This window comes from Bos grunniens, chromosome 2 (genome assembly GCF_055505025.1).
Source record: "Bos grunniens cultivar Pamir isolate PY7600 chromosome 2, Bosgru_T2T1.0, whole genome shotgun sequence".
Lineage (NCBI taxonomy): Eukaryota > Metazoa > Chordata > Mammalia > Artiodactyla > Bovidae > Bos > Bos grunniens.
In genome coordinates this window covers 132,737,691-132,808,023 of record NC_141166.1, presented here as the reverse complement: position 1 = coordinate 132,808,023, position 70,333 = coordinate 132,737,691, and the positions used below count along the sequence as shown (strand labels likewise).

The following is a 70,333-nucleotide window of genomic DNA, read 5'->3' as shown; positions in this document are numbered from 1 at the left end:
CATCTATATCCTTTACTTTCTCATATAAAGTTTAAAATCAGCTTTCTCCAAAATGACTGCATGGAATTTTGTTTGGTATTGTGCTGAGCCCATAAACCAATCTGGAGAAAATTGGCGCCTTCTTGATACTGTGAACTCTGATCCATGAACATGGTGTATCTCTCCATTAACTTGGCCCTTATTTAATTTCTCTCAACAATGTTTGTGCAGTTTTCAGTATGAAGGTCTTGTTCGTCTATCATCAGATTTATTCACAGGTATTTTAATGTTATTTTTGAGCATTTTTAATCTCACTTTTGTAGTTTTAGTATGCCTCCTTTATAAGATTAAAGACATTCTCTTCTATTTGTAGGTAGAAGAGATTTTTTAATAATGAATATATGTTGAATTTTATCACATTTTTTCTGCATTTTTAAAAATGATACATTGTTTATCCTTTAGTCATTTAGCTTTCTTTATTCATCACATTATGGTGGTGAGTTACATTGATTTGTTTTGTAATTAATATTAAAGGGATAAAGTTCTTTATCCCTGACATAAACCCCATTTGATCATTATATGGTGTTCCTTCTAGCATTGCTGATTTCTTGCTAATATACTGCTAAGAATTTTTGCATATATGTTTATGAAGGATATTAGTCTAATTATAATTTTTGGTCAAGTTTCGGTATCAGGGTCAAGCTGGCCTTATAAAATGATTTGAGACACATTCTCTCCTCCTTTATTTTCTCCAAAGAGTTTTGTCAGATTGACAGTGCTTCCACAAATATTTGATAGAATTTCCTGAAGAAGCCATTGGGCCTAGAGTTTTCTTTGTAGGAAAATTTTTAATTATAAGTTTAATGTCTATGATAGACATAGGGTTATTTAGACTTTCTATTCTTGTGTGTTTCAGTAATTTGCAGTTTTCATGGAATTTGTCAGTTTCATCTAAGTTGTTGAATTTCCTGGCATAATGTTGTTCACAATATTCTCTCATTATCACTTCAATATTTGTATGATGTGGGGTGAAAAGGTTTTTTATTTTTGTTTTTGTTTTTTTTCATTTCAGTACTTAATGCTGTTCAATGAATGGGTAACTTGGAAAAGAAAAAAACATATGACCAAAAAGAATGAAAACGGCTCATTGTAAATAGTACTTGAATAAATACAAATTAAAACAGTGAGGTACCATTTATCACCTGTCAAGCTACTACAGTTTGAAAATAATGAGTCCTTCATTTAATAAATATCTGTTCCGCATCTTCTACATGCAGCATCTGTATGTACCCCTGGGAGCTGGAATTGGAGAGTGGATTGACAGTCTCTGCACTTAGGGCCTAGTACGGGCAAGACGAGGTGATAAGGGGAGACATAAGAGAACAGGAAAGGAGATAATAGGGAAGAGGGGGCGGCTCTTTCACACAAGATGAATCGGGAAGGCACTTCTAATCAAATAGTATCTCAGGAGAGACCTGAAGACAGTGAGGCCTATTTGGATTTCTGAGGAAAAAAGATTTCAAGAGGGATCCGCAAGTCAAGTCAGGGATCAGCCCCTGATGGCAGGATGTGCTAGGAACACTTAAACTCTAACAGTAGGAAAGCCATCCTGTCTGGGACTGAAGAGGAGCAAACAGTGATGAAGCAGAGACCTTGAATTCCTGTTTTCTCACACACTGTTGGCAGAAAAACTCATTGGCAAAACTCTTTGGAGGACAACCTAATGACAGTTATCAAAAGCCTTAACCTACACGTATCCTTGGACTTCAATATTCAAATTTTCTGAATTTACCCTGAGGCAATAATCAGATGAATGCACCAAGATATACATAGAAAAATGTTCATCACAATATTATTTACTGTTGAGAAAATAATATAAATATTTAATATTTATATTATAAAATATAAAACGGGGTAACCTACACTTTCAACATGTGGGGTTATTGAAATTGTGTCTATTCATACAATGAAATTCTACATTAAGAACAACGATATATTTGCATGCTTCTTGACAAGGAAAGAAGATGTTCACAATATCTTTTTAAGGTAAAAAAGGAAATTATAGAATGTAAGCATTTTATGATTACATTTTAGCTAAAATGTTTGTTCATATGCATTTGTGTACATAGAAAAAAGTCGGGAAATACAAATAACAAAACACAAATGGTGGTGTCTGCTGAGTGGTGGGATTGTAGTGATTGTTATCTCTTTAATTAATAACATGCTTAATTTTCTTGCAATCACCATATATTACTCATTAACCTAGAAGTAATGTTTCAAAATCAAATGACACACCAAAATAACTAGGGAAAGTGGTTTTTTGGTTTTTTTTTTAATGAGTCTCAGGGAAATCCCAAGGAAAAAAAAAAAAAGCAAGATTCTTTTTGACCACTACAAACAATTTATTATCTTTTATTTTCACAACTTTAATGATGACATGTCTTGACACAAATTACTTTGGGTTTCTCTTATTTGGGACTCACTCAGCTTCGCTGAGAGTCGGACACGACTGAGCGACTTCACTTTCACTTTTCACTTTCATGCATTGGAGAAGGAAATGGCAACCCACTCCGGTGTTCTTGCCTGGAGAGTCCCAGGGATGGGGGAGCCTGGTGGGCTGCCATCTGTGGGGTCTCACCCAGTCGGACACGACTGAAGCGACTTAGCAGCAGCAGCAGCTTCATGAGACTGTATGTTTTTGTAATTTGACAAATAAGAGATGTTTCAGTCATTATTTCTCCAAGTACTCTTAAGCTCACTGTACTTCTCCAGTGGGACTCCAGGGATACATGATGCGAAGGTTGGATCTCTTGTCGTTCAGTGGGTCCCTGAGGCTTTCTGTTTGGGTGTTTTGTTTGTTCGCTTTAGTCTATTTTCTCTCTTTTGCTCAGATTGGATGAAGTCTATTGTTCTGTCCTCACATTCACTGATTTCCTAACCTCTGTCATCAAACTATACTCCTGACCCAACCAGTGGACTTTTTAAAAAATTTCTGTAATTGTACTTTTCAGGTATAGCTTTTATAATTGATTTTTTGCTGAGATTTTCTATTTTTTTCACTTGCTTCAAGAGAATTTGGTAATTACTTGTTGAAGCATGCTTATGGTTACTGCTTTAAAATCCTTGCCAGATAATTCCAACATCTGATCCTGAGTTGGCATTGATTTTTTTTATATATTGTGATTTTGTGATTCAGTTGTGATTTTCCTGATTCATTGTATGATGCCTGACTTTTACGATATTCTTGATATTTTTCCTTATTATGTTTGGCAACTGTATGATCCTATATTTCACCACAGCAGTCACCAATTTAGATTTTGTGATTCACCAATCACAGATTTTGTGATTCAGTTGTGATTTTCCTGATTCATTGTATGATGCCTGACTTTTATGATATTCTTGATATTTTTCCTTATTATGTTTGGCAACTGTATGATCCTACATTTCACCACAGCAGTCACCAATTTAGATTTAGCCTGGAGGTTCTGTCCTACCTTTATGGCCTGGGTTTCCGATAAGAATCTACTTTTCAGAGACTTACAGGACTATTTTGGTCTGTTAAACCCCATGCTGCTGGAGCACCCATTGATTCCTGCTGATGCTAGACAGGCAGATGGGGCTTCCCCAGGGTGGGGTCCCTTGTGGAGGTGGAGCTCTCCCTTACTATGGGCTGGTGGGGAGGACAGAAAAGAGTGGAGGCCCAGCAGGAAAGGAGAGCATCTCACCTGGCCGCTCCCTGTCAGGGACCTCCCCAGCAACTCTCCTCCTGGTGCTGCCCGGCTCACCGCAAGTCTTCTGGGGGCGGGATGAGCCCATCTAGGCTCCTTATGTTCCCAGTCTTGGGCCAGGACACACTAAGCCCAGGTCCCTTCCTCTGTCACATGGGGTCTGTGTGCAGCCCTGCCCTGAGCTGCCCTCCAGTCCTGGGGTCTCACACTAGCTTACCCTCCCCTTCCACCTCCCAGAAGCCCCCTTAGGTGGTTTCCTGTGCTTTTCCAGGGTTCGTAGCTGTACTTAGCAGGAAGCACTAGGAACAAACAGGTCCAGACCAGAAGTTGAAGTGTTGCTTTCGATTTCTCCATCTGCTCCAATTTGCTTGACAGTCCCATGCCAGGGTTAAGCAGAGAACCCCTGATTTAGCCCCAACCGGTCATTCTAGTCTGATCCAATCATTGTTAAGTCTTTATTTTAATTTTTAGCTTTTGTTTTTGAAAAGTAGAAATTCACACAGAAGTAGCTGCTGCTGCTGCTGCTAAGTCACTCAGTCGTGTCCGACTCTGTGCGACCCCATGGACTGTAGCCCACCAGGCTCCTCTGTCCATGGGATTTTCCAGGCAAGAGTACTGGAGTGGGGTGCCACTGCCTTCTCCGACACGGAAGTAGAGAGCATAGCATAATGAACTTGCACCTGCTCATCAGTTAGCAACATCTACAGATAGCAGCCCACACCCACCATGTTTCATAGGCACCCCCTCTCCACAGAAGCATATTCCAGCATATTAAAAGCAAATTCCATAAGTCATTCAAATTGTGTCTCTCATCATACTGTGACCCTCAAACCCTCCCTCTGGACAACCTGATCTCTACTTGCATGGCTCAAATAAATTCTTTCAGAATTCTGAATTCTTAGGAGTCTAGGAGGACCCAGAGCAAGAGAGCACATGAGATGCACAGGAAGTGGGCTAGCTGCTGGGGTGGATCTGGCCATTGTCCTGCAAGGGAAGGCTGGTGGAGCGCCCCGCATGCATGGTCATGGGCCTTGCTGCAGCCCCAGACCTGCCTGTCACCAAAATAGCCTGGCCCCAGTTGGCCCAGGGGAAGCCATCCTGCTCTGGGATACAGTCAAGTTCTATATTCCTAGAAGGGGCACCAGAAGCCTCTGGGCCCCCTCTCAGCCACAAAGAAACCAAAGGCTCCTTTGGAGAACAAACTCTACCCCGCTGGGGCCTGCCCCTGTTGGCACAGGCTACTTTGCAGAGCAGACTACCCCACCAAGCACCTCCGAAGCGACTGGGCCCCTCACAGACACCTCAGTATTCACAAACACCTACTTTCATCTTGAAATGTTAAAGATAAAAGATTTAGAACATCTGTGTCTCTCAGTGAAGTTTGCCTTTTAAGCCAACTTGTTTGTTGATTAGTCACTAAGTCATGTCCTACCCTTTTGCAATCCCAAGGATTGTAGCCGGCCAGGCTGCTCTGTCCTTGGGATTTCCCAGGCAAGAATACTGGAGTGGGTTGCCATTTCCTTCTTCATCAAGCCAACTGGCCAGGTGCAAAATCAGAAAGCCTCATTTTTGAGTTCTGAAGCTGAAGATTCCTCTGCATGCCCAAGCTGCCCAAGGCAAGAGGGTGCCTTCAGCAAAAGAGAGAGATGTCAGGACCACAGGATGCAAATGAGATGGGTGTATTAACATATTCAAAACATCTTATTCCCATGAGGATGTGCCAGAGGCTATGTGAGGGAAACGAGAGACTGGAGGTGCGCTCGGTGGAGTCCCAGGGTAGGAACACGGAAGTCCCAAACCTGCCAAGCCAGGGAGAGGGGAAGGCTGGACCCCAACCCAGAACCAAGTTCTTGAATTCTCCCAGGGCTGGCTGCCCAGAAGTGGGAAAGTGACAGGACCCTTAGCCACAGTTTTCCCCAAGAAGAGAACAGTGAAACCTTGGCCAAGTACTTAACACTGGTTCAGCCTCGACTTTTCCATCTGTGATGGGACCCTCTCTGCCAGGGCACAATGATGCTCATAGGGCAGCTGAGAGAACTGAATAAGATAATGTCCAGAGGAAGCCAGCACATGAGAGGAGCTGGTGGTCTGTATTCAATGGAGTGTTTACCTGGATCTTTAGCTCCTGATGTGTGTTAGTTCACTTATTCCTTATGACAATCCTATGAAGTCATCTAGGCTCAGAGAGGTTAAGAAACCTGCCCTGGGTCACACAGCTTGTTGGACAGAGCTGGGACGTGAACATAGCACTCAGATTCCTAGAAGCCCCACTGTTTTTATATGGCAGAGGTGGAGACCCTCTTCCTTGGGATCCCAGCCCAGGGGGCCTCAAGGGACCAGCCTGAGGAGTGAAGGAGTATCCCAAGCCTTGGTCACCCAAAAGCCAAAAGTCCCCAAGGAGGCTCTTACCCAGCCCCAGGGCAGCCAGGGTGTGCAGGCGGCCACCTTCCCTGGGCCTCCTCTTCTGACAGTCAGCCTCTCCCTGCCTTGCAGAGAAAGCCCCCTGTTCCCTGCCTGCCTCCTCCTCTAGCTGGCCTCGTGGCCTTGGCCTGGCCTCCCCGAGTCTCACTTTCATCTGTAGAGATGGGGGCAACAACCAGACTTGCCCGAAAAGTTGCTGTGTGCGCTGACAGATTCCATGAGAAGCTCCGTGAGAGGCTGGTCGGGCTGGTTCTGGGCACAGAAGCAGGCTGACCACCCGGGGCCAGCGGGTCTGTGCTGTGCTTGCCAGGCTCTGCTGCCTGCTTGAGCCAGAAGCAGACCCCTCTCCTGACCACCTGCTGCATGCAGCCACCGCCGGGCCTTGTCCACAGCCCAGGCCTCAGCCAAGCGGATGTCCCAGTTCACCCCACCCACAACGTCACCCCTGCCCTCTAGCAGCCACAGAGTTGAAGTTGATGCTGTGGCCAGGGAAGAGCACCCTCATCCCTCTTGTGGTGCCCAGAGGGGTGTCACCTACCTCCTACTAGCTGCTCAGAACCCCTCGGCCAGGGCCCAGTTAGGCCTGGGTCACAAAACACTCCCCTGTAAAGGAAGAGGTTAAAGAAGTGAAGAGAGAAAAATGAGTGGCAAGAACATTCCCATCTGGAGCAGGGAGCGGGCACCGTGGCCAGTCAGGTCCCAGCTGTTGGCTCTGGGGAACAGAGCGGCCATGCCTCCCAGGGTCCAGTCTCCAGGAGAGGCCAGCCCCCTCCCCACAGGCCACTGGGGCAGCCCGCCCACACTAGCAGCAGCCCAGGGACCCTCTCTGCCATCCCGCCCTCTCCGTAAAGCTTCCAGCATCCCCACTTGGGTGTTCCCACCCCGGCTCAAGGCCCCACTGACGGCCCTGGGCCTGTCAGGGAGAGAAGCTACCATTAGAAAAATCAACCAAATGTCACACCAACTTGAATCTATCAGGAGCGAAAAGTGAAAGCAAAAGTCACTCAGTCGTGTCCGACTCTTTGTGACCCCATGGACTGTATAGTCCATGGAATTCTCTAGGCCAGAATATCTTTCAGGAAGGTGAATCTTAAATAACTGCCTAAAGTAACAGAAGAATCTGTTAAAAAAAAAAAAAAAAAAGAGTCAGGCAGAGACAGGAGGAGCAGGCCGTTATCTGGCAGGAAGGACAGCTGAGGCAAAAGTGGGAAACACACCCCCACGAGGCCCCCAGAGAAACTGGTGGAGGGGCATACGCTAAGTGAGACAGAGAGACGCGAGCTGGTTATGAGCCTAGCATGGGGTGGAGGCTGCTGACCACACACCCCCAGCTTTGTGAGGCATCGGGGCCCTGGACACACCCTCCCTCACCCCCACCCCGTGCCCTGGCCCTGAGCCATGGTCCTGGGGGCTCACCCCCATCTGTTCCATGTTGCCCTCAAAAGGGCCGCTGTCCCCACGAGGGGATATTCACTGCCCTTCCAGGCGGCTCCTCCGACACCAGCTAGGCCAGGGCCCCTTCTGGGAAGAAAAAAATCATATGAATCTGGAATGAGGTCCCATTTGGAGCTGGACACACAAATAGACACTTCTCATGTCACCCTTCCTTTGCCCTGGAATTTCCAAAGGTGTGTCCCTTTATGAGAAGTTTCCACATAGAAGAAAGGGGACAATGCCCTCAGGATAACGTGACGCCCATCCACGCCTCCCCAAGCTGGCTGGACCTGGCCCTGACTGCTTCAGGCACTGCTCTGTCGACAACCTGAGGCAGGCGGATGAAGGGCCCACCCGGGAGGAGGGTGGGCCTCACAGCTGTCCTGTGGGCCAGCTGGGGAGGGAGACTCAGAAATGGGTCTCAGGCCAGGTGGGTCCCTGCCTCCCCCCGTCCCCCCATCAGTCCCCTCTACACAGCAGGGACCAGGCAGAGGAGCAGGCCAAGCTCCCAGGTGTGAGCTGTCAGCAGCCCTGACCCCAGCGGGAGCTGCTGAAGAGTCACTCACACCCATCTCCCCCTCAGCCACAGCTAGTTCACAAACTTCAGCTTTCAGGGGCACGGAGAGGATGTGGACTAATTCATTTTCATCTCAGAATGGCATTTGCAAAGTCCTGCTTGTCAGGCTCTGCTATGCCCTCCAGACACTGGCCACTGAGCACTCAGGACACGCAAAGAGAGAGTGCGGCTCGGGTGCCCCTCCCCCAGATCGGACAGGCCCCGAGGCTTCCAAAGTTCAGGCAGAGGTGGGGACTGCCCTTCAACCCATAACCCTGTTGCTGCTGCTGCTGCTGCTGCTGCTAAGTCGCTTCAGTCGTGTTCGACTCTGTGCGACCCCATAGACGGCAGCCCACCAGGCTCCGCTGTCACTGGGACTTTCCAGGGAAGAACACTGGAGTGGGCTGCCATTTCCTTCTCCAATGCATGAAAGTGAAAAGTGAAAGTGAGGTCGTTCAGTCGCGTCCGACTCTTAGCGACCCCATGGACTGCAGCCTACCAAGCTCCTCCGTCCATGGGAGTTTCCAGGCAAGAGTAAAGGAGTGGGGTGCTATTGCCTTCTCCACCCATAACCCTGGGCTGGGATAAAAGGAAGTGGGTACCGCGCAGAGCCTGCAGTGCCAGCCAGCCCTGGACAAGAGGACAGCCCTGCTGTGTAAGGGGCAGGTGAGAAGGCTCCTGGAGGAGGAGACCTTAGACAGGCAGGTAGGACTCCCCAGACCAGGGGAGAGGGTAGATGGCGCCAAGACTGGAGGCACAGATGGAGCAAGCAAAGTGGGGACCCCTGCAGAGAGAGGCCTCCGTAGAGGGGAGGTTAAACCAGAGTGGCCGTGAGTCGCCCAACTCAGCCTCTGGCGTCCCCACCCTACCCACCCAGACCCACTGGGGTCAAGACAAGCGTCTCCCGTCCCCGCAGGTGGGGTCAATCGCAGCTACGCCGATTCCACCGCGATCCAGGGTCGGCTTTAAAAGTTTGTCCCCAGTCAAACCCCTCTCTCTCTCTGCCCCTCCGTGGGAAGCGGGGCCATCCCCGGAGAGGGTCTGAGGACAGAGGCGGGTTGCCTTCCTCCACCCGCCTCAGAAACAACAATAGGCGACCCGCCGAAAGAGAAGGAGGGAATCAAGTGTGGAAAATCCCCCAGTCCCGCAATGTCAATGCTGGGTACACGGCCGGCAGGCGGGCGCGCGGCCGCGGTGCTGCCCCCACGCGCCCTTCGGTGGAACTCCAAGCCCGGGAGAGAGGGGCGCCGTAGATTGATCTCCTGGTTCTCAGACTCTGAGGACGCACGGCAGCGAGGGAGGGAAAGCTTGCGTTTGGATTCTTAAGGCTATTTTAGGCTCAAGGGAAATTACATTTTATTCCTAAAGCCTGAATCGTCTCACTTTTTGCACTTTCCCAAAGCAGACGTACAGTGACTTGTTTTTATTTGATCATCACATCCTACCATTAGCCATGTTCTTTCCCCTTTCTTCGACATTAAGCCAGAAATCATACATTAAACTTTATGAAGTGAATATTCAGAGGACAAAGAAAATCACAGACGGGAGGGCGGCGACTGCTTTTCCCTGAACTCTGAAAATACTCAAGGCTGGGCACTGCCTCCAGCAAACTGTTAGCCCTCCTTATACTCATACCCGATCTTAGAACTATGGGGAATCTTGGCTACCAAGCTCATCAAGTGGGGAGACAAAGGAAACAGTGGCTGAGGAGGATCCCCTGAGCGCCAGGCACCTGGCGATGCTGCAACCTCACATGAAACGCACACTGCCCTTTGGTGTGCGTGCCTCTGCCCGTTTGTCAGGGGATGACAGTGACAGTTGATGAGGCTTAGGCTGGGGAGAGGGAAAGGATTCCATCCCTTCCTGAAAGTCCACTGAGTCACTGAAGCAACTTGACTCCATTCACGGCTCCTCTGACTCAGCTCTGAGATGGAGAACCTACAGGCATGGGATCTCATAATGTGTGTGCAATATAAAGGGGATAACTGAGTAAAATCCTATGGCCATCTAGGAAGAGTTTCTTCCCCGCTAAGAGAATTTCTATGAAGAAAGGGCTTCTAAGCTAAATATGGGGTTCCCTATGACCATTCCGGCAGAAACAAAGCTGGATTAAATAGCTTCCCTATTGTTGTTTAATCACTAAGTCATATCTGACTCTTTGTAACTCCATGCACTGTAGCCCACCAGGCTCCTCTGTCCATGGGAGTTCCCAGGCAAGAATACTGGAGTGGGCTGCCATTTCCTTCTCTAGAGGATCTTCCTGACCCAGGGATCAAACTCATGTCTCCTGTTTGGCTGCTGCTGCTGCTGCTAAGTCGCTTCAGTCGTGTTCGACTCTGTGCGACCCCATAGACGGCAGCCCACCAGGCTCCCCCGTCCCTGGGATTCTCCAGGCAAGAACACTGGAGTGGGTTGCCATTTCCTTCTCCAGTGCATGAAAGTGAAAAGTGAAAGTGAAGTCGCTCAGTCTCGTCCGACTCTTAGCGACCCCGTGGACTGCAGCCCACCAGGCTCCTCTGTCCATGGGATTTTCCAGGCAAGAGAACTAGAGTGGGGTGCCATCACCTTCTCCGCTCCTGCTTGGCAGGCAAATTCTTTACCACTGAGCCACCAGGGAGGCCTCCAGCTTCCCTGGGGCAGCTGCTAATGCATGGGTCAGGCAGCTCTGGGCAAGGCAACCACCCACTGGGGACCCTGTACTGGGACTCTCTACCCTCTCTGGGCCTCAGTTTCTCCATTGGAACAATCAGATTGTCACAAGATGAGGCCACAGGCCAAGCACAGATGGTTTGGGTGGCCTTTTGCTAACAGTCCAGGTTTCTTGTGAATATTCTGGACCACGTTCCCATGTGGCAGCGGAGATCATCACGAGGAGCTGAGGAGTGGTCCTTCCAGACCTCCTTCTGCGCCCCACTCCAGCCTTGGCCCCTGATCTCAGGAGCTGAGTGGAGTGTAGGGGTGAGTAAGGGCCAGACAGGCCAGGATCAGAATCCCAGCTCTGCTGACTTCACAAGAAAGGAGCTCAGCCAGGCCTGGGGGACACCTGGGATCTCCACGGGGGGCCTAGACATCCAGGGCTGAGGAGGCAGGGTGCCTGAGGGGGGGGCTTTTGCTCAGGTTTTGTTCACCCTACTCTCGTGGGTCAGGAAGAGAGACCACCAGCCACCCACGTGATCCTGGCCAACATCTTCACCTCTCGGATCTCAGTTTTCTCTTCTGTAAAATGTGTGTCATGGTCTTCTCTGCAGACTTGCTGATGGGATCAGAAATGACACACCTACAGTGACTGGTACCCAGTGGCTCTAGATAAAGAGCAGCCTTAATCACTATTCACCACATGATAGAGTGTTGGCATCTGGGGAAGGACACCGCTGGGCTGCCCCAGGGCAGCTCTGCCCTCCAGGTCTGGACTGCCGCCTCCAGGGTCCTGCAGGAAGACTCCTCCGGCCTCAGGCCAAAACGGGGTCACGTGACTGCAGACAGTCACCGCTGGGCCTGCCTCCACTCCTGCCAAGAATGGATCCTCACTGGAAAAGTCTGACCAGGCCACCCACAGGGCTCCAGGACCAGGTAGTTCGAAAGTAGCTACAGAGGGGGCAGGGATTTTGAGGCTCTGGGTCACACTGGGGCCTGGCCACCCCACCACACTCCCAGTGGGCCTTAGGTCACCCTGTATTATATTCAGGGTGCTGCAGCAGAGTAGATGTGCCTTCAGCCCTTCTGAAAAGAGCATGCTCCCCTCTTAGTTGGATTTTGGGGTGTCGGTGGTTAGTTTTCCAGTTCTCTGGGTTTGCTTCCAGAAAGGATTTCTGGTGTGATGTTATATATTAATATTTTCAACAGTTTAGTTGAATTATGATTGACACAATAAACCCTCACAAAGCCTCTTCAGGACCCATATCACAGAAACCAGGGAAGGCCGTGGCAGAGGTTTATGCGGACACTTAAACCCAGGCCTGACAGCCGGAATCGCTCTGAGACCACCGGACCTGAGTCCAAACACTAGCGCCCGCCCTCAGCGAGGCAGGGCAGAGACTCTCAACAGGTCATTTCACAATCTGGCCCACTTCCTGTTCCATGGAGACGCCAGAGCGTCTGAGCCCAGTCAGGACCAGGCTGTGTGGTTCCGGGGCAAGCGCAGGGTGTGCGGCTCAGGGCCCAAGCCGGAAGGCGTGGGGGCAGGCTGGGCTATGCGGCAGAAAGGCCCGCGGGGGCGGTGGGGCGCCACCACGGACAGGAAAGGCCCAGGGCCGCCAGACCCTCTGACCCATGTACCAAAGCCAAAAGTTGGAATGTTTTGGTGGACGCTCACAATTTTAAATATTGGCTCAACTTTATATAACTTTCTCATTGAGATTATAATTAAACTAGGAGGGAAAAAAATGCACGTTGGCTAAAGAACGAAAGACTGCATAAGGCTGGCCCGAAGTCTTCCGCGGACACTGGAGCATCTCTCCGCGAGGGGCTCCGGGTCCAGGTCCCAAAACCGGGGTGCCGGGGATAGAGGAGGAAGGTCGACTGCCGTCGTGGACCCCAGGCTCCCCGCCCCCAACCTTCCCTTTTTCCTTCGCGACCCGCGCCCCGCCCCACCGCCCCCAGATCCCACCAAGTCCATCCAGCCCCCGACCCCTCGCGTTTGGAACTTCAGAGTGCCCGGCTTGCAAAGTCAAGGTGTTCCCTCCCGTGAAGCGGGAAGGGGGACCCAGTCCCCAGAGGAACCCGTCGCCGCGAGCCCCACCCCCCCCATACACCCAAGAAGGGCCATCTGCGCCCTGCTACACGTTTCTCCAGTCGCTCCCCACGCCTCTGCGGACATCAACCAGTTCCCAGTCTTCGCTACCCGCCTCGGAGGGGCCTCGATAAGGCCAGAGACCAGCGTCCGAGCGCCGGGTCGGACCCGCCTGCAGCCCCGGGTCTCTGGGGGCGGGGCCGAGGATCAACTCGGGCGGCGACGGCAAGAGGCGCGGCGGGGGTGGGCCGGGGGCGGGCCTGGGCGGGGCGGCGGCAGACTGCGGAGACGCGGCGGCGCGCGGGGCGGCGCAGAGCGTTCTGGCCGAGGCGCGGAGCGGAGCCGAGTGACCGGCGTGGGGCCGCAGGGGGCGCGAGCCGGGGCAGGGCCGGAGCCGAACCGGAGCCCAGCCGGGGTCGGGCCGGAGGGCGGGGGCCGGGCGGAGAGCAGCCATGGCGCCGCGAAGGGCCGGGGCGCGCGCCGCTGCGGGCGGCCTGGGCGCCGAGTAGCCGGGCCGGGCCGGAGCGCGGGCGGCGGCGGCGGCGGCAGAGCAGCTGCGCCCGCGCCCCCCGCCCTCCAGGCCCCGCGCCCCGCGCCCGGGCCGCTGGCAATGGTGACACATGCGGCGGCGGCGCGCCGGCGGCAGGACCATGGTTGAGCGCGCCAGCAAGTTCTTGCTGGTGGTGGTGGGCTCGGCGTGCTTCATGCTCATCCTCTACCAGTACGCGGGCCCGGGCTTGAGCCTGGGCGCGCCCGGCGGCCGCGCGCCGCCCGACGACCTGGATCTCTTCCCCACGCCCGACCCGCACTACGAGAAGAAGTACTACTTCCCGGTGCGCGAGCTGGAGCGCTCGCTGCACTTCGACATGAAGGGCGACGACGTGATCGTCTTCCTGCACATCCAGAAAACGGGCGGTACCACCTTTGGCCGCCACCTCGTGCAGAACGTGCGCCTGGAGGTGCCCTGCGACTGCCGGCCAGGCCAGAAAAAGTGCACCTGCTACCGGCCCAATCGCCGCGAGACCTGGCTCTTCTCCCGTTTCTCCACGGGCTGGAGCTGCGGGCTGCACGCCGACTGGACCGAGCTCACGAACTGCGTGCCCGGCGTGCTGGAGCGCCGCGACCCCGCCGCGCTGCGCACGCCCAGGTGAGCGTCCACCGACGGGCCGGGTCCCCGCCGGACGGTCCTGGGCCCGCCCTTTGCTCCCTGCCCTGCATTCCTGCCCTCTCGGGGCTGCCACTCGCTGCAGCCTTCTGGACCGCCTCCTTACCTCTGGGCGCCCGAGCCCGCTGTCCGTCTGCCGCGGCCCGCTGTGGTCCCCGTGCTCGAATGCCCCCTCTCCCCTCGTGCTCGGCATCTCTTTACTTTTCCCCACCACCCACCGGGCCGAGCGGCGTCTGGGCTTCCCGGGGTCACCGCCCCCTGCCCATGGACTGTCACCTGTCATGCCTCAGCTCTGCGTCCAGGCTGGCCTGTGTCGTCGGGCGGGATAGCGGGTTTCTGTGCGCGTGTAGCCCACCTGGCTTCCCCGCGCGGCTCTCGCGCCCAAATTGAAAGTGAGAGAAGTGAGGGGCCTCTCCCCCTGCACCTGCGGGGGGCCCCCCCGGCCCGCCAGCCTGCCTTGAGAGGGCTAGGGAGGAGCTACCAGGGAAGGGGGTTGGCTCTGCAGTGCCCAGGTGTGCAGGAAGAACAAAGGCCCGAGTGTCACCTGGGGCTGGGGGCGGGGAGGAAGCAGTGCTGCCCGCCTCGCCCCTGCGAGTTGAGCCCTAACTAGGGGCAAACTCGCTCTGAAAGAGGAGCAGAAGCAGGCCAAGGGCAGGCTGGGGGGAGCTGAGCTGGCTGGAGGCACCTGGACACCCAGACACCTCCCCTGGGAGACTGGGGACACAGGGCTGACCTGTCGCAGGGATAGTTTTCATGGGAAGGACTTTTTTAGCCAGAAACACCCTCCCTCCCCACGGTGCAGGGTTTCCAAGGGTTACAGTTGGGTCTCTTTTTCTCCGGTTTGTGTTCATGCCCTGTGGGGCCTTCTCCCTAGGACGTTTAGACTAGGAAGGGCCAGAAGGGAGGTCTTCTTGCCTGCCTTTTGTTTATGTTCCATGTTTGCCTTGAGACTGCGTTCATGGGAAGGCTGGGCTTCGGGAGCTGTGTGACCTGGATAGCTGTTTGTCAGCAGCACTCCTGGGTCAAAGGTGCAAGGTCTTGGGTGTGTTTGGAAGATGAGGGTTTGGTATCTGGCCAGCTCTGGATTCCCTGCTCGACTCTTAGTCCTCCTGTAGTGTTTCCTAGGCTGTCGAGTTGAGGGGAAGAGAAGGGGTCTTCCCACTTTCCCTTGGCTGTCCCCACACCAACAGCAGCTCTCAGCTTGAGAAGTGTCCTGCTGGGTCATTTAAGGCTACATGAATTATTGGTCAGCCTGTCTGGGGTCTTTAAAGCACTGGTGCCTGCCCAGCACTCAGTCTAATCTGTACAGGTGCACTTTCCTGGCCTTGTACCACCTCCTTGTCCCCCCCTGCTATTCAGGGTCCAGCCACTCTGTGCTAGATGGAGCTGAGCACAGGGTCTTGCAGCTACCTGCCCATCCATCCTGTTCACCAGGACCGTAGGCCCCCAGAACTGGACACTGAGCAGCCCAAATAGGCCTGAGTAGGCACCTCTCACCCTGGAGAAAGGAATGGCTACTCACTCCAGTATTCTTGCCTGGACAGTTCTATGGACAGAGGAGCCTGGTGGGCTATATTCCGTAAAGTTGCAAAGAGTCGGAGATGACTGAGTGATTAACACACACACAGGCACCTCTCTGCCTGTAGCAGTGGGGAGTGGGAGTCAGAAGGGTCCTGTCTGCCAGAGGGAATTAGCTAGGGAGAGCCCTGGAGGGGAGAGTGTGCCGGCCTCCCTTTGGGCACTGTCTAGAGGCTTGAGTCGAGCTTGCCCAGCAGACATATCCCTCGGCCCTAGTTGGCCTCCAGGACGCTTTCCTACAGCCCCATCTTCTGAGGCTGATTTTCTCTTTGGGTCGTCAGGGTGAAAAGCCCCTGGTCTCTCTTCTCCAGAGCCTGTCCACCAGAGCAACAGGCCCAGCCACCCCCACAGACAGGAGTGGGGGAAGTGGGGAAGCCAACTAGAGTCCCCAGGTGCTGCAGGAGGGAGGGATGCCTGGCACCCCCTCCTCCAGGTGGACGTGAGGAGCAGGAATGGAAGACTCCATGCGCAGTTGGCCTGCTGCCCGCCACTCTGGGAAGTTGCTGAGCTCAGCAGCTTCCGGCGGCCGGCCGTGGAGGAGGGGTTTCCAGGGTCCTTGCGCGCCGCCCTCTGCTGTCTGCTCTGGGAGTGGGCTGTGCCTCCAGGCAGGTGACGGAGCCTTGCCGGTACTCTTTGTCACTCTCTCCCACCTCTCCCTTCAGTTCCGGTCCAGGCGCCAGGTAGATGGCTTTCTTAACAAGCTTCCTGGAGGAGCCAGGGAAATCTCTGCTTTGTGTGTTTACAAGCCTGTGTGCTGCTCCCCCAGTCTGGGGCTGGGCCAGAGTGCTCCGGGGTCAGGGTGCAGCTCCCTCATCTGCCCAGGGACCCAGCACCCAGAAGGGCAGTGGCAGTGCCCAACCTCCAAGGGGTGCCTGGTGTTGAGCGGTGCCTGGTTTCAGGAGGCTCAGATGTCACCCTCGCCCTCCTTCAACCTGTGCTTGGAATGACCACCTGACTATTGAACTGAGAAGTGACGGGCACTTTGGGGTCTGGCCCTGGGCAGGAGCCCTTCTTTCCTCCTCTCTAGTCCCCAGAGCCAAGCACTTTGCTCTGGGCCAGGGGCGGGGTGGAGGGTGGCCAGATATCTCACTGCTGTGAGGTGTGCCACTAGAAGCTCTCCCCAGTCTCTCCCAGTTCCTGGTGCCAGTGTCTGCGGTGCTCTGGGGCTTGTGGTGCAGGGAAGTGAGGGTTTTCACGGCTCCCGCGCCTCATTGCCACACGGCATCGGCCTGGGTGCCTCTGAGCTGGGCATGCGTCAAGGTGACAAGTGGAGATGGATGGGTTTCCAACGCTTTGCTGGAATATGGTTTGGCACTTCCAGCATCTGTGAGTGCTTCCTGACTTGGCAGAGAGGAACAGGTGTGGGTACAAGCATTGGCAGCTCCCTCTTTGGTCTTGTGTCCACGGTGGGAACTGCCACACCTGCTGGCATCTGCCAGGAGTGTTTGTGAGGCCCCCAGGGAGGACTGGCCTCAGAGGGGTGTGGCTGTCCATGGCAGCAGGCTGGTGGCGAAGCGCTGCCAAGGCCCACGTTTGTTAGGGCGTCTCAGCACCCCCTGCTCCCCTGTCACCTTGTAGGGTCAGGACAGTGCTCCTAGAAGCCAGAATGGCCCCAGTTCCTCTTCCAGAGGAGATGGAAGAGGAGCCACCATCAGGATCTTGCCTGAGTTGCCCTGGACATGTCCCTAAAGTTGGGCAGGTTTCATTTGGAGCCACAGAGGGCATTTGGGACTTGAGTGTGGCTTCTGGGCCACCTTCATGGGGTCCTCTCTGCAGTAGGACCCCCCCACCCCGGGAGCCCCTGGTTGAGCTCCCACCACCCTCCCTGGCAGAGCCTTCCGGGCAGGAAGGAGGCATCTCCGTGTCAGTGCTGCAGCCTCGTTCAGGCCACTCACACTGCCTCCACTGTCCCAGAGGCCTCTCTGGGTTCAGAGATCTGGTGCCGGCAGCTGACTCTGTGCGGCCCTCTGCCCAGCACACCCTCCTCCCTGCCACTGTTCTGCTGGCTCTGCCCCCCACCCCAGCCTCAGTTCCGCTGCCCCTTCCTCCAAGAAGGCTTCCCTGGCTGCGCCATTGTTGCCTTAGGTGCCCTTGGCCGCTCTCCATCTGCCATCCTGGTGTGACCATGGCATTTGGGCACCGGAGGCCAGATCGGTGCTGCCCAATCTGACAAGAAGAAAGTTCACCGCCTGGTCCTGCAGGCTCTCTGGGAGCTGCACTCAGCCTGCCCTTCCCCCAGTGTCCTCTGGTGAGTCAGGTTCAAGGAGTCAGCCTTGAGTGCGCTGCTGTTACCGGAGAACCTCAGTGGCCCCACACAGGCTAGCTTGGAGCATTGCTATGGCACCCGACAGTTCGACAGTTCGCAGCTTGCCTTCACATAGTCTTAATGCAGTCCAAAGACAAAATCTGCGTTTGCCTGCAGGGGGGCAGACGGCACCGGAGCACGTGGCAGGGACTGGCCCCCCGGGGGAGTCGCCCAGACAGGTCTGGGGTTGAGACAAAAGGAATCTAAGGTCAAGACATCCAGAGCTAGATTTTCCTTGGAAAAAGAAACCTCTTCTTTTTAAGCAAACGTGTAAGACAAACTTTTAAATGACTTTCTGGCAATCATTTTAAATAATGCCCGGACTGCAAAGTCATCAGGCTTGACAACTATTGTCACCGAAGCACCATAGAGCGTGTAGGACCAGGGTTTTCTATTCTCCCAGCTACTTCCCGTATAAAACCCTGAGCAGTGCAGAGTGGGCTGGACGCAGGGTGGGGGGCTTGTTTGCCCCCCACTAGGTCAGAGAACCTTCCCAGTGGGCACAGCCCTGGGGCCCAGGGACTGGTGAAGCCCTTGGTCTTTGTGGAGTCAGGGTTTCTTTCTCGGTGGCAGGACTGAGAAGTTTGCTGTTGCCCTTGGAGAGGCAGGCCGTCAGTAGGGGCCTGGTCTCATCACCCTTAGCTTCCCTGGTGACTCAGACAGTAAAGAGTCTGCCTGCAATGCGGGAGACACGGGTTCAATCCCTGGGTCAGGAAGATCCCCTGGAGAAGGAAATGGCAACCCACTCCAGTATTCTTGCCTGGAAAATTCCACATTCTCTCATTTTTTGTTCTTTTTATAAAGTAATGATTATGGTATTAAATATGTTCTGGGTTTTTAAAGAGTTGACTTTCTTAAATGACTAAACTGTACCTGGTTTTTATTGAGAAGTCCTGCCTGACAAGTGTACCGTTGAGGGCGGTGCATCACTTTAGAGGTGGAGAGTGTGAACAGGGTGTGCCCAGCCACCCCAAATGCCAGTCCGTATGGTCACAGATGTCTGCATTTCACCTCTGCCCAGAGCAAGGGTGCAGCCCTCTGCCACGTAGGGCTGAAGGGGAGGGTGATGGGCCATGAGGTCCCAAGTCTGGGAAGCCAGGGTCAGCAGACGGATGGGTATAGATGAGACATTGGCTCTTGTCCCCCGAGTGCTCAGTGGTATTTGGAACAGGGGAGCGGGGGTCATCTTGTTTAGCTCCCCACTCCCACAAAGCAAGTGAATAACAGTTGTCCCCATATTCCTCCGCAAGGAAGTCGAGACCCAGAAGAGTTAAGGAGTTGGCGTCCCAATGTCTGTCTGTCCTGAGGCCTGTGTGCCCTGCGCACCGACCCCCCGCCGTGGTGCCCCCACCTGGAAAGACTGGCTGCGGTGAGAACTGCTGCCCACTGTCGGGCATCCCACCCAGGCAGAAGGCGTGGGCTCCCCAGACCCTGGGCGGACACGGGCAGTTTGCTATGCAGATCTGCACTGTCCATTTATCGGAGGACGTCTGGCAGCCTTGACTTGTGTAGTAGCAAGGTGGGAATCAGGCCACATGCTCCTGTCTCTGGCAGGCAGCGCAGGGGGATCTGTTGGGGGCACCAGCGCTGCTGGCAGCTAAGACCAGGCACAGCGCAGCGGCTCCCAGCCCAGTGAAGCCAGTGCTCCACCACCTATCCTGGGGACCAGATCCTCCCCACGCGGTCCTGGGCCTGCAGCTGCTGCCCCACCCCGGCCCTGCTGGAAGGGCTGTGGGATTCAGGCCAGGACCTCATTCAGTGGGCCTGTGGGGCGGACAGAACGGGAAGGGGCTGTGGGCCCTCCTGACAACGGTCTTCCTGGCGGGGATTTACAGCACAGAGATCCATCTCATGGCCACCCACTCTCCTCTTTGGGGGCCTGTCCTTTGGCCTCACTGGCCAGCGCTCACAGGCAGAAGGCACATTTGCAGAGTTTCCGTCTTTCAAGATTCTTAGTCCTGACTCTTCCAGAGTTCAGTTCACTCTTTCTCTTGCTGTTACATTTTTGCTGTCAGTTTAATTTGTCTTATTTTTTGGTTGTGGCGGGGGAGGAGGGTGGCATTTGGACCTTTTTTCTGCATAACAGAAAAAAATTTCTCCTGATCACAAAAATAGGAATGTGAGAGGTAACAGCAGGAGGTGTGACCTGCAGTATCTGAGGGGTTTAGAGGGGGCACCTCTGCACGGGGCTTTGCAGAAGGGTCACTAGGAGTGCAGACCAAAGCAGTGCTCTAGAACCAAGGTTACTCGTATTGTCTGAGACCCACGGGCAGTCACGGGAGCAGGTGGTAAGGAAAGAGGGCACTGGGGGCAGGGAGGCGGTGTGCGTGGAGAAGGGCCCTGTCACATCTGGCTATGGGATATGCGGCCTGAACTCTCTGTTCCTCCCTGGTGAAGTGTTCCCTTCCTGGTGTGGCATTGTCCCAAGTCCCCAGCTTACAAGGCCTGTTATTTTGGAAAAGTGTTGTGTGAAGATCCCTATACCACTGCTCCCGGACTGCCCCTTCCCACCCACCCAGGTGGGTACCGTTGGAGGATGCAGGGTCAGCAGGTGGGCCCAGGGAGGAGGCATTCAGCCCCTGGGGACCACACACGCCCTGTCCCAGCCTCCGTGTGGACCTGGGGACACAGAAACTATCCCGGGCAGCCCTGCGCTCCCACCACCATCAACAGACCCCAGCCAGGCTCCCAGCTGGCTCTGGGTGCTGGGAGCTTTGCTGAGGCCATGCAGCTCCCCAGCTGGCCAGCAGCCTTTCCTGCAGCGCTGCCCATGTGCATCTCTCTCAGGGCTCCCCCAGGACAGCTGGACCATTTGGAGGCCCTGTCCCCACCCTGGCTGTAGTCACTCAGCCAGCTACCCAGGATCCGGAGCCTCGGCTCACCAGGGCTGTCTGAGTTCTGCAAGGCCGCCCTCTCTGTGTGCCCCGGGGCTTAGGCTCCAGGGCCTGAGGTACGTGGGGACTCAGCCCTCGGGTTCCTTTCAGGAAGCCCAGCCCATAGCTCCGGGCCCCAGCAGCCCAGACTGGGACCCAGAGGAGGAGAGAGGAGCCCCAGGATCCTCTCTAACCTTGTGCCTGGAGCTGGTGGGTCTCGTGGGCACAGAGAAACAACCATCTGAGGCTCAGTTTCCCCATCTCTAACATGGGGATGGGGAGCTTATCATTTGAGTCTGTAGGGGAGCCTGTAGCCCATGGCCCCTGGGCCCTCCAGCCCCAGATTGTGTGTGTCCTATTGAAGCCACAGCCACTGGTAACCCCACAGAATTCTTCAGTCCAGGGATGCATGCGAGCCTCAGTGCCCGGGAGCAAGGTCCAGGCCCTCAGTCGTGCAGGGGGCTGTCAGCAGCTTCCCATGGCACGAGTGTGGAAGGGGGATGGGCCTGGGGCCCCGTGGGAGCGTCCGGCTGTCTGTGAGAGTCCCCTGTGAGCAGCGCAGTAGCCTCTTTTATGTGGGGAACTTTAAAAGGCCCCAAGGGGCCCAGGGCGGGCGATCAGAGCAAATCAGTAATTGTCTGGAAATGTGTTAATTGTAACTAAAAAAATAAAAACTCTGGAGCTAGCGGTTTATAAAGCTGTAGAGTTGAAGCAGGTCAGTGGTGTGGGAGACGCACATTGCCCGTTGGTCACAGGCAGGAGCTGGGCCCCCGGCCTCTCTGCAGGCCAGGCCCCTCCACGGAAGTCTGTGCTGGCCCCAGCGCGCCAGGTGGACATGACCTGAGTCGGACCAGTCTGGGCTCCAGGGCTGGCCTTGCTCCTCACCTGGATCCTCACGCGGCTCTGAGCATCATTTTCTTGACCCGCCTAGTGGAGCCATGGAGGACTCAGTGGAGTGTGCTGTTCCCCAGCAGGCTGTCAGCTGCATCAGCTTATCTCTGCCCTCCAGGACAAGGAAGGACAGAGGTCGTCCCTGGGCCGCCCACCGGTGGGGGAGCGGGAGCAGCCAGTGGCCAGGCCCTGCCTCCTCCAGGGAACTCCAGCTCCATACCAGGGATGGCGGCAGAGCCAGGCTGGGGGCCCAGGCTTGGAGCCACAGCAGCTAGGTTGAATTCTCAGTTCTGTCACCTGCCAACTCTGTGACTTCTGTGCCTTGATTTTCCAGCTGTAACATGGGTCTGTCGACAGTGCCTGCCTTGTAGGTAAGGGCTTGGAACTGTGCCTATTGCTGGGGACTCTGTTTTTTTTTACAAGAGGCTATAGCATATCCCTTCTCTCTGGGAACAGGAAAGAGCCCTTCAGAAGCTGCCGGGAACTTGGCTCCTGCCTCCATCAGAGTCATTCAGCTTAGGGGCCAGCCGCTAAAGTTTGGGCAGTTGTCTGGGCTGTCCACAGGCATCAGGGGCCTTCTAATAGGATGACCTGGGCTGTGCTCTGCTTCTGCCATAGGGGTCTCCTGCCCACCCAGGCTGTGGCACTGGGCACCTCCCTGCCTGTGATCATCGCCTGTGGGGACAGTGCAGGTTAGGCCTGGTGTCTGGTCTGTGTTGGCAGCAACTTTCTTGCCTGCCTCCCTGAAACCCCGAGAGACCCAGCCAGGAAGAGCTCAGTGGAGAGGGCAGGGAGGGGCAGAAAGGCCAGGTGGGTCCCTGGGTCTTGCTCCGCTCCCCCCTCCCCCGCAGGAACCCAGGGGTGCGGTTGTCCGTCCCCCTCCCTGGCCCCCGTCTGCTCTGAGCCTGGTCCGCAGTCACCGCGGATAGCGACAGGAGTGGAGCGGCAGTCTCGTGTATTCCCATGGCGACCGCCGTGCACCATGCGCCCGCCACTGCACTTCCGCCACTCTGCTGTCTGCGTCCCTTGTCTTTCCTGCGCCCCCTCCCACACGTTCACTCAGTGTGGACACGGTCGTGTGGAGAGCGCACAGCACTGCTGGCTATTCCACACTCTGGAGCCTGTGTCAGGCTGTGCTCGGCCTGCGCCTCGCTCCCTTCGCGCAGCCTTGCTGGTGAGGTTGGTCTGTGTGGCTCCGTGACGTGCACATGTGGTGCATCGACTCCCGGGTTTGTCTAGACACATCCTCTTCCTTGTGCTTCACTCCAAGAGTAGGTGTGTTTCGCAGACCAGGTGACAGGGACCAGACTTGCCCACCCTCCGTGTCCCCAGGGGTGAAGCAAGGGAAGGCGGCCCATCCTCGGCTCTGCTGGACACAGCCAGCGCTCTCCAGATGTGCTCCGCTGACACACCACCCCTGTCCCTACCCCAGCCGTGCCTGAGTGCCGCACCATTTGGCTTGTGAGGTGTTGCCATTTCTGCCAAACCAGGGAGATGGTCCACTGTGGTCTTAGCACACGTTTCTTTTCCTGTGACAGACGAGATGGTCATCCCCTTGTGTGGTTCCTAGCCGCGGAGGTTCCCTCCAGCCGCTCACCTGCTCACGTCTCTGGGCTGTATCTCCCGGGGAGGTGGCTCGTCCCCTTGTGTGTCCTGGTACGAAGTCCTGTGCATGCTGTGCTTGCCGGGCCTGTCCTCCTGACCAGCCTGTGGGTCTGGGCCGTTGGTGTGCTGGTGCCTGGACCCGGAGGGGCCCAGTGGACCAGACATGTCCTTGTCCTCGTGCCGACAGCCCCAAGTACCCCTGCCAGGGAGGGAGGGGCACGTTCCTGCCGACCTCGGAACTCCTCCGGGACCCCTTTGTGGTGGGGACCCAGCCAGAGGCCCGGAAGGGAGTGGGCAGACAGGTGCCCGGCTGACCGGCCGTCCTCCCTGTACCAGGGAGGCCCCAGACCCTCATCTGAGTCTGTCCTCAGCAGCACCCAGAGCAGCAGCTGCGCAAGCCCAGAAAGCCACACAGGCAGTCTTCCATCTCACACCCATCAGCTCTGCTTTGTGAGGGCCCGGTGAGAACAGGCTAGAAGAAGGATCCTGCCACCAGAACCAGAGCTGGAGCCCCCTGCTCTGAAGTCGTGGCACCTCCTTTCCCCTCCTGATGGAAATCTGGACAGGGCTTTCCCAGAGGACTGACTTCAGCACCCCCCAGCCTACTATACCTCCAGCCAGGTGCCTGGTCCCCCCATCTGCAGCAGCCACACCCCAGGACTTAATCCCTGCATGACCCTTCTCTAGAACAGAGCTTCCCACATCCTCCTGCAAAGGCACTCGGGGCAGGGCAGCCTTGGCATGCAACCCCCAACTTGGCCACTGCCTGGACCACCTCCCACGCCGTTCATCTAGAGTTAGTTCCAGCCACCGCAGGGCTAACAGGGCCCCTAGAACAAGCACAGCAGGCATTGCGGCCCGTGGGCAGTGGGCGAGCATCTCCCCTCAGAGTTACGCGCTTGAAAGGCTCGCATGTAAATATTTACCTCCCTGGAGCGTTGGTGTCCTTGGAAAAGGAGGACCTGCGCACGTGGATGTTTTGTGTTTGCATCTCCGCTGCAGGAGGTGGGATTGGCTGGCTCACCGTCTTGAAGCAGTGAGAGTTTCCTCCAAGCCCTGGGTGAAGCAGGATCCTCTGGGATGCTGCTCAGCGAGAGGAAGTCCTCCAGCCAGACCGTGGTCGGGGAGGCAGGGGCTTGGGAAAGCCCCGTTCCCTGAGCACCCCGCTTATACAGCGTGCTGTGCTCGTGCTGGGAGCGGGCTGAGCAGGTGTCCTCGCCCAGAGGACACAGTCCGGGGACAAAGAGTGGCTGTGACGACAGGCAGCCTGGGTGCCAGGCCTGCCTCACTCCCACCTCACCATTAGGGCCCTCCCCTCCAGATGAGGAGGCCAAGGTACCAAGAGCCTAAATGACTCATCACCCACTTCACACGTCACAGGGCTGGGACTCACACTTGGCCTGTGGCCCCAGGGTTTCCTCTTAACCTCTCCCCAGTGGCAGGGAGAGGGGAGGGTCCCCCTAGAGGGGAGAGCCAGGCATCACCCAGGCAGATAGTGCTCAAACTCCCCACATTGCCTGCCTGTCATGGAGGGAGACGTGGCTGCTTTGAGGGTGGGCTTTCTCAGCAGCCCGAGATGGTACAGGGTCCTGGGGGGAGACCTCTGGTGACTTTTGACCCCCCTCCTCTGGCCCAGCCGGGCGAGTAGCCGCCCTCTGGAAGCAGCTGAGCCGTGAGGTTGCTCCCCAAAGGTTGCAGGCAGGTGGAACCAGGGCAAGCGGAACACATGGGCTCCAGGGGTTTGGAGGTTTCTGATGTCACCTGTGAGGAGGGGCCCTGCCAGGCAAGTACACAGCCTGGGAGCACAGCTCCCACCTGCTTGGGGCACCACAGCCTCGCCTATCCAGCCTCCCAGCCTTGCCACTCTGGAGTCCTCTTCCCCTTGTTGCTGTAGCCCCCCAGCCTCTGTCCCAAAGGAGAGACCACAGGTTGGGCACAGCCACCCACCCCCCATTCCCTTAGCAAGCAGGTCGGCAGACAGGCAGGTCCAGGCAGGGTGCTCCACTCAGACAAGCCTGGACAGAAGGCTGCTCGTTGGCCCGCGGTCTGAACCCTGCAGAAGTTCAAGGCCTACCACGTCTTGCTTTCAGACCATGCCTCAGTCAGGAAGCCCAGGCCTGTAAGGAGAGGTCCGTCCTTTGCTTTCCTGGAAGCCTGGCTGGCAGAGTGCCCAGAGGAAAATACTGATTTTATCAAGTCAAATGCAGTCACATTTCAGACAAGTGGGTCAGAGACAGGCAGTGGGATGGTGGGGGGTGGAAGGGCTGCCCCAGAGCCGAAGTGGACGCCCAACCCCAATCACTGGATCAAAAGGGGGCCCAGTGGGCATCAGACAGGACTTGCTACAGGGCCCGGGCTGAACCCCACATGGCAGAGCCGGGCCAGTGTGCCAGCCCCTGTCACCCTCCCCCAGCCAGAGCCCTGCTGTCTTTGGCCACTTGGCCCTCTGCCAGTCAGGCCAGAGGCAGCCTGAGGTGGTACCGGGCATGGAGGGGCAGTCACAGAGCTGCTGGGCGGGGAGGCGGACTGATTGAGCAGCCCCCACCGTGGGCCAGAGCGGGGGTGGCAGGCAGGGGTGGGCCCACTGCAGAGCTGCCGTGTGGAGCCAGTACAGCACCCGAGCAGAGCATTTGCAGAGGAACTGCCCTTCCAAGGGTCAGTGTGTGAGCACGGAGCCCAGGGCGATGGCCCGCGCTGTGTGTGGCACTCGGTCGCTCCCCCCCGCCAGTCCATGCCAGCTCTGACCCCTGACCCAGAGTCAGCTGGCACAGGAGTCCCAGATCTGTAGGCCCGCAGCTGTCGCCTCGACCACCTGGGGCTCTGTGCATGGACCTCTTTGAGTCCTTAAATTCGTTTAGGAAGTTCTGACTGAGCGCTCACTCCGTGCAGTCTCCAGAAGGGTGCCGGTGTGGAATCCTGGCCCCCAGCCGTCCCCGGCAGGGCTGCCCAGCTGTGTCTGACAGGCATCCAGAAGTAGGAGGCCCCAGGCTTCACGGCATCCAGCACCACCGTCGGATAGTGCTTGCAGCTCCCCTCGAGTTCCCAGGCAGCACGAGGGCCTTGCCCCTCAGGTGGTGACTGCCAACCTACACTCTGGTTTTCTCCAAGTGACACCCAGTCAGGGTGCCTGCACATGCACACGCTGTACCCCCAGTGGCTCTGCTGGACTCTGGGCACTTGGCCCTGGCCTGCAGGGACCCATGGGCACTGCCCCAGGTGGACCGTGAGATGCCTCCACTGTTCTCCTGTTACCAGTGGGGAAGCGGAGGCACAGAACAGTCAGGGAGCTGCCGAGGGTCCCCAGGCTCAGACCCGAGTGTCCAGATAGGTGTGATCCCATCTTTCCCATCCACGCCCATGACTGCATCCCCTTAGCAGCTGTTACTCAGCAGGGGCCGTGCTCAGATGGCCTGCTGGGCCTGCCCAGGTAGCAGTGGCCAAGGGAGAGGCTATCAAAGGGAGGCAGCCGGTGTCCTAGTGGGGTCTGAGGGTGCCTGGAGCCAGTCCACTCTGTCCCATGTACAGCAAAAGGGAAGCTCGTGGTTGTGGAAAATTTTGTGTTGGGCCTGAAAACTAGTTTTTTTAATATTTACTTTCCGTTTTTCTCACTAAAACAGCAATATGTATCATAGCTCAGGAATTGCCTGGGAGTCGTGGGGCCCGGACAGGGCCTCCTCCTCACGCTGCCTCTCTGGGGAGGCCTCTGCACTCTGGCCACACTGTACGGTGAGGGGCCAGGCGGGAGTCTTTTCTGACTGACTGGGAATTGACTTTACCCAGGGAGAGGATGGTGGGCACATGGACGGGCTGGCACTCTGCCCTGCCTCCACCCTCAGGCCCAACTGGGACCTCAGTGGGTCTGGCTGGGGAGATGCAGGGAGCCGAATCCCGAGGGCACTCAGCACTGCAGCTTCCACAGGTGCTGAAGGACACGGAGGGGCCAGGCTCTGGTTGGCAGGGCCACAGCCTTGGACCTGCACACTGGTGTTCCTGAGGTCAGAACCAGCACCTCCCCCTACATCCCATGCACACACCGGGCAGCTCCTGGACTGATCCTTCTGGGTCTGCACCTGGCTCCCAGCCCCACACCTGCCCTGCACACTTCCAGGGTAAGCGCCGACGGGCGCGTCTTTGGGGAGCACGGCATGACCCCTGCTCTCGTTCAGAGGCCCTTTTTGTGATGTCTGCTCCAGCTCGTGGAGCAGTGACCTCGGGCTGGGGCCAGAATTCCTCAGGGACACGCACCCCTCCCCAGGGAGAGAGCAGGCTGAGGGGCTGGGAGCCTCCCAGGACTGACCACAGGCTGTGCAGGGCACCCGAACACGCGCCTGGCCACAGCTTGTGCTGCAGGGCCAGTGGTGACTCAGAAACACCCTGGAACAAGAATTCCTCTTTCCTTCCAAGTGGTTGGCACTTTGAGACATTTCCTCCCGTTTGATTCCTTCCCACTAGCCATGTTTAAGAGCTGAATGGTTTTTCCACTCCGTGGCTGGGCCACCCCTTCATCCCTGCCACCTCAGAACAGGCTGGGACATTAAGGAAATAGTGTGTTCATGGAAAATTCGCTCTTGTCGTAAAAGTAGGGCTGAGCCCTCAGTCCCCTGCCCCAGAGACCTGGGCCTGGGCTCTGCAGGAGGCCCTCTAGGGGTGAAAGGCCAGACTCCTCAACAGCTGGGCCTCGGGGCTCCCTGCCTCTCTCCTGCCTCCCAGGAGTAGGGCCCCTGGCTGATGACATCTGTCCTGGTTTCAGGCAAGTGTGACTGGGGTGAGGGGCCTGTGAATTTGTGAGAACTCAGGGTCACAATTCGCTTGAAGGGGCCCTAGAGTCCGTTTGCCAGGCAGAGCTGGGCAGCCCCCGCCTGGCTGGGGTCTGATGTCCCTTGCTGCCCTGGCCTGGGTCATGATGAAATGGAAATGTGGTGGTTGGGTGTGGAGGGCATGAAGAGGCCAGCAGGACCCCTGGCCCCAAGGTGGGGTGTGCAGCCCCCTGCAACAGCCTCCAGCCTCTGCCTGGCAGATGGGCAGTGTTTGCAGAGCCGGAGGTCAGGAAGAGGCCCTGAGCTTCTCTCCACCATAGCCCCCTGCCTGTTGGCCTCTGTCCCACTACAGTCAGGGTCCCTCAAGTCAGGCCCAGGCCACTGGAACTCTTCTGTGGGTCTTGGCTAAGGACCTGAGCATAGAGTAGGTCGTGACCTTTAGAGGCACCCTAGCTCAAGGGCTCTGGGTTCCTCACCAGTTGCACTCTTGGGTAAATGTGATGAGTCTGTGCCTCAGTTTCTCCATCTGTCCATTGGGGCCAGGGCTACTCTTTGATACCCCTGAGGGCAGGAAGTGTGGCCTGCTGGGGTACCTGGCACCCAGGGAGGGTCCCAGAGGAGAGGGCATTGCCCGCCATCCCTTCTGTCCACCCCTGTGTGAGAGGTTTGAGACCAGGGAACCCTGAAAGGGCTACCAGTTGTCTCCCTGCTGCCCTGGGCTGAGCTTGAGGTCTGTGCCATGTTGGCTTTGAGAGTGCTGGGCCGCCCAGCGGGGCAGAGGCCTGGAGCCCCAGTTAGTTTGTCAGGAGGGTGGGACAGCAGAGCCCCACCTCACAGGCAGTCGGGGTTAGGGACCCCATTGCTGGCGTGGTGTGCAGGGGGTGGCTGTGTGCCCCTGTCCCCACCAGACGAGGCAGGTACTTGCTGCCCCCTCGCTCTGTTCAGCCAAGGAACAGAAGCGGGATTCTCAGCAAGGTCACGCCCTGGGCTCATCTTGGTCCTGTGTCCCCTCCGCCAGGAGAGCTGTGGATGTGCCCCATCAACCATGGTTGGGGGCAGGTTTAGACGGGGCGAGTTCCACTTGTCACCCCGTCGCTGAGGCTCTCTGCAGTGGCTGTACACGGAGCAGGGCTGCTTTCTTTCCTGAGAAGTCTGGTCTGGTTTTGCCTGAAACTTGTTCAGCCAGGACAGGCTGCGGACATTCCACTGGAGAAGAGGTGTGTGTGTGTGTGTGTGTGTGTGTGTGTGTGGTGATATACACGTCACATAAAATTTACCATTTTAACAGTTGTTAAGTGTGTGACTCAGTGGCATTAAGTGCAGTCACCCTCTTGTACAGCCACCAGCACCCCCATCGGTCTCCAGAACTTGGCTGCCTCCCCCAGCTGAAGCTCTACCCATTAAGCAGACTCCCCGCTCCCGTCCCCCAGCCCTGACGGTCCCCCTTCTGCTCTCTGTTTCTGTGAACTTGGCTCCTCAAGGGTCTTCATGTAAGTGGAATCAGATGGCATCTGTCCTTTGGGGACTGGCTCGTTTCGCTGAAGATGATGTCCTCAAGGTCCATCCGTGTGGCAGGTGACAGAATCTCTCTCCTTTTCAGATGGAACAGCGCACCACTGCACGTGTATACCGTGCTTTGCTTTTCTACTTACCATTTGATGGACACTTGGCTTACTTCCACCTCTTGTTCCTGGGAATGGGTGCAGAAGTATCTGTCCGCGTCTCTGCTTTCCATTGTTTCAGTGGAACTGCTGGGCCACGGGATACTTATATGTCTAATATTTTTAGGGAACCGCCATCCTGCCTCACTTTCCCATCAAGAATGCACATACGTAAAGGTTCAGTTTCTCCACATCCTTGCCAACATGTCTCCTTCTGCTGCTTGGTGACTGGCTGGTCGTGACCTAGGGCAGGACGGTCTAGAATGTGGTGCAGAATGATGGCACGGGAGTTGCTTAGGGTCTCAGGAGGAGTCTGGCAAAGCCAAGTTCAAACTCCATGCGCCTGGAAGTTGGGGAAGGCTGGAGGGTGGGGGACAGTGGTGTGTGGAGTTGGCGGCAGGTGTCTAGCGGAGGGTCTGGGTAGGTGCAGAGAGGAGGAGGCACTTCCCCCCACCCTGGCTCCAGCACTGAGCTGATGACTGGCAGCTGCGTGGTGTGCTTGGCCCTGCGGTGATCTCCGTGTAGACTCACGGCGGGGCCAGGCGCACACCCTGGGAATCCCAGCGTGGCTAGTCCGCTTGTGCCGGGCTCAGCGTGGCCGTCTCTTCGTCTAAGGGCAGCTGGGAGACTAAGCAGGCCCGGTCCTGGCCATGGACCGCTGCCCTGTGTGGCAGGCAGTTCCCTCCCCACTCGCTCGCTTGGTGGTTAGTTCCCCAGCCCCAGCCCACGCCGGGCAGCGGCTGTGTCTTTGCTCCAGTGGGTGGCCTGCCCTCTCCCAGTGACCTGCGGTGGCGCACACATGGGCTTCTTGAGTCAGGCCACCCCAGTGTCCTCTGTGTGTGTGTGTCCCCGGGGCGCCATGCTGGCCAGGCTTGAGGGTGCTGGGGACCATGGACTCACACGGCGTCACTGCACAGGGCCGTCCGTGGCTCGGGGGTCTCAGGCCGCAGTGCTGTCACTGCTGCTTTCCTGGGCACAGGGCTTTGAATGGCAGTCAGAATACTTACAGCGCCCCTGGCACCTCCCGCAGGCTTGTTGCCTTCACATTCCTGCTTCCCGATTCCCACCAGGACTCGCGCCCCATCAGGGCCACGCAGTGGCCTTTGCCTCTGAGGCTGTCGCTCAGCAGCCAAGGCCCTGGGTGCACAGAGGCCGGATGGCAGCGCCCTAGAGCCCTGGAGGCCACGGCCCTTTGGCTAACTGTCCAGACGCAGTTCAGGCCATGGTTTTTCCTTCCTCGTGAGACGTTTCCAAAGTGTGCATCCCCACTTCTGAGTCCTCCTGGAGCCTGGCAAGCTTGCCGGGCAGCAAGGCCCACTAGTGGGTCCCCAGCCCTCCCTCCAGAGCCCCTGTGGGGTCAACTGTGGTGTACAGAAAGCAAGGGCGCCAGAGCCCATGCAGGGGCCGTGGTTCTGCCCTTCAGGACACACTCAGACTCCATCTTGCAGCGCCCTCGTTTGGGTCCCAGGGGTGCCGTCCACCCCCAGACCCACCCTGCTTCTCCACACAGGCTACACACAGCCTGACGTGCTCTTGGCCAGCAGGGAGTCCACCCCCAGGGCCTGGGGGCCCATGGTTTTCCTGCTGCTGACACTCTTCAGCCTCCGGGTCCTTCCTCTCTAGGAGTCGGAGAGCGTGGTTTCTGGCAAGTCCGGGAGCTTGCTCCCGACCGCCTGCTCTGTACACAGAAGCTACCTGATGGGTGAACGATGGTGGCCGAGCCCACCACCACTCACTGCTCTTGTTCGGGGCCTCAGGGAGTGAGCGTCAGGCTCCCTGATCACTTTCATTTCCAGCCTCAGAGCCTGAGTCATTCTCTGAGTCCTTGCTCTGCCCAGGCCCCATGCTGGCCCTGGGGACTAGGGCAGATGGGCCAGGCTAGTGGGAGACAGGCCAGGAGAAGGAAAAAACCACACAATGGCTGAGAGGTAGGCAAGGGCAGAGACGGTCTGAGGGGAAAGGAGGGGAGAAGGAGGGTCCCTCGAACAAGACTGGGGAGCAGCGCTTCTTGGCATGGAGATGCACGTGCAGCTGGGGCTGGGTGCCTGGCTCACGCGGGTCCCTGCTGCACAAAGAGGGCTTGCCTACTGGGGCAGAAGGATGCAGTATGGAGGGTTACTAAGCAGGGAAGCAGTTCAGCCAGGGCCTATGAGACAGAAAACTTCAGGCTGCACATGCACAGCTAGGAACCTGCAGCCACACAGAGGACCCCAGACTTGGGCCTGGATGTCCCCAGAGTCATCTAGGGTAGTCTCCAGGGACCATTTGTGGCAGGAGTGGGGTCAGAGTTAGGAAAGAGAGGCAGGTAGTGTCACAGTGGGTGAAAAGCCTGCACTCAGATCCCTGAGGGAGCCCCCTCCCCAGGGCCCTGGCAGGAAGAAGGCAGCCATCAGCCACGCTCGTTGTGGCAGGCGTGTGGGACCTGCCCTCGATCTGTCAGCCCAGCTCTGAGGGTGGTGATGGGCTGAGTGGGCTCCCATGGCACAGGGACCTCGGTCCTAAAAAGGACCTGTGTCTCCAGAGGACTCGCAGGGCCCGAGTCCTTTGGAAGCGCTGGGAAGACCTGGGCTGGGATGGGCCCAGCAATCGACAGCAATGGGGGTGGCTCTGCATAGCCCCGCCTCAAGCGCCCAGCGGGCCAGGCCCACATGGAGCCCAACAGACAGGCCTTGGCCATGGGCTTTGCCCGCCCTGAACCTGGGGGAGACAGACATGACCAGAGGGGAACGCTGGCGTGACCATGCGTGTCTGGGGGAAGCAGATAAGGTGGCTTGCCCTCCGGCGGGGGGATAACCTGTGCTGCAGCCCTTTGGATTTGTCTAGAGAGGCCCTGAAGGGGTGGGTGCCCCCCAGTCGGGGCCCCCCAGTGCCCTGATCTCTAGGGCTGGGCTGTGACCTCTCCCTCCTCACGTCCCTCGTGCTAGCCGTGCCCTGCCTCTGAGCCGGGAGGGGGCCCCCAGGTCCTGCCTGCTGCCACAGTGCGATGGTGGGTGGACTGTCAGTGCTGGGACATGTCCACTGCTGCAGTGGAGCGGAGCACTGGTGACCAGAGGCGTTGGTGGGACAGGCAGAGCCCTGACCACAGCCCCGCTGCCAGGCTGCCTCCCTCGCACACTCTTTTTTGGGATCTGTGTCTCCGCATCGTCCCGCATGAGTCAAGCCATCCTTTGCAGGTGGAGCCTGTCGACTGACTGTACCCTGCCCACCGCTGCCCCCCACCCCACCCTCATGCCCAGTGAGTCACACCCTATGGCCTGGCCCACAGCCCTTGGAGATCCCTGAACCCGGGGCCCTGCTCACTTACTCAGACGCTGCTCCCTGTGCTGCAGGACAGCCTGGGCCTGTGCCCAGTGCCCACAGCCCAGAGGGACCCCTGTGCTGCTACTGCCCATTCACATAGGCGTAATACCAAGGGGTTTCTGGGTAGACTGGCAGTGCCCCCACCAGAGATAGAGTTCTAGATCAGATGCTGGCATCCGCCCTGTCCTGCCCCATCGCCAGACCTGGAAAGCCCTGCTGATGGGCGGTTTGGCCTGGCTTCTCCTGGGAAGCAGGCCCCTGAGCTTCTGGACACCGAACACTCTTTGCCCTAATTTAGTACAAGGCTCCAACCCTGGGTGGTTCTGTGTCCAGGCTCGTGTGGACCTGGGCCCAGCGCTTCCTCATCAGCACGTGGTGTGGGTGTCCCCGCCTCAGTTGCTGGGCCTGAGTGTGTGGTCGTAGGGGAGCCAGAATGCAGCCAGGCTCGGCCTCTAGGGCAGGACAGACGTGGGTGACTGAGGACAGCCCCTCTCAGGGCTCACCCCTTTCACCTGAGCTCGTCCTTGTGCTGGTGGAGGACCTGGGGCCTGCTCGGCCGGCCCACCTGCCTCCTGTGCAGCCCTTTCCCTCCAGTGCTGCCCAGGGCAGCCTCCCTTAGCTGATTCCCTCCACCCCAGAGAGACAGGGCTCCTCTGCTGGGCATGCAGGGGCCTTCTCCCAGGCCAGAACCTCTCCCTGCGGCCACCCTGGGATCAAGGAGCTTAGCGGGGGTTCGCCTGGGTGGGTCTAGGAGAGTGTGATCCAGGTGACCCTGGGCCCTGATGGAGTTAGATGGAGGGAAGGGAGCGCTGAGAACCGTCTCCTAGGAGGCACAGCTCCGCTTGAGCAGGAGGGTGCCTGTTGGCCCCTCAGCCAAACTAGATGGAGCGCGAGCCGGCCCTGGGGACAGAGCCTTCTGAGCTCAGGGCAGAGCAGCTGGGACTCATCCTCACAGGGGCTGTCCCCTCCAGTCGGTCCATATGCCTCCTGTGTTTACTGAGTAAACCCAGCCCTCCCACAAACGGAGAAGGGGCCAGCTGATTGAGGCAGTGAGGGCCGGCGCCAGGAAGCAGGAAATGAGCTTGGAGAGGCCTGGCCCCACTTCCTGCCACCATGGGGGCACTCTTGGGCCACTTGCTCCAGATGACACAGCAGCCTCTGGAGACCCCAGGTCATACAGCCAGGGGCTCTTCCTCGGGGCCGGAAGCCAGCCCACTGAGCTTACTCAGAAGCAGGCACTCAGGCAGCTGACGCATTTACTGAGCTCACATGGGGCCAGGGGCCCTCCCTGCCCAAGGTCCAGGCCCCAGGAGGCTCGGCACAGGGAGCATAAAGAGCTGCTCCCGGTGCATAGCTGCCCCAAGTCTCCAGAACCCTCAGCCCTCCAAGAGCAAGCCAGACCTTACCTGTGGGTCACTCCAGGTCCTAGCAGAGAGCATTGGACGTGCAAAGCAGCCCCCTCCCCGAGCCGGGTTCTGAGGGTGAAGCCTGCACACAGGTGCTCAGCAGAGACACGGGAGACAGACTCCTTCCTGTCATTTCATTGTTAAACTGGAGAGATGCAGCTGGGAGAGGAGGGGCCTCTTTGCCCCATTTTTTGTCGCAGAGAAAATGCATCGGACTTTTCCCCACTGGGACCATGTTTATTCTAAGTTCTTTTGGATACTTTTTCAGGTTATAGGAATTCTCTTCTAATCATGAATAATTATTTAACCTCCAGTACTCTTGCCTGGAAAATCCCATGGGCGGAGGAGCCTGGTAGGCTGCAGTCCATGGGGTTGCGAAGAGTCGGACACGACTGAGCGACTTCACTTTCAGTTTTCACTTTCATGCATTGCAAAAGGAAATGGCAACCCACTCCAGTGTTCTTGCCTGGAGAATCCCAGGGACAGGGGAGCCTGGTGGGCTGCCATCTATGGGGTCGCACAGAGTCGAATACGACTGAAGCAACTTAGCAGCAGCAACAGCAGCAATATAATTTTACATAACTTCTTACATATCTGTTGATGTCTGTAATCTGTTGGTGTGAAAATCCATATGTGGATTTTCTCATGTTAAATCATCCTTACATATGTGGGATTACCTGATTTAGTCATAGTGTCATATATTTTATATGCTCTGCTAGATTCGATTTGAGAAGATTTTTGTTTACAGTTTTTTTACATCTATATTGATAATGAAAAGAGTTTCAATTTTCCTTTCTTCTGTGTATGTTTGATTTTGGTATTGGGGTTATGTTAGCCTCATAGAAGGAGTTGCAGGTGGAAGTGTGCATTTCCTTGCTATTATCTGTAAGAGTTTGCATAAAGTTGGGTAATCTGCTTTTAAAATTTGGTAGAAATTTTTTCTGTAGGAATTGTCCCTTCACTTTTTATTTTGAGAAATGTCAAACCTACAAAGTACTACTAAAATAGTAGTAAAACTTTAGACCTTTCCCCTAGAAAGACGCTGCTGTTAATGTCTGTCATTTTGGCACATGTGTGGATGTGTGTACTATCCCTTGTTCTCTTGTGTGTGTGTCTGTGTATGCGTGTGCTTTGTCTGTGTGTCTATGTGTGCTTGTGTGTCTGTGTATGCATGTACTTGTGTGTGTGTATATATGTACATATGTCTACATGTACGTGTGTCTACATATACTTGTGTGTCTGTGTATGCGTGTACTTGCGTGTGTGTATATGTACGTGTGTCTACATGTACGTGTGTCTCCGTGTGCTTGTGTGTCTGTGTATGCATGTACTTGCGTGTGTGTATATGTACGTGTGTCTACGTGTACGTGTGTCTACGTGTACTTGTGTGTCTGTATGCATGTACTTGTGTGTGTATGTACATGTGTCTACGTGTACTTGTGTGTCTGTGTATGCATGTACTTGTGTGTGTGTGTGTGTGTACGTGTGTCTACGTGTACTTGTGTCTGTGTATGCATGTACTTGTGTGTATATACATGTACGTGTGAATACATGTATGTGTGTCTACATGTACTTGTGTGTCTGTGTATGCATGTACTTGCGTGTGTGTGTACGTGTGTCTACGTGTACTTGTGTGTCTGTGTATGCATGTACTTGTGTGTGCGTGTGTCTACATGTACTTGTGTATCTGTGTATGCATGTACCTGCATGTGTATATCTATATACGTGTATCTACATGTACGTGCGTCTACACGTATGTGCGTGTGTGTACATTGTACCGTGTGTGTGTCTGTGCTTGGTTTTGTTTTGCTGCATTTTGGCAGAACTGTGTGAACCTAGGCTGCAGACATTCCTCAGTACTCGAAAACCTGTAGGAAGATTTTTAACTGCTGCTTTGATTTTTTTTTTAAGCTTATGGGGCTACTTGTGAGTTTTCTATTTCTGACTGACGGCTTCTCTCTCTCTCTCTCGCACGTTCTCCTGGCACCCCTATCCACGGGCGGCAAGAGCAGGTGAGTTCGTTCTGGCTATTTCCTCTCCCGTGGCCCTCCTCTCCTGCCTTCTGGCCAGGTGGGGGTCCCTGGTATGGCGTGGGGTCTGTGTTGCGTGGTAAGGAAATGGATACAGAGATGTTCCTTGGGTTGCCTGTCAGGGCCACAGAGCAGTTAAGTGGCTGAGCTCCCGGCAAGCAGGGACCCCTTTTCCTGGTGCATCCTGCCCCAGCTGCTCCTGGAGATCCTGCATCCAGGGTCAGTGGCAGACACACCAGTTATCGCTCTCGTGACTGAGTGACTTTGGCTGAGGACCTCCTGAGCCTCAGGTTGCCTGTCTGACAGTGGTGCCCACCCCGGAGGTCGTGGGAATAAAGCAAGTGAGTGCCAGGTGGGCCCCAGCCACAGAAGCCCTTGCAGGGGCTTCTGAGGTGGCCTGGGGGTCCCTGTTCTGTAAAGGACCAGGGACCAAGGTTCATTGCTGAGGTGGCCACCCTCCCAGCTCCCGGGTGGTCGCCTCCCTGAGAACATGCAGACCACACCGCAGGGGAAAGCAGGACTCTGAGTCAGTGTGGGCGTCACGTGGCTTCTGTCTGGAGCATGTGCCGTTTAGGCTCTGACTTTCTGTATCAGGGAAGAGCAGTTCCTATTCAAAGAGCCCGTCAGACCGTCCTCCCTGCCCCACCCTGTGCCCTGTGCTCCTGTGGGAGAACGTGTGTGCACAGAGCAGGGGGCGCGGGCCAGCCCCTCCTCTCTGCTCAAAGCCCTCGTGCAGCCACAAGGGAGGGACCAGGGGCATTCATCCGGGAAGAGGGGTGTCGTGGAGCCTGGAGCCAGCCGCCAGCTGTGGGGTCAGAAGGCTGAGCCTGGAGGGAGTATCGAGCAGCCCCTAGTGGTCCCCCGACGAGTGCTGGCCCTGCTGGCTGCCAGATAAGCAGTCACTGCTGGTCTCACGGCTTTGGAGATTTTTGCATGGCTGCCGGGGAGGCCCAGAGCTTCCTAGGCCTCTGACTTCACACCTCTAGTGAGAGAATCAGGTTAGATCAGGCGCACAAAGGGCCTTTAATCTTTTTGTCTGTTTTCTCTGTAATACATGCTTGGTTATATAAAACGGGGAAAATAACAAAAAAATCGGAAGCAGAAGAAAAAGTTGGCTGGAGCTCCAGCCTGGGGCCGAGCCCCCTGCACCCTTGGCGTGTGTTGTGTTTCTGCCCTGCCTTTCCTCCGTGCCCAGTGTGTGTGTGGCCCAGAGCTGGCGTCAGGTTGTAACCCGGACTCTGATGCGGCGCCTTTGCTCATCATGCATATGCTAAGTGTGCCCCTGCGTCATTGCAGGGTCCCCAGGAGGGCTGTCCCACTTGGCATGGGGTCATCAGATGTAGGTTTCAAGCTCCCTGAGCTCTCTTTAGGCCCTGAACTGTGTGACCTGGCAGGGCCGGTGTCCGCTGAGCTGGGCCCTACTGCGTGCGCCTTCTGTGCTGCTCTTGGCTGCTGTGGGGTTTGTTCCTGGCACAGAGACACAGAGGCTGGCATGGTTGGCAGACGATGGGAGCAGGTAGAGCCGGGCATGTGTGCTGCATGCCCTGGCAGGGCCCGACACTGCCCCCAGGCCACACTCTCCATCCTTCACGCCGCCCTCTTCAGGCCACAGTGGGTCTGCAGGTAGAGCTTAAGAGGACATGGGAGGACCAGCAGAGACGGGGAGGCGCAGAAAGTGACCCCGAGAGCTCTTGGCCGAGACTCAAGCTGATGACAGGAGACGAAGGCTCTGCAGGCAGGTCTCAGGCCCCATCACTGAGCACACAGCCCCTCCCAGGGAAGGAGCAGGCTGGGCACCTTCACTTTACCCCGAGGTGGGCACATGTGATGTTCAGGTGAGAGTGGAACCTCCCCGCCAGTGTCAGAAGCCAGAAAGTGCCAGGGGGCAGGCATGCGTGAACAGCAGCCCCATGGGGCTCTGCCAGTGCCAGGCTGGTCACCTGAGCAGCACCTCCCTGGCCAGAGCCCTGCTCAGGAGCCGCGGGTGGGAGCCTGGTGGAGTTGGAGGGCAGGGGAGGCTCCCTAATGCCTTTGGACGGCCCCGGATGGAGCACCGCTTCTGATGATCGGTCAGCAGTCCAGGGCTGGGACTGACCCTCACCATGGGGGCTTTGGGGACAGCGGACAAACTCCCAGAAAGCCGTCAGTCAGTCAGTCCTTTGCTTGGTGGAAAGGACATCCCTGGAGAGACCTGTGCTTGGGTAGGTGGCATGTAACCCCAGGCTTGGCCACAGCTGGGAGGACAGGACCGGTGGATCCTCTTGAGACCTCAGGCAGGTCAGCCACAGCCTTTCCATTCAGCTGCCTGGAGGGGGGTGGTCAGGGCTGGGCGTCGATGCTGGGTCCGTCAGTGTCAGGGATGGCAGGACGTGCGTCCACAGCGGGAGGCCTGCTGCGGGTCTGTGCAGCCCTGACCAGCACAGCAGGGTCTGTTCCTGCTTGCATCTGCAGGTGGCCTCACCTGCACCTTCACGGGCAGAGCACCCAAGCCCCCAGCGCTGGACGTGTTGCCTGAGAGGTTCTTGAAGGATGATCGCCCTGACCAAGACTCGACAGCGACTGGCACCACAGGCTGGAAGCAGGAGGGAAGACTGAGCCGGGGCCCTGACTGGAGGCCTGCCGCTCGTAGCACCCAGCTCTCGCTGTGGGCCTCTCCTCCCCACTGCGTGTGCCCAGGGCTATGCCCCCCACCGCCCCCAGTGTGTGTTGGCCTGGGGGTTAAGTCACACACACCCCTGCCCCATTAGTGTCCTGAGGGGGCCTTGTGAGGGTCCAGTGGGATCATGAAGGTCAGGGGGCTTGGGAAAAGAGGGCCAGGCTTCCATGGGGATCCCTTTTCGTGGTCACTTGCCTCTGGGGGAAAGCAGGGCTGCAGCCCCAGGAATGCACTCGGGAATGTTCCCAGCCTTCAGGAACACCTTGCCATCCCCGCGTGCTCAGCAATTCATTGGATTCTCTGTGCCACAGAGCTGGGGGCTAAGATAGCCTGCTCTGCTTTCCTGAAACTGTGCTAACCTTGTTTATAAACTGAGGGAAGATGTTCACATGCCTGTGAAACTCTGGATGTTGTCAGGGGAGAAGGAAGGGACTGTTGAGATATTTCCTCCGCCTCAACTAGGAAGACTTGTTTTTCTTCATACGTGTTTTTCAGCAACTTGGAATTTTGAAATAAGGACGAAAATTTCCTATTTTCTCCATGATAACAATGTCCTTGCCTTGTTGAAACCGCAGCCTCCTTTCCGCTCCCCACCCCCCCGCCCGTGCCCTTGATGAGCCGCTCTGTTCTCTTCGTGTGCCCACCCTGACCTGGCTGGACCCCTCCTCTCTACCCACTGTGTTCTGGAGGCTCGTGAGGAATGCTGCCTCCCACCCCTCACCCTCCGGCAGGCCTGCTCCTGCCTGTCCTTCAGATCTCAGGTCAGGTGTCACACGCTGGCAGCCCACCTGACCCTGCCCTGGCATCAGGCACCTGACCACTTGGTGTGTGTTCGTCCGCGCGTCTCACGGGCACAGGTCCAGCCCTTCCGATGCTGCCTGAGTGCGGGGCTGCCTTGGTCCTGCAGGTGCTTCTGTGACAGGAGAAGAGCAGTCCTACCCGAGGGGGCCGGGGGCTCCTGCAGAGGGTGCCGATCCCAGACACGGATGCAGTCTCAGAGCTCACACACCCATACCTGCCTGGGCTACGAGGTCCGTTACATGTAACCTTTCGCCAGATCTTTGAAGGGACCTGGGAGGTGCTGGAAACAGTCACGGGCTCAGAGGGGCCGGTGACCCTCCCCAGGCCACATGGGTGGAGGTGGGGGGCTGGCGAGTCTGATGCTTCGGATCGCAGCGCCAGGACACAGAGCCCCCCATTGCTCACCCTCCTGTCTCTTACAGACACAGCCTCCTTGCCGGGACAGCTGTTTGGGCGCTGCCGGGGCCTTTGTCCTGGCTCAGGGAGCGGGTTGGGTCTCTTAGCTCCCAGCACCGCCCACCTGAGCCAGCACTGGGCGTCACTGACGGCCAGGGTGCCCACAGGGGTACGAAGACAATGTATGAGCCTCCAGGTGGAGGCTTGAGGCACAGGTGCCTGGGGAGGGCCTTCTGCTCTTGTGGACTTGTGAGACGGCCCCATCCCAGGTCCCGCAGCCTGGAGGCCAACAGCCCCCTCCCCTGTTCCCCTTTCAGGCAGCCCCACAGTCTGTCAGCCCCCTCCCAACAGCTTGAACATACCAGCCCTGGCCGGTAGGGGGCGTACTGCATTCCAGGGCCATACTGGCACTCCCCCACAAGTCATTCCATCCCCTGAGACGCAGAATCCCAGAGGCTCTGGAAGCCAGATGCTCAGAGAGGCCTGTATCTAGAGCTATGGAGTGGGGAGCGAGGCCATAGGGGCAGAGCCGCAGAAGCACTGAGGTGAGGGCTCAGGCAGCCTGGCTCTCAGCCCTACTGCTCTTGCCTTGGCAGGGGCACGGGGCCCTCGTGAGAGTCAAGCCCTGCCCCTGCCCAGGCTCTGCACCTGCATCGGGGTCATTAGCCAGCAGGAGGCAGGGCTGGAGCAGGCTGTGACCAGAGAAAACCCTCCCCGGCATCCTGTGGCGAGGCGCCCAAATCCGGGGTCTTGGCTCTTCCCCATCCAGGACAGCTGTCAGGAGGATGGCCCCCACTGCCGGGGAAAGGGGTTCTGCTCAGCACGGCTAGTTCGTCCTGGATGCGTTTTTCCTTTATGCAGACCATTCTGACTCTTCATTAGCTTACTCTTCTTTAAAGAAAATGAATCATAAGTTGTGTCCATGGTTTAGTTTAAAATGCCACCACTGCTGACTGTTGTTTGGCAAGTGGTCAGCAGGTGGCCAGGACCAACCGTGCCAGGTTATATGATTGTGTGCCTTCTAGGAGGGTGTAGCTCAGCAGGTAAACAGTTCTCACCAGGCGGTGAGAGGGCCCAGGGGCTTGAGCACTGCCACCAGCCAATTCTGTGGCTGGGTCTTCTATTTAACCTTCCTGGACCTCAGTTTCCGCATCTGCAAAATGGGGATATTTCCTTCCCAAAGAGTACCTGGGAGTGTCCAGAACAACCAGGGTAAAGCCTTGAAGGTTCACTTAAGTGATGCAAGTTATTACTGGGCTTCTAACACTCAGGCCTGGCTGGCCTCACCTCTTATCACGCCTGGGTCCTCACGCATTGGCCCTAGAGTAGATGGATAAGGTTCAGAGACCAAGATAGGGTGGCAGTTTTTTTTTCTGTCTTTGAAAAGGAGCCCAGCATAGGCAGGCCAGGTAGGTGGTGCAGCCACAGGAAACACCAGGAACCCAGGCCTTTTCTCTTGCCCTACCATCCCCAGAAAGCAATATTCTGCCTCGTGGCCCAAGGTAGCTGCTGGCACTCTGCAGTCACATCCACATTCCAGCCAGCAGAAGCAAAACAATGGGGAGGTGTCTCTAAGGACATCCTGATGGCCAGGCTGAGTCACACAGCCACCCCCGGCTACAAGGCACTTCCTGAGCGTCTTCCTCCTCAGGGATTTCCATGCTGTTTCCAAAGCCTGTGGAGTCACCTGGGGGTCCACGTGAGCACCACTCCCTATAGCTGGACTTTCCCCATTGTCTGTAAGAATTCAGCTCACTGGGTGAGCCGAGGAGGGCCTCCCCACTTTACTGGAGGTAGGTGGGGCAGGGAGCAGAGTTGTGAGACCGGCTGGGCACCAGCCTGCAGGAGGCCACGTGCCTCCAGGTGTGCCTGCTGCTGGAGAAGGAAGACTGGGCTCCCATGCCCAGGTGGCCTTGGGCCATCATCTACCTCCCCGCCTGTCCAGCTAGGATGACCAGTGAAGGGCCAGGCCTGTCTCAGAGCTTCCATTCTGGTTCTGCCATAGATGGTGTCAGCTTTAGGTTCTGTCTGCCCTGGGCATCCAGGGCACAGGGGCTCTGGGAGGAGGGTGGGAACTGGCCCGCCTGCCTGCACACAGCACCCAGCCACTGATGCTGTGGGGCCACTCTCCCACCCCAGGTATTTTGGGAAGCAGAGTCAGTGAACTGACTAAAATAACAGCTGTGAGTTCACAGCTGCTGTGCAGACACGTGGGCCAGGAAGGACGGCCTTGGGCCATCCTTTCCTGCATATGGATGGGGCTCCCCACCTGTGCTGCCAGCCCAGCACTTGATGGTCTGCAGGTGGCACGGGGCAGGGGCATACTCTGGTGCACGGAGGCGAGTGCTGGTCGGCGCCAGTGGAGGCTGGCCATTCACCCGTCAGCTGGTTTCACTCTTGTGCTCTTGGGAATGGTCCAGTGCCCCATCCTTGCCGCTCTGATCAGAGTGGGGCCCACCTCTTCTCCCACCAGACTCCACTTGCTTGGGCCCGCGCAGCCCACTCAGCCGTGGTGAGGAGAGGGAGGTCACATGCCCCCAGGGAGCTCTGCCCGTGGCCCCTTCCCATGACAGGAAGGGGAGGGGCAGCCAGCCCCGCACCTCAGCTGCTTCCACCTGACCATGGGAATCAGAGCTAGGTCAGGCCTGGGCTTTTTTTAAGGCACCAAACCCCTCGTCTGAGTTCTGCGCTGCATTGTTTTATGGCATGAATGCACTCCTTGGAGCCGGCCGGACCCACATGCGGCATTTTCCAAAGCCAGGGGACCGTGGCGGGTGGGGTGCTGCCAGGCCACGCAGCACTGACTGCCAGCCGGAGCTCAACTGGGTGAGCTAATTAACTAAGGTGGTTCATGCCATGATCCCCTGAAGGTTGTCATTTTCTTGCTGGGAGAGGGACCCAGGGCTTGGTGAGAGAGCTGGCTCCCCCGAGCAGGCCCCATGGCAAATTCTCCCCTGGGTCCTCCTTCTGAAGTTCCAGAGACTTCTCAGAGTGTGGTTTAAAAACAACTAACCGTCTGGATCCTGGCTTCATGGTGTGGCCTTTGTCCTCATGAAGAGACTTCTGGGCCCTGAGAGACCACAATACACAGCTGGGGTGCCCCTCACAGAGTTTCCCTTGCTGCTCTGGAACCCCAAAGCCCATCCTGGGGGGAGAAAGTGGCAGTGAAGCCAGTCCCCCTATACATTAATTTTTTTATTTTCACTGACTGTGTATCTGGAAGTAATACACAGTATTTAAAAAAAAAAAAAAAGAGGGAGTGTTATCATTCTAATCCTAAATAACAGTGTCCTCACCTGCAATTAGGGAGCTACAGCTTTGTTAGTGCAGGTAGAAAAATCCACCTTTGTTTCAGGGTCCGAGTTGGTTTCTGTGAGTTAGACCTTGTTCACAGACGCCTGCCCGCAGAGCCTGCCACCCAGGAGGGGAGAGGGCGGCTGGCATCCTGTCACAGAGCACACAGGAGCACAGACTTGCAATCTGGCCCTTTCTGATGGCCTCTTTGCACCCCAAGCAACAGGGATGTTTTATAACCTTTATTACTTGTTTCAGTTACTTAAATAATGTGTGCTCACTGCAGGCAATGCCAAAGTATAAAAAAGAAAAATTTTAAATCACCTATTTGGGCATATGAGTGTTCACTTTTCTTTAAGTTTAAAGTTTTTCATTATGAAATGTTAGAGAAGATCCATAATCTCACCATCCTGAGAGCCTCTTTGTAGTGCCTTCCCATCCTGGATGGGGATCACGAGTCATCACCATACAGGTGGGCACAGGCCCTGCTCCATGCCAGCAGCCTTGTGCCCTTGGCTGCGGGACTGTCTGCCATGTGGCTCTGCCCTCAACTTATGCATCTATATCTCCCATGATGCCAACATGACACCAACGTGCAACAACCTCACCATTACTCAACCTTTCTCTTTAGGGCAGATTACCTTCTAATTCTGTACCCACCTCGGCTCTGGGCTCCCAGAAGGAGGGTCAGGAGTGGGGTTTGGGTCAAACCCACACTTGGGCAGAAGAGAGAAAATAAAGCCCCTTCGCTGTAGGTATGACCTGTGGAAGGGGAGGGGCCATTTCTGCTTCAGAGCACAGGTGCCGGCTCTGGTTTCCTCATCATTGATAAAGTGCGAGGGATACAAAGCCGGCCTCCCAAATGGGACGTGGGCTTCAGCTTGCCTGATGTCCACTGCAGGTGCAGGAGGAAGCAGGCTATGAGGACAGAGTGAGAAGGGTCCTCTCCATGATCCCAGCCCTGCAGCAGGGTCGGCTCCCCAGCCCCTGCCATTCAGCCACTTCGAAGCTGTCACCTTCCAAGGAAGGATCACAAAGCTGCATCTTGCAGAATTTTCCCAGAGGCCATCACTCAGGCTTTGTTGTTGTTGAACCGAGCAGCAAGAGCTGTCTTAGTCCCCCCACCAGGAATTGAACCCATGCCCTCTGCAGTGGAAGCACAGAGTCTTAACCAGCAGACCGCCAGGGCAGTCCCAGAACTCAGACTCTTAAAACTGTAGAGCTAGCCCTTCCTTGTTAGCGGTGTTTGCACCCAAGAACAAAACGCACTGCTTGTCCGCTAGGACGTCTGTGACTGTGGGATGCACTGAACCAGGGCACACAAAAATGTCCGAACAGCCAAGGTTGCAGAAAGCATTAAACGAAGCGCAATTAAACGCAAGGAAGCATGACACGGGAGATTCGTGTTTGGGCTGTCGGCTGCTTGCAGCCCATGCAGGCTAGAATTATTTCAAGCCTGAAGTTTCTCTGAAGTCCCATGTTCTGTCTTTGAAATCCATGTGAATTTCACACGCTGTGCCATTTCCCATCTGAGCTTGTTTTCCTGTAAATGAACAAGACCCTTCTCTGTCTGGCCCTGCCTGCGCCTCAAGCCTGTACTGCCCCCTTCTCAAGTCACGAAAGGCCGTGTCCCCACCGTCTCTGAGAAGCCCTCCTGACCTCCCCTTGGTGAGCCGTGCCATTCATTACCTCCTCGCATGCTTGTTGGTTCTGCCCCTCCCAGCCCAGCGCACTCTGAGAGCCCTGCCCGCTCTGAGCCTGAAGGGGGAAAGTGTCTGGGTTTGGGCTGTGCCTGGCTTGTGGTGGGCATGGTGGTCGTGGCCGTTGGGGCCCTGGGGACGCTGCTGGTTCATGTCCTTTGCCGTGCATTCATGGAGTGCCTTGGAGCCTGAGTGCCAGGGCTTCCACTGCCTCCTCTTCCTCACTTCCCCACCCAGCTGCAGTCATGCCCACTGTGGATCCTCCCCCCACAGGAGACCAACCCCGGCCCACTGAGTCCCATGGGCAACTTCAGTGTTGGAGGCAGACAGGCTGAGCGTGCGGCCCCCTCCCTTTGCTCCAGGGAGTGGAGTGCACTGTTTGCTGGCCCTGTTTGCACCCCAAAGCCCTCTTCGACGGGAAGCTGGCCAGCAGCCCAGACCTGCAGCTCCAGAGGAGCTGTGGTTCCTCCCCGAGTCAGGAGCAGCTGGCTGCTGATCGTGTGGTTAGTTCACAAGCCTCAGGGCAGCCCCGGCTGACCCAGAATGCTGGCCACCCTCACGGTCCCCAGAGGTAGTGCCCGCAGGGGTCCTCCCCTCCCCATGGAGCCTCTGCCTAGTCCCGTTAGCAGGTGTGACAGAGTGGGTGAGGGAGGAGCCGCAGACACCTGGAGCTGGCTGGCACAGAAGTGGAGGGGAACCAGCACACTCTGACAAAGCCCTCTAGGGCCTTCGCAGGCTGCCCTGGAGAACTTTGGTTTTAAAACCGCTTTCCTTAACATAAAGTGTTTGGGACACACAAAAGAAATATGTCCCAAATACGTCCCAAACATAAATTGCCTGAATGTACGTAAGGAATAAAGTATAAAGGTAAACCTCTCGCTGCCTGTCTTAAGCACAAGGACATGAACAATGCCATGGGAGCCACCGTGCCCACCTCCCCCCAACAGACCAAAGCTAACCTCTGGCTTGAACTTTCCTGTGTATCACATCATCTCATCTTGTTAATATTTTAACAATCTTTTAACATCACCTTTTCTTGTGCCACTAAAGAGTATTTTCTTTGGTTTTATTTTTAGAAGCTTGATAAACCCTAGGGCTTCTCTGGTGGCTCAGACGGTAGTACTCTTCTATGTTTTCTTAATTTGCTTTTTTCCTGTGACATCTTATTCATCACATTGACCCACGCTGCTGGGAGTAGCTGTGGTTTGTTCCTTCTGTCACTGAGCCATGCTCTGTTGGAAGAATGCACCCCGTTTGTGAATGCATGCCTCTGCGGGGGATATTCGGGGCTGTCACCAGCAGTGTGCTGCGATGGTCTCGTCCATGTCTCCCAGAGCTCACGGACAAGGCTTCCCCAGGATGTGTGCCTAGGAGAGGACTCGAGGGTCATGGGGGGGTTGTGTGTGCCGTCAGCCTTCCTGTGAAGCCACTCCATGGCAGCTGTCCCCGGTAAACATCCCAGAAGCAGTTGTTGAAAGTTATCACTGCCCCTCTTCTGATTTGCCATTCCAGCAGGTATCCCATTGTGGCTGAGGGTGCTGTTTCCTCAATGCCTAAAGAAGGGGAGCATCTCTCCATATGTCTTTTTGGCCAGTTTCCTCATTGTTTTACTTTTAATGGTTTTAGTTATAAGAATTCACACAGTGCTTAAAGACAAATAGCTCCAAGAGGTTTATGATAAAAACCAGCAGATCTGCTTTTCCTTTCTAGCTCCCCCAAAGAACCTCTTGCAGCTCTCTTCACTAGTCTCATGTCAGACTTCCCTGGTGGTAGAGAGGTTAAAAATCCACCTGCCAATGCAGGGGACATGGGTTTGATTCCCCATCTGGGAAGATTCCATGTGTTGCAGGGTAGTGGAGCCCATTCACAACTGCTAGCCCGTGTACCAAGAGCCTGTGCTCCACAAGAGAAGCCAGTGCAATGAGAAGCTTGTGCACTGCCGTGCAAGAGGAGCCCCTACTCACTGCAACTACACAAAACTTGAGCACAGCAACGAAGACCAAGCGCAACCAAAAATAATAGATGGAGAACGGCCTTCATGTTTTCACTGTCATGTTTCTAAATAATGTTTATTGCTATTTCTTTTTTTTAATATTTGTTTAGCTGCTCTTGGTTGCAGGATCTTCCATCTTCATTGCAGCTCACAGGATATTTAGTTGCAGCATGCAGGATCTTTGTCACAGCATGTAAAATCTTTAGTTGTGGCACGTGGGATCTAGTTCCCTGACCAGAGATCAAACCTAGGCCTCCTGCATTGGGAGCGCGGCGTCTTCGCCACTGGACCACCCAGGAAGTCCTGTAGAGCTGTTTCTTGATTGATTACTTTAGACATTATCAGTGCGCTTTCTGTTCTGGTGGATGAGGTAGGTTCTTAACGCCCTTATCCTTCTGCACACCCCCACCCATCCTCCAAGGAGGGTTAAAGCTCAAGTTTTTATTAAATTAGTAACCACCGTTTACATCCTGATGTCTCAAAAACCAGTGTTTTTCTTCTGAGTCCAGTAGTACACTTAGTTTTCTTTAGTGTGTAACTTTTCATTTTTCCTGGATGTAATAATTGCCCTACTTTTTACTTGGTTTGTCTTCCATCTTCATAGTCTTGGTTTTTTCCAAATGATTTCAAAGACCTGCCGTGTATCTTCCATAACGTGATTTTTTCCACAAATGCTCTGTGGTGTGAGGTGATCTGTCTGTGCCCCTTTTTCTAGAGCCCCGTCCCTCTACTCCTGACAGGCCGAGTGGAATGCCCAGGGGATATCTAGGGTCTCCCTGGGTTCCAGCTCCTGTCTGCTACACTTTTTTTTTCTAATTTACTAAATTTGGTACACATTCCAGTGTCTTCCTAGAGCAGGATTTCACAGAAAATACATTTCCCAAGCCTTCATTGGTGTGAAAATGTCTCTCCTCTCCCCTTACACTTGGTTGATAGCTTGGCTAGACCCCATTTGGTCATTTCCTGCCAGCATTTTGAAGCCGTTGTTCCATTGACTCTTAGCATCTGGTGGTCCACAGAGAAGCTGAGTGCCATTCTGACAGCCAGCCCTCTACGTATTCTGGTTTTCTGTCCACATGCTTCATGGGTCATCTCTGTGGTCCTGGGTCTGGTCTCCACATTCATTCGCAAGGCGGTGGGTGAGCCATTTCACTCTAGATGAATTGAGTACCCTACTTCTCGCTGTTTCTCTCGTCACCTCCTCCCCGTGTCCTTTCTCCCCTCCTCTGGACTCTTACAGGCTAGCACTTGGATGGCCTGGATGGGCAGATCCTGCTGGCGGGTGAGAGGCAGGGTGCCCCCTGTTTGTGAGGGACCCCAGATGTGAGTGCAGGAGGAGCTTCGCTCTGGGCAGAGACTCCGCACTTTGCTCCAGTGTGGGGCTGGGGCAGGGCCAGCTTAGCCTGGGCACTCGGCAGCAGGGGCTGGTCTCCCATGAACGTGCGGCCTGCCCAGTTCCTCGTGTCTCTGATTCATGAGCACCTCCAGAAAACACACATCCAGTCTCATCCTGGGCAGGGAGCTGCCTGGATGTGGGGGTAGCGGGGGTGGGTCATCTGGGGGTCTTATGCCCTCCCCACCCCACGCTGCACCTGCCCTCTGCTCACTTTGATCAATGCCCTCACTCCCCTTTCCAAAGATGGTAAGCCAGCACATAAACAGCTGATGTGTCTGCTGATACATATAATGGGCGAAGGAGGGCAGAGATGGGAGCAGGGGCTCAGGACAGCAGCTGGCCAGGCACAGACCTGTGGCACAGATGCCCCTTCCTTATAGTTTGGGCAGATGGCATCTTGAGGGACATGGGGGTTGGAACAGTTGCTGGGAGATGATACAAATGATAAGTTATGGCTCACCCAGTGGGTCCTGAGCTGGGTGAGTTCCTGGTGCCCCTCCCCCACTGGACTGCTGCAGGAGCCGAATGGAGTGGGCCCAAAGGGAGGGCCCTGATCTAGGGGGTGTGTGAATGACTTCTGAGTGGCCCCCCAGGTGGCACCAAGCCTGCCCCCATGAACAGCTCCTTTAAAATGCTGGATCCACATGGCTTTGGGACCACCCTCCACCCCCTGGGGAGCAGAGTCAGGTTGTCCCTAGCAAGGCATGACATCTAGGGCTCAGGAGAAGGTCCTAGAGAGGACCCTGGACCAGAGTTCGAGAGGGCGCCAGGGCTGGGCTCTGCAAGACGCTGCAGTGGTCACACTCTGCATTAGAGGCGGTGGTCCATGATCGTTGCAGGTCATGCCACATTTCACACCTGGGTTTCTCATCTGGCCGTGGCCATTGGAGAACTGAGATGTGGGGGCCAGCACTCCCCGGAGGTCTATAGAGTAGACGCTGAGCAGTCAGACTTAGGACTGTAGCCTGCCCCCTCTTTCACCCCCAGACGGCCCCTGTGTTTCCAGCCCCTTCCTGGCAACCCAGCCTCACCTCCCCCTCCCCGTCTCGTTGCAGGAAGTTCTACTATATCACCTTGCTGCGCGACCCTGTGTCGCGGTACCTGAGCGAGTGGCGGCACGTGCAGCGGGGGGCCACGTGGAAGACGTCGCTGCACATGTGCGACGGGCGCACGCCCACGCCCGAGGAGCTGCCGCCCTGCTACGAAGGCACGGATTGGTCGGGCTGCACGCTGCAGGAGTTCATGGACTGCCCCTACAACCTGGCCAACAACCGCCAAGTGCGCATGCTGGCGGACCTGAGCCTGGTGGGCTGCTACAACCTGTCCTTCATCCCCGAGGGAAAGCGGGCCCAGCTGCTGCTGGACAGCGCCAAGAAGAACCTGCGGGGCATGGCCTTCTTCGGCCTGACCGAGTTCCAGCGCAAGACGCAGTACCTGTTCGAGCGGACGTTCAACCTCAAGTTCATCCGGCCCTTCATGCAGTACAACAGCACGCGGGCGGGCGGCGTGGAGGTCGGCGAGGACACCATCCGGCGCATCGAGGAGCTCAACGACCTGGACATGCAGCTGTACGACTATGCTCGGGACCTCTTCCAGCAGCGTTACCAGTACAAGCGGCAACTGGAGCGCCGGCAGCAGCGCCTCCGGAGCCGCGAGGAGCGCCTGCTGCACCGGGCCAAGGAAGCGCCGTCGCGGGGGGACGCCGAGGAACCCGGCCGCGTGCCCACGGAGGACTACATGAGCCACATCATCGAGAAGTGGTAGTGGCGGCTGGCAGGGGGGAGCGGGGCTGGACAGACTGACCAGCACACACGGCCCCCAGAACTCGGGGAAGAGGACCCCCATCCGCTAGCCAGAAGGCAGACGCGCCTTGAGCGGTGGAGGAGTAAGCCAGGCGGGTGGGTTCTTCTCGCCCTGCCAGGCTGGGGTCTGTGAAATCAGCATGGGAAGTGTGTTGAAGGACACCCCACCTGGCCTGCAGGGCTGGGAGCAAGCGGGGACCCACTGTCCTGGCCCCCACCTCATGATGACAAAAGCCACAGGTTTGAAGACTAGAAAAGGCCTGTGTGGTGGAGAGCAGCCCTGCCAGGTCAGGTGTGTGGCATGTCCGCCAGGCACATGGCCACCTCCCCCAGCCTCAGGCCACCCAGCAGCCCCTCAGCCTCCAGGGAAACCCTTGCCCGAGGGCCTTCGGGGGACACAGGCAGCCCTCTGAGGTGGCCTCAGGAACGGAGCTCTCAGCTCACCCGTCTTCAAGGTCAGGGCGCACCTCGTGTAAAGCCAAGACGTTTCTAGTCTAGCCCCTGGGCAGCCCACTCCCCTCTCTAGCCCAAGGTCAAAACCCACAGTGTGGCTTCATGCTTTGGGTGAGGAGATCAAAGCACATCGCCTGGGGTCCCCCACCCCACTGTCTGCAGTCCCTAGACTGAGGGGAGCTGTGGGGGGATAGCCCCACACTGCAGTGCCCCCCTCCCATGGGCAGAGGGCATCCCAGGAGTAGGAAGGCCGTGGCTGAGGACGATGCTGCCTGTGACCGAGCAGACCACCCAGCCTGCAGCTCAGACAGGAAGGGGGTGGAAATCCAGAGATCCACCTGACCCCGGTCTCCCTCCTGACCCTCTGGGCTTTGTTAGTGGACTGCCCCTGGCTCCAAGCCCACCACTTGGACATTTATTTGAGGTTACACCCCATTGCCCCCAGAACCCTGTGTATAAAGTTCAGTCAGGCCTCCGTTGGCTAGAACACTGCAGACTATGGCCGTGCCCACGAGCCATAGTTTGGGGTCATGTTGTCTCAGCACAGCCAGGATAGGGTACACAGTTCTTTCAGATTCTCAGCTAGAGTTGGAAGAAACTCTGGGTGGCTTCATTATGCCCAGATACACAAACCCCCATCCCAGCCTCTCCCCGCATTTTCCTGCGCCCTTGCCCACACCAGCTGGTCAGGCCTGTCCCCACAGCCCTGCCGATTGGAGAAGCCATGTTCAGTCCATTGCAAACACTTGCCCCATTCCCATCCCTCTGATATTCGAGGGGGCCAGGCCAGCGTCACCTCTGGAAGTACCCCCATCCATGTGAGACCTGAGATCTGGGGAGCTGAGTGTGAGCCCCACACCTGAGGTGGACAGGCTGCTCTTCTGTCCAACAGAGGACTCATACGTGACTCAAGGAGGTGAGGGCCACGGGCCACAGCAGCCTCCTGGGCAGATCCCCCTGAGGTTCTCTGCCTCAGGCTCCCCCAGCCACCCCAGCTGCCCTACTGTGGAGTGAGAGAGTGGGAGCGGGGACCCTTCCACAGCACTGGGAAAGTTAGGGTATTGTCAAATGAGGTGGCTACCCAGGAGGCAGAATCGTTATCGCTTGTCTGGCACAGGGGCTTCCTATGCCACTGGCCACTTCGTCCTGCAGTTCAAGGGCAGAGCAGTCAGCAGACCCCCAGAGTGGACACATCATGCTGAGGAGTGAGCGCCAGGTGACTGACTGGCTCTTTTGAAGGGATGTGAGAGTCAGCGTGGGGATCTGCTGATACTTATGTGAGGTGGGCATGCTCCAGGTTCACAAGCGCCCTGAGGGCTCACTCAAGCATGTGCAGTGGCCTCCCACTAGGAGGAGAGCTCAGCCCTGTTCTGCCTGAGCCCCTGGCACCCAGCCAGTAACCTGGCTGCATCAACCCTCCTCAAGGCGGGCTCCTGAGTGTGAGGGCCTGAGTGCAGGATCTGTTTGTACATAATGGAACGTTGTAGCTTATGGCCCGTTGTCCCAAGTCACACGGTCTCCTCGGCTTCCCCACTGCATCGAGGAGGTGGTCCCGGCTCCGGCCAACACCCTGATGGGTGCCAGTGAGGGTCACAGCTGGCGTCACCCTCAGCTGCTGGGGCCTCCCATCCTGCACTGCCTGCTCAGAACACCCGCTCTGAGGCGAAAGCTTCTCATACCTGCAGCATCTCCTCCGACACCACGGGCTGGGGCTTCAGGAAAGGTGGCCTCCCGGCCTCTTCCCAGGGCCGAGGGACAGAAGCAAATGTGCGGAGAGCGGACAGCTCCCTCCCCATGCCGGCCTGCAGCGCCCTCTCTCGGAGGAGGAGTCAGGGACAGCAGTACTGTCCGAGCAATGAGTCTGTGAACTTTTTTGGGAACTGGAAGTCTTTAACTTGAACCCAGGAGCGTTTAAAGCTTTATTTATTTATAGCTTCTTATTAAAAAAAAAAAAAAAGTGTTGAGAAGAAACCTTTTGGTGACTCATACAAAAAAATGAGTTGATGGAAACGCAAGTCATAATCATCTAATTGTTTTTGTCTAGGTCAAGATGAATGTTAGCAGATGAAATAAACCCTGAAAAGGAGCACTGGTGTGTGTGGTCTGTGGTCACATAGCCGCCCACGTGGCGTGGTGCCCATCCCAGTTTGATTTTTGAAATGTGTCTGTGAGCCAGGAATCACAGGAGCAGATGGGCTTCCCTCAGGGCCAAAGAGGCCCAGTAAGAGGAGTTAACACACTGTGTCACTACGCCTTGCTTTGTGAACGTTAGAGATGTGACTGTCATCACCGCAAAGAATAACTTCGGGAATTCCCTGGCGGTCCAGTGGTTAGGACTCAACACTCACTGCCAAGGGCTCAGAATTGTTCTGTGGTTGGGGAACTAAGATTCCACAAGCCTCGCAGCATGGCCAAAAGAAGCTCATTAATTATAGGACTTGAAAAGATGCTGCTGTTTCTAAGTCTCTTCACTCGTGTCCAGTTCTGCGACAGCAGCCCACCAGGCTCCTCTGCCCCTGGGATTCTCCAGGCAAGAGTACTGGGATGGGTTGCCATTTCCTTCTCCACTGAAAAGATGAGCCCAGCTTAAAGGAAGGCCCACACCATCTGTTTATTTTCTCAGTACCTATTTCCCCTCAACTTCTAATTTTAAAAGACTGCAAGTGACAGATTGAAAAAGTAGTTCATGGGCATCATGAAGCCTTGCCCGAGACTCACCTGGGTTAACACTGTGTCGTGTTTTATTATCCTGCACTCCCACTCGCCTTCTGTGGCACATGCATCACACACATGCACAGGGACGTTTCAAAACATTAGAAAATAGTAAATAACATTATAAAATATCCCCAGAATATTTCTGAATTCTTCGGTGTGTACCTCCTAAAAATGACATTCTTTCACACACACACAGACATCATATTTCTAAAATTTAACATACAATAATAGCTGATATACAGGCCACATCCAGATTTTCTGATTATCCCCACACTGTGTCCAGAATGTTTGTGTGATCCTTATGGCGCTGTCTTGCCTCTCCTGTGTCCTTAAGCTGGGCAGAGTCCCACCTGGCCCTCTTCTGCATCTCTCAGCCTTGACATTTTAACATAGGCCAGTTGTCTCTTCCAAGATCAGAGCGCATTTTCTCACAATCAGATTCAGTGAAAGGTTTGGGGCATCACTGCTGCACAGAAGTGATGACTCTCTGGCTGCCAGCACTGGTGAATTTTAGTTCTCAGTCCCACAGGATGGGGAGGAAGGCCCTTGCTTGATCTCTGGCTCCCGATGTGCTCACAGGCCTCCCTGGCTTTTTCTCTGTGGACATGGGTCCGTTGGGCTGGCTGTTGCCGGAGGGTGTAGGGCCAGGGACCAGAGTACCAGCCCCTGCACTTCCCCTCGCAGGCGCAGCCACATGCAGACTCTAGAAGGGCTATGTCCTGACCCCAAGGCCCAAGGGGCCCGCCTCCCTCCCCTTCCCACATTCTGTATCTGGATACTCCTGCCTTATGCGTGCAGGAGAAAGACCGGTGGCCCAGGCTTCCTCCCCACCCCTGCCTTCAGTGAGGAGCACAAGACGGTCACAGCTGAGACCACAGAGGTGCCAGTGGGCACAGGTGGCCACCTCCTGGTCCCCCGAGCTCCCTCTCCTACGTGGGAGAGGCAGAGAGGGGAGCAGACACAGCTGTGCCTTAAGACCCAAATACAGCATGTGCTCTCAGCCACCTGAGCCTGCGAGGGAGTGTCCTCTCAGAGCAAAGCACAGTGTTGGGCAGGGGCAGAGCCTGCCAGCCCCCACTCTCCCCGAGGGAGCCCAGAGTGGACGCCCCATGCAGCCCCCCTTCAGCCCACCCGGACACCTCCCTCAGCAAACCCAAGGGGCTCCTCCCGCTGCAGCAGCTCCATGCAGCCCTGCAGGGCCAGAGTGTGAAAAGACAGAGGCCAGATCAGTCCTAAAGACACCTCCCCACAGAGGTATCTTCACCTTCTGTTTGAAGGTGAAGGTCACATCCAGGTCTTCCTGCCCTGGCTGCAGCCTGCGAGCCCATCCACCTCTCTGGTCCCTCAACCCTCCCCTCTGACCTTGCTCCTTCTCGATCTCACCCCCCGACCCTCTCCCCTTCCTCCACCCCGACAGCCCGCTGCCCCCCAGCCCAGCCTCCCACCCCTGTATCCCTTGCTGTTTCCTCTTCACACCAGACACCCCAGCGGTAGATCCTCGGCCCCAACCTCGGGGCGAGCTCACAGACTCTCAGCACTCCAAGCGATGCTCCTGCAGGGAAGGCAGTCCTGATTGACCTGACCAGGCCCTTTGCATGGGAATGAGAGGACCCTCCTCCCAGCCCAGAGCCCAGGGCGTCCTTGGGAGCCATCACCAACCCTGAGAGACCCCTCCCAGAGCATGCACCCAGTCTCAGGGACCTCCAAGACCAGAGGCCTTGGGAAGATCACGGGGAGCCTTGGCCAGCACCGCTGACTGGCCAGGCCCCCTACACACAAGCTCCTGCCCTAGCAGGTGTGGCTCAGAGGGCCTGCCCTTGGCATGGGGGCTGGGTCTGGCTCCCCTCCGTGCTGCAGCAACAGACATAGCCTCTGGGAGTACAGCCTGTTGTCAGGTCAGGTTTAGATTCAAGTGGCGGCTGTCGGCCACTGTCTATGACAGGGAGGGTTGCTGAAAGGGCTCACCTGCTTCTGGAAGAGAAGACACCAGAGTGGGGCCACACCGAACCACAAGCCAGCCACTGGGGACTCCTGACCCTCCCCAGGACCAACTCAGTCTCACCCACTGCACTGCCCCTGCAAGGAGTGAAGCCTCGTGGCTGAGGGTTCGCTGCAGAAACATCCAAGGATGGTCCTCTTGCTTTCTTCCCCTCAAAGGACCAAGATGAGTTTCCAGTCCCCTGGCCACAGCACCATCCATCCACACCTCGTCAGGTCCACCTGGTCTCCTGGCCCCACCCCCGCTGGGTGCCCAACTTCCTGCACCTCCAGCCCAGCCCACCCAGCCCCTGGGCTTCTCTACTCAGGCTGCAGGTGGGACCCAGGTTCCTGATAGGCCCAGAGGAGGGGTCTGAATACACAGCATTGCCCAGCTTGCTCCCAAACAGGCCCTTTTTAAAGAAATTGTTCATATACACACTTTAAATTTCCATTCCCTTTGAAGTATGATTGAATTTTTTAAATATGTCCATTCAAGTTAACAGACTCTCCCAGTTAGAAACAGTGTGTAGGGATCCTCTCCTGCTTTCCCGCCCCTCTGGGAAGCGTGTAGGCACAGGGGACTTTCCTATCCCCCAGTGATGGGTGGCAAGGTGCTCACGCATGCCTCCTGCCGTCCCCCCACACCTTGTCAAGAAGGCCATCAGGCCCGGCCAGGACCGCCAGCTTCTGTCCTCACCAACCACTGTGAGGTGTCCAGAGCAGCCTAAACTCGGGGTGATCCCCTTAGCTTGGACAAGACACAGAGATTTCCCCCAAGTCTGGCCCTCCAGCCCCTCCCCCTGCCATAGGGACAGGGTTCTTAAACTCCCCCAGACAGGTATCCCCAGTCATGGGAGGCCAGCTCACTGCCCTGGCTATCCCACCAGGCCACCTCAGCTGACCCATCCAGCAAACACACAGCTCCAAGGCCCCAGACAGGTCACACAAGGTCCCCTTTTCTTCTACTCCCTCTCAGCCCAGCCACTCTGTCTCCAGTACCTGGCCCTGGCCAAGGCCATGGGCATGGGGCACTGAGACCCATTGGGCCTCCCCTTTATCTCTACCTAAGAGGACCTCCACCCCAGGCCCCCAGCAGCTTCTCCCTTTGAAGAGCCTGTCCTCACCTACCCACCCCCACCCCACCTTCCACCCCACCCCGCTCTTCAACCCGTCACAGGACCCTGAGATTTCTCTGTGAAAAGAAGAGACTGGAAAACACTTCTTTAGCAAACAAAAAGCCAAGCATTCAAGGCACAGCCTCTCCAAGACTCGAGGGAGCCAGCCTGGAGCCTTGTGGCCGGGGCTCCGCGGGTTGCTTTGTTCTGTGTGACGCGTGCCCTTCCCCGGAAGCCACAGGCCCAGATTCAGGACTCAGAGGCTCCAGACAATATTGTGTGCTGAAGTGTCCAGCTTGGCACTTTCTCGATGCCATCTCCGGGGGGTGCCTCCAGGGGGCTCTGGCAGAGGGCTTCCCATGCAGCAGCAGCTGGCTTGCACAACTCACACATCGCTCTGTAAGAAGGACTTTAAGGCGCGGTGTGCCCTGGTGCTCCCTACACCTGCCACGGCCTGGACTTTGCCCTTTGTCAGCTGGCACTCCACACAGGAAGCGATCTCCACACCAAAAGATTTTCAGACTCGGTCATCAGAGCCTACTGGTTACCCCTTAATATTTGTGCTCCTCCCCTCCTTCCTCCATGGATCAGTGGGAGCACAACCAGCCAGGGTCAAGACTATACCTCCCAGCCCCTTACAACGACACGTGGCCATACCACATCATGCTGACTGACAGTATGCAAGAGGAGACGACCTGTGCAGTTTTAGGAAATAATACTGGAGGAAGCAGTGGACCCTTGTTCCTTCCTCCTACAGATTGGCTATGATGAAGATGTGATGGCTGGAGCTCAAGCAGCCATCTTAGCCCGTGAGGTAGAAGCCTGTGCTGAAGATGACAGAGCAACAGGACTGGTCTCTGATGGTTACGAAACTGCCCTACAAGCTCTGAGCTGTCCACTCCATGTAAGAGAGAATGGACCCGTACCCAACATGGGCAACTGCTGCCCACAACTTCCTTCACCCTCAGCTGAACCTGGTCCTATCTACCATGGGCCATATGGCATGACCCCTGAAGGTGATATTCCTGCAAAGGGAACCCAGCTGAAGGCACCAGCCAAGGGGCAACACAGCCCCTTCACTGGCTGCTGAGGGTGTGCTGCCCCAGGGCTGCCCTGGCTCCACCCATGTGGAAGTGGAGCCTTTTTCCCGTATATACTTTGGTACCTTCTGAATTTTGAAACATGTGAATGAATTACCTATTCAAAATATAGATGGCCGAAATAAAAACAAAAGTGAAATGAAAGATAAACACAATTCAAAACTGTGATTTTCTCAGAGTTGACAGAGCAGAGAGCAGGTGGGACTCTGGCTGGAGGAATAAGGGAATTTCAAGTTAGTCTATAACATTTCATGTGTTACAGACAGAAAACAAGGCACATCAAAGAATAACTTGTCACTTCTGGATGGTGGGCACAGGACAGGGAGGTTGTCAAGTTATTCTCTGTATTCTCTGTGTGATTTATGTCTCTCAAAATGAAATCATCATTATGAAAAGCCTGCACTCAGGCAGGCACCAAGCTCAGGTAACTCAGGCTTCAGACTCCCAATGCAGGAAGGAGCCAGGGAGACAGGCAAGGCCGAGGACTCCCAGCTGAGATGCGGGGCTGAGGGATGTGGGCTTTGGAAACTTTGCTTCACATCATTTTGCTGGATGATTCACGGAGCCGTCGCGACGGTCCCTGGTGTGGGCCCAGCCTGCCCACACATCCATTTGTCCCTTTCACTGAAGCTCCAAGTGTTCCCACATTGGCCTGTCTTGACACTTGGAGTCAGGGGGCTCCTCGCTACTGACCCTCGTGAGGGGGCTTATCACCAGCCTATGGGGATTAAAAAAAAGTCCTGGCTCCCTGCTTGGCCTTCCTTTTCTCCTGCCTCCTGGCAGGGACCTTGAGTAAACTAGGATCCCCACTTGGCCTTGGCCAGTGGTGGCGGGGGCAGGGCCACAGGTTCTTCCGTGAGGATTGGCTGGAATGGGGTGGTTATCGCCTGAGGGTTTTCCCTTCTGCTAGGCTGCCCCTTTCCTGGCCTTTTGACTATGACAGCAGGTTTCCTTAGGACTTTGCTTCCTATGCCCACTGGTATTTCTGGGTTCCTGGCTGTTTCTGCTCTAACTCTGAGGCAAAAAGGAAATTCAGGAACTTACTACCATGTCACTCCTTGGGTTTCAAAGTCCTTAGCTGTTGTGTCTTCTTTTCTTTGCCATTTAGAGCCTCGATAGATAGATACACATGAGAGATAGATGGGCTTCCCCAGTGGCTCAGTGGTAAAGAGTCTGCCTGCAAAGCAGGAGCCACAGGAGATGCGGGTTCAATCCCTGGGTTGGGAAGATCCCCTGGAGAAGGACAAGGCAACCAACTCCAGTATTCTTGCCTGGAAAATTCCATGGACAGAGGAGCCTGGCAGGCTACAGTCCATGGGGGTCACAAAAAGCAGCTTAGCATGCATGCATGATAGCTAGATATAATAGAAGGATATATAGATGATATATGTTATGTATAATATATATTATAGATAGATTTTCTATATAGATACATACATATGGTTTAGAATAGGGGAAAGCGTGTCTACTCCATACTCCCAGAGCAGAAGCTTTCTGTCTGGAAGACTGTTATAACCAAGCTGCCTTTGGGAGTGGTTATGGTCATTCTTAACCCTGGAGAAGGCAACGGCACCCTACTCCAGCACTCTTGCCTGGAAAATCCCACGGATGGAGGAGCCTGGTAGGCTGCAGTCCATGGGGTCTCGAAGAGTCGGACACGACTGAGCGACTTCACTTTCACTTTTCATTTTCATGCATTGGAGAAGGAAATGGCAACCCACTCCAGCGTTCTTGCCTGGAGAATCCCAGGGAAGGGGGAGCCTGGTGGGCTGCCGTCTATGGGGTTGCACAGAGTCGGACACGACTGAAGCGACGTAGCAGCAGCAGCAGCAGCATTCTTAACCCAGAACCTCTGGCCAGTGTTCAGAGGGGCTCCATAAGAAGGGCCTCGGGCCCCGAGAAAGTGGGTATGAGGGCAGAGCAGTGACCACCTGGCACCCTTGCTGCCCTCACTTAGGTCGACGCCAGCAGCAACCTTGGCTCAGGCCCTCCTGAGCTGAGTGTTTTCACTTTCCCAAGCACAAGAGAGACCTGACTCCCTCCCAAGTCAGCTCTGCGGAACCCCTCCAGTTACCTCCTTCCCGCTGGTTTGGCTGCCCTTCCTGACTACGGGAGCTGCACACGCTGGGCCTCCCTGCAGAGACTCCAGCTCCCCCTTCAGGGCTGGGCAGGACCAAGGGACAGGAGAGGGCACTAAGCCAGGACATGGGCATGACAGGCTTGCCCCTCAGCTCCAGCTCAACTCACCCGCTCGTAGGTTGGTAAGAAAGGGGCTCCCCTGAGTGTTCCCCATCCTCCCACCCCCGCCCACTCCTTACACACTCCCCTTCCACGCCTACCCTTGCCCATGACTCTGGTTCTGAACCCACCAGCCTAGGAACCAGTGTGGACATTGGACCCCCAGACCCTCTGCCTGCCAGCTTTGGGGCAGAACGCTGCTCTCACTGGACTTCCCAGGTGGCACTAGTGGTAAAGAACCTGCCTGCCAAAGCAGGAGACATAAAGACCCAGGTTCAATACCTGGGTTGGGAAGATCCCCTGGAGGGGGGCATGGCAACCCACTCCAGTATTCTTGCCTGGAGAATCCCATGGACATCGGAGCCTGGTGGGCTACAGTCCATAGGGTTGCAAAGAAGCAGACACGACTGAAGCTCTCACTGTGCCTGTCCTTCTGCTCTAAGATGAGGGCTCAGACTGGCGCTGAGACGCAGGTAGGCAGTGGCTGCCTGGAGCTCCCTGTGAGATGCTGTTTGCAGCTGGAGAAGCAGTGGCTCTGGGACAGAGAGGATGGGCCCCGAGGTCCCAGCGGGCCCCGTACCCCATTCTCTGTCCAGGCCACGTCCTAATCCACATATTGGACCTTCCTGGAAGCACCCCCTGACCATGCTGCTTGCACTGGAATCCTTGCTTTGGGCCTGCCTATTCATGCCCAGAGACCCTGCTTCCAGGGCCATCCCCCAAAGGCCTCTCTCCGCATTGCTTCTCCCTGGGTGGAACCACAAGGGGACTGGGAGGAGGGGGCCAGCCTGAGGGTGCAGTCTGCAAGGCAGCCAGAGGTCTGGCACTTCTGAGGGTGACCACTTCACACAGCTTCAGGGACTAGGACAGACATGCCTCCCTTGCTTGTAGCCATGTTACAGATGCCCCCTTCTTTATCCCAGCTTATTCGGGCCAGGGCAAAATAAAGGGTAGAGGGTGAGCGGTGGGGCAAAACAAGCCTAGTTACCCGCAACGGAAAAGTGACTCTGCCTTAGCCCAGACCCCCAGGGGAGGTACCTCGTGGAGGGCAAGCCACACGGAGGGGCTGTGCTAGGTGCCTTGCACGCCATGTGTGTGCACACGCGGTTTCTACTATAGGCTGAGTGATTCATGCTACTTATGTTACATGCTGTACGCGGCATATGCTATACACACTAGACGCCCTCTGTTACATGTTAGACATGTACGCACGTGTGTTGTTGCGTGCTGTATGTGTTTGTTGTGTGTCATGTTAGGCATGTTATATACCGTGTGTACTGTGCAGCATGCTCTGTAATATGTCTCACATGCTGTATGTGCTATATACTATGCCATGTGTGCTATATATGTTACATGTTATGAAAAGTAAAAGTGTTAGTCGCTCAGCCATGTCTGACTTTTTTTGACCCCATGGACTGCAGCCCCCAGGCTCCTCTGTCCATGGAATTCTCCAGGCAAGAATACTGGATTAGGTTGCCGTCCCCTTCTCCAGAGGATCTTCCCAACCCAGGGACTGAACCCAGGACTCCTGCACTGCAGGCAGATTCTTTACCAGCTGAGCCACCAGGGAGCCCAACACATGACTGCTGTGTGTGTTTCCTGCTGCATATTGTTCACTGTGTTACATCCTATATGTTACATGTTACACATTATACTCTGCTGCATGTTTTGTGTTGTGTGCTATACATATACACGCACTGAACTGCATACTATGCATGATTATAGTATGTGTTGCGTGTTACATATATTTTTTAGTTTTTGTTGGAGTATAGCTGATCTATAACGCTCTGTTAGCTTCAGGTGTACAGCGAAGTGAATCAGTTGTACGTATACATATATCCATTCTCTTTCAGGTTCTTTTCCCAAGCAGGTCATTACATGATATTAAGTAGAGGTCCCTGTGCTCTACAGCCATCTGTTTTACGTCATCTATTTGTACAGTACAGTAGGGCGTGTTATGTGTTATGGTCGTCTATTTTCTGTACAGTAGGGCATGTTATGTGTTATGGTCGTCTATTTTACATACAGTAGGGCATGTTATGTGTTATGGTCGTCTATTTTACATACAGTAGGGCATGTATGTGTTATGGTCGTCTATTTTCTGTACAGTAGGCATGTTTGTGTTATGGTCGTCTATTTTACATACAGTAGGCATGTTATGTGTTATGGTCATCTATTTTACATACCGTAGGGCATGTTTGTGTTATGGTCGTCTATTTTCTGTACAGTAGGGCATGTTATGTGTTATGGTCGTCTATTTTACATACAGTAGGCATGTTTGTGTTATGGTCGTCTATTTTCTGTACAGTAGGGCATGTTATGTGTTATGGTCGTCTATTTTACGTACAGTAGGGCATGTGTGTGTTATGGTCGTCTATTTTCTGTACAGTAGGGCATGTTATGTGTTATGGTCGTCTATTTTACATACAGTAGGCATGTTTGTGTTATGGTCGTCTATTTTCTGTACAGTAGGGCATGTTATGTGTTATGGTCGTCTATTTTACGTACAGTAGGGCATGTGTGTGTTATGGTCGTCTATTTTCTGTACAGTAGGCATGTTTGTGTTACACATGTGCATGTGCGGCTATGCACGTTTTGCACTGTGTGTTATATGTGACCTGTGCTGTGTGTTATACACATTATACACCATGTGCTAATATGCAACTCCTCACGGACACTGGCAGTGTCCTCCAGTCTGCCTGGAGGAGGGGCCACAGGCTGCTGCCTTCCGTGCCCTCCCTGACGCTGAGATCCCTTTACTCCCCGCTCTGCCGGCCAAGGTGCGGTCACATGACAGCGAATCAGGCCCACAGGGTCGCCTGCTCCCGGCTGGGCCTGGGGAAAAGCCGGCCCACAGCAAGTCCCCGCCGCGCTTTTGTAGATCAGTGACAAACGAAAGTACATCATTTCTTTATCCATTCTCCTGTTTTAGGACACTGAGTTGTTTCTAAGCTTTAATTATTTATAAATGCACTTGCTGTTAAATTACTTACGTGAAAAATGTTTCTATTTCTCTTGGGTAATACCAAAGAGTGGTATTTCTGAGCCATATAAAAGTGCATTTTAACTTTATAACAAACTTCCAGTTTTTTTAAAAAAAGCTTTCAGTTTTTCAAAATGTTTGAACTAATTTCCCCCACACATTCCACATCCTGCCAACCTTTGTTGATGTCAATTGTTTCCATTTTCATCATTTTAGCAGCTGAATAGTGATATCTCATGTGGCTTTTAATTTTTATTACCCAGATAAGTAATGATGTGGAGTACCTTTTCATATGCTTGTGGGCAATCTTCTTTTGTAAAATGTCTCTTTTGCTCATTTTTAAAATTTGTGTTGTCTTTTTCTTCTTAATCTGTCAGAATTATATATGTATTCTTCATAGGAATCCTTTTTCAGATGTATGAATTCTGGATATCTTCTCTAAGCCTTTGGCTTGACTGTTTACTCTTTTGCTGACAACAACATCTCAATTTTAATGAAGTCTAAATCATTAAATTTTTGTTGGTTTTGTGGTTAGTGTTTTTTTGGTCTTTTGGCCAAATAAATGTAAGCGTAAGTGTTATATATGACTTCCAGGAAGCCTTCTTTAAAAGGACAAACCCCTTCATCTTTCTTTCCTCTAAAAAGGTTGTATCTAGAACACAAATGTGATGGCTGGAGCCCCAGCTGCCATCTCAGACAATGAAGTGATTTTGAGAATAGGAGCCACAGAGAGATGAAGCCTGAGACATCATGAAAGCACCATACTGGCCCTAAAACTGTTTACTTCCAGACTTCTATATGAGACAGACAGTGAGTGTCCTGACTGTCTGCTATGAGTGCAAGCCTTGCAGCACCATAGATATGATTTTGTTGTTCAGTTGCTCAGTTGTGTACAACTCTTTGCAACCCCAGGTGCTGCAACATGCCAGGCTTCCCTGTCTTTCACCATCTCCTGGAGTTTGCTCAAACTTATGTCCATTGAGTCAATGATATCATCCAACTATCTCATCCTCTGTCACCCCCTTCTTCTCTTGCCCTCAATCTTTCCCAGCATCAGAGTCTTTTCCAAACAGTTGGCTTTTCACATCAGGTGGCCAAAGTACTGGAACTTCAACTTCAGCTTCAGCATCAGTTATTCCAGTGAATATTCAGGGCTGATTTCCTCTAGGATGGACTGGTTTGATCTCCTTGCTACCTGAGAAACTCTCAAGAGTCTTCTCCAGCGCCACAGTTCGAAAGCATCGATTGTTTGTCACTCAACCTTCTTTATGGTCCAACTCTTACAATACATGACTGCTGGAAAAGATAAGATAGGGGAAGATTCTTGAGACTGTTGAGCCCCGGGAGGAGGTCAGGCCAACTAAGCCCCAAGCTTAACAACATTACAAGTTGTACATAACAAAACAAACATCATTAACATGAAACCAGAGCTGCAATTTGTTCACAGATTGATGATGATATCAGTTTGAGTCCTGGTCCTAGGATTATAAGAGGAACCCTGAACCACAATTTTTGAAGTGTCTTCAAAAGAGACATGCTGAGAGCGGATGTGCCACCTAGGACCTTTCTCCAGTTGTACCAGGACACCAGACTTCCCAGCGCTATTGAAGTCTGGATGTTGGTCAAAAATTTGGTGATGTATCCTCTGCTGTTTCTACTTATCTTTTCTTTTAATGTTAGTATATTGGAAGTAAGTATATTAATATATTGGAATTAAGTATATTAGTATATTGGAAGTAAGCTAAATAATTCTCTAGTAAATATTGGTATTATTTATTTGTACATAACAAGTGGCTTATTTTGTTAACAAATCCTTTGAGCATGAGATGAAAGTGAAAACTTTCTGCAAAATGCTCCTGTCAAATAACACCTCCCTCGTGCCCAAATTGTTGTGAGAGCCAAATAAGACCATGGACTTCAAAGGGACTTGTCCATTGCATCCAGCCACGTTCCGGGCATCACTGTGGCACAGCATGGAGGTTCTGTCCCACCTCAAGGCCACATGCAGCCTTGTCCCTCGGAGCCTCACCCTTAGCCCAGATCAAGGCCGAGGCCCCCTCACTACCTGGAGCTTGTATGTTGAAACCGTAACGGCCACACTGACTGTATTTGGAAAAGGGTCTTTAAGGAGGTAACTAAGGTGAAATGAGGTCACACGTGTGGGGCCCTAACCCAATAGAACTGGTGTCCTTGTAAGAAGAGCAGACACACCAGGGCTGTGCACCCGCAGAGCAAAGGCCCACGCAGGAAACGTTGAGAAGACGGCCGTCTGCAAGTCACGGACAGAGGCCTCAGGACAAACCAAACCTGCACACACCTTGATTTTGGACTTTTAACCCCTAGAACTGTGAGAAAGAAGTTTCTACTGCTCAAGTCACAGTCTATAGCATTTTGCTACCAGCCCTCGCAGACTGAGGCAGTGCCTGTGCAGCCTGAGCTCTGAACTGTTAGGGTGGCCGGCATGGCAAGTGAGGTGTCCCCAGAGCACAACGTGGATCACACAGCTCAACTCTCACCCCAGTGGGGCTGCCCCTCCTGCTTGAAGGCCTGGCACCATGGGGTCCCTCGGCACAACCAACCCCAAATCAAGTCCCTCCCCCCAACAATATCTGCTCATCTTCCAGGCCCCTGGGTCCAATTTGGGGACCACCATTTCTTCTCTGGTTTTAAAAGGTAGATTTACCTAATAAATTTCACCCCAAAAGAAATTATAATCCCACTGTGGAAATAAACAAAGACCTTCCCATAAAGAACTGGCAAAGGTCATTTATTCAGAGGAATAAATGCTGTAGCAGGTGAATAAACACACCATGAGGTGCATTTTGGTAAAGACGCAAAGGCTGACAGGGTAAGAAAGGTTTATCGTGGAAAAGACAGCATGTTCAGATATACCCTGATTGGAGCATAGGTGTATGGGTGTTCATCTATTAATAACTATTTTTTAAACTTTGATACATGTTAGAAAAATTTTGGGAGAAGAAGTTGGGGAAAAGTGTTGGATCTGCAGTTTTATTTAAACATAACACTGACCAACAATTGCATAACATGAATCACTCCTTGAATCGAAAAACACACAACTTCATTTTTATTATGTGTTTACATATTCCTTTTCACAGAACAGTGCCCAAGGATCAGGAATCAGCCAGTTGTGGCCCATTCAAGCTGAACAGCCCTGCCACTGCACTTCAGCAGGCCAAGATGGTCAGTCCTTGCAGAAGGGGCCACCCTGATTCCTGGCTGTGTATTTCCATACATTCAACTGGCAGCACAGACAGCCTCCTGGGAGAACAGTGCTTGGCACTCCGGCATCCTGGCCTTGGCACCCACCACTCCCACACACACCTGGTCTCCCTTTTAGGCAGAGCTGGCCTCCACTCATAAGTGAGGCATCCAATGTGACCTCAGCCACAGCTGCCATGTCATGCTCCAGAGCGGCCAACTCCACCTCGGCCCCCCAAGCTTCCTGGCCAGCAGCCCCAAGCTCAGGATGGCCGCACAGGCCAAGCACTAACGAGGCATCTTGGTTTGTCTTTCTTTCTAAGTAAGTGGATTAATTAATCAACAAAGCACATCCTTCCCTCCCCCATTGCCACCAATCTAGTTCCATTGGTCATGGCAAGAGCCACCTCCCTGGGCTTCTGGCTTTTTTCTGAATTCCCCCATGTGTCCTCCATACAGCAGTACACTGAGCCATGCCGAGTTATTTCTCTGCTCAAGATCCTCCAGTAAACTGTATTATTAATGTTTAAATACAATTCAGAACACAGTCACATACATTCATTCATGTGTGTGAATGAATCTATGGCTGATTTCCTGCTGCAAGGGTTCATCTGGGATCACCCTAAATGTTGTCATGAAGTCACTCAATTAGCCCCATGGAGAAGCACACTTGGAAAGACCAAGACCCCCAGCCAACAGCCAGCCCCACACTTCCAGCCATATGAGGGCACCATGTGCAATGGGGATCCTCCAGCCTGGGTAGCCTGCAGATGACTGAGGCCCCAGCTGTCCGCTGACATCAGGTGGAAACTACCCCGTTGAGCCTTCCCCAGATAACTGATGCACAGAGTCTGTGAGCATGAGATACAGTTGTTTTACACCACTTACATCAGGCCTGTTGATAGTCCCATCTGCCATTCTGTCATGATCATATGGTTAGCACACCTTGAATTACATAAAAAGTATGTGTGTGTGTGTGTAAATATATATGTGTGTGTGTTTAAAACACTTTACAGAAATGCATAAGACAGGGTTTCTTTTAATTTAATCATTTTTCTTCTTTGCTTGACTCCACATATGGCCCTCCTGTCCCATCTCATCTCCCACCTGTCCTATATCATAATTTTATTCCATCTATTCTCCATATCCCCCCCTTATTTGTGTGTAATAATAATCAAGATGGTGACTGCAGGCATGAAATTAAAAGACGCTTACTCCTTGGAAGAAAAGTTATGACCAATCTAGATAGCATATTGAAAAGCAGAGACATTACTTTGCCAACAAAGGTTCGTCTAGTCAAGGCTATGGTTTTTCCAGTGGTCATGTATGGATGTGAGAGTTGGACTGTGAAGAAAGCTGAGCGCCGAAGAATTGATGCTTTTGAACTGTGGTGTTGGAGAAGACTCTTGAGAGTCCCTTGGACTGCAGGGAGATCCAACCAGTCCATTCTGAAGGAGATCAGCCCTGGGATTTCTTTGGAAGGAGTGGTGCTAAAGCTGAAACTCCAGTACTTTGGCCACTTCATGCGAAGAGTTGACTCATTGGAAAAGAGTCTGATGCTGGGAGGAATTGGGGGCAGGAGGAGAAGGGGACGACAGAGGATGAGATGGCTGGATGGCATCACTGACTCGATGGACGTGAGTCTGAGTGAACTCCAGGAGTTGGTGATGGACAGGGAGGCCTGGTGTGCTGCGATTCATGGGGTCGCAAAGAGTAGGACACGACTGAGTGACTGAACTGAACTGAACTGAACTGAATAATCAAGCATACTTACACATTTTCATACATATAGACATCTGTATATCTGTACAGTTCAGTTAAGTTCAGTCGCTCAGTCGTGTCCTACTCTCTGGAACCCCATGGACTGCAACATGCCAGGCCTCCCTGTCCATCACCAACTCCCAGAGCTTACTCAGACTCACGTCCATCGAGTCGGTGATGCCATCCAACCGTCTCATCCTCTGTCGTCCCTTTCTCCTCCTGCCTTCAACCTTTCCCAGCATCAAGGTCTCTTCCAATGGTAGAGGATTTTGGTAAATTTCTTTTACAAAGAGGGATCCGGTTTCACACTTTTCTGCATCTTGATTTTTCTCACTCAGTGATATCTTGTAGAAATCTCTGTGAAATCTTCTGTTAGAGCATTCACTGGATCTTTTCCATGGCTGCTTCATATTTCACACGAGGAAAGCATATCTTCTCTGTGCATAGCTTTCACCTGCTGCACACCAACTATTATGATGGCCCAGAGTGGCTGCTGGGCTTGACGTATTTTAAATTTTAACAGATCCAGCTCAACTGTTTTTCAGGAGGCCTGATATCCAGTAAGACCTGTGATTTTTCTTGCTGTGGACACTGGCACCCAGTGTGCAGGGCTGTCACAACTACACAGGACCAGCCTGCTCCAGCTCCCCACATGCTCCACAGGTCTGCACAAAGCCTTCTGCAAAACCACATCCCATTGTTTCTTCAACTTTCTTCATGCATGCATGCTCAATTGCTCATTCATGTCCAACGCTCTATGACCCCATGGGCTGTAGCCCACCAGGCTCCACTGTCCATGGAATTTTCCAGGCAAGAATACTGGAGTGGGTTGCCATTTCCTACTCCAGGGGATGTTCCCCACCCAGGGATTGAATCCAAGTCTTTGGTATCACCTGCACTGGTGGGCAGAGTCTTTACCGCTGCATCACCTGGGAAGCCCCTCAACTCTCCTCAGTTCAGTTCAGTTCAGTGCGGTCGCTCAGTCGTGTCCAACTCTGTGACCCCATGAATCGCAGCACGCCAGGCCTCCCTGTCCATCACCAACTCCCGGAGTTCACCCAGACTCACGTCCATCGAGTCAGTGATGCCATCCAGCCATCTCATCCTCTGTCGTCCCCTTCTCCTCCTGCCCCCAATTCCTCCCAGCATCAGACTCTTTTCCAATGAGTCAACTCTTCGCATGAAGTGGCCAAAGTACTGGAGTTTCAGCTTTAGTATCATTCCTTCCAAAGAAATCCCGGGGCTGATCTCCTTCAGAATGGACTGGTTGGATCTCCCTGCAGTCCAAGGGACTCTCAAGAGTCTTCTCCAACACCACAGTTCAAAAGCATCAATTCTTCGGCGCTCAGCTTTCTTCACAGTCCAACTCTCACATCCATACATGACCACTGGAAAAACCATAGCCTTGACTAGATGGACCTTTGTTGGCAAAGTAATGTCTCTGCTTTTGAATATGCTATCTAGGCTGGTCATAACTTTTCTTCCAAGGAGTAAGCGTCTTTTAATTTCATGGCTGCAGTCACCATCTGCAGTGATTTTGGAGCCTCAGGCCCAGCTAAACTTCATCAGTGGATCAACACCACTAGGTGCAGATAAAAATCATACCCAAATTCCTCTGTACAGTTTTACTCTCAGAGAAGAAATGCTGCCCATCAATGGTCTAGGGGACAAGGGCAGCTTGGGCCTCTCCCTCTGCCGGCCCCTTTGATGTCTTGCTTGTCCAGAGGGAGCTGCCAAACCACACTTGTGGCCACCCCTTCTGAGGGCCAGTGTCAATTGTCAGAGGCAGAACCATCTAAACCAGACGTCTTTATACTCTCTCAGATCAGAGAGATCTTGGCTCTCAGAAATACCTAAGCAGTCCATTTATCAAGCAGGTCAAAACACTTAGCAAGTATGTATATACTAATAACTTAGCTGTCTGAAAGCTATATACATAAATTCTAAAGGGGACTATTTTTCTTTCATTTTTACATAACTTCCATTAGTTACTAACGGGGTATGTGGACTTGTTGGACGCTTCATAGGCTCTCAGTCCTCGCAGATTGTTCGCCGTCTGCCCCACGATGACTTCCACGTGGCACTGAAACGCATCTTCAGGATCAAAGGGCCGCGGGGTCACCTGCTGTGGCCACGACCTCGAGCCAGCAGAGGGCGCTGCGCGTCCCCAGAACTGAGCATGCGCGGCCCAGCTCCTCCTCCTGGGGGTTTCGGAGTCCACACCACTCATCCCTCCGCTAGTGCCCACAGAAATGAGGTAGGGTCTGGAAGCAGAGGCGGGTCCTGGGCTGGGACGTCGCCTACCCAGGCAGG

The 70,333-nt window shown here is 54.9% G+C and overlaps 1 protein-coding gene across 1 annotated transcript; it reads left to right on the top strand.

Annotated features, from left to right (window-relative positions):
• Positions 1 to 13,332: 13,332 nt before the first annotated feature.
• Positions 13,333 to 52,995, top strand: HS6ST1 (heparan sulfate 6-O-sulfotransferase 1). The gene is made up of 2 exons (XM_086372121.1): positions 13,333 to 13,994; positions 49,710 to 52,995. The coding sequence occupies exons 1-2, from the start codon at positions 13,468 to 13,470 to the stop codon at positions 50,416 to 50,418; spliced, it is 1,236 nt and encodes a 411-aa protein (XP_086228247.1). The 5' UTR covers positions 13,333 to 13,467; the 3' UTR covers positions 50,419 to 52,995.
• Positions 52,996 to 70,333: the final 17,338 nt, after the last annotated feature.

Bases quoted from the DNA above. Each gene is read 5' to 3' on its own strand.
- HS6ST1 (XM_086372121.1), top strand. From the start codon at position 13,468: ATGCGGCGGCGGCGCGCCGGCGGCAGGACCATGGTTGAGCGCGCCAGC. The intron at 13,995-49,709 runs GTGAGCGTCCAC...GTCTCGTTGCAG, and splicing joins GCCGCGCTGCGCACGCCCAG to GAAGTTCTACTATATCACCT.